Below are 72089 nucleotides of genomic sequence, written 5' to 3' on the forward strand. Positions count from 1 at the left end.
GTGTAAAGATTCCTGCAATAATTAGTATCATAGTCTTTGAAATGGAATGGGGGGCATCTCCAGGGAGAGTGAATTAATAACAATTCCTCTTTATAGTAGTGAATAATAAGAATAATTAAGAAAATGAATGTGCCGCATGGAGTTCTTTTTTGCCAGTGGGCACACAACACTGGATGATTCATTGGCTGCTGGGACAGGATTCTGTACCCTGGATCAATTGTGTGCCTTCTGATGACACTTTAATAAAAGAACAAGTGGGCACAGAGTGACAGCTGATGACGGAAGGCACAGACACAAAGTAGAACTGCCATTGCCTGGAGCTAAACAAAAATTATACCTTTGAAAAACTTAAAGCCCAAGAGCTAATATGTTGTCAACAAAAAGCAGAAAGTTTCCAATCAAATGCATAGGTTATAAATGTTAGGATCTCCTAAAATGTGTATTTCTGACTGAGGCTGAAAGAGTCAATATATATAGGGAAACAGACGGAGGACAGATAACTTCATAAAAATCGCAAATGCTGTGCTATGAAGGCACACGTGGCCCGTGGACTCAGACCTGCACATGGACCCAGACGCCTTTCAGAAAGGGACTTTGTCTCTCCAGGTCCTAGCCTCCTTGCCTCAAAAATGACCTGCATGTTGTTGAAGGAGGCTCCTTGGAGAAGTTCCTTTCTACAGAATCACCTGCACAAAGGTGAATATTCTTGGGATAAATGGGACTGACTTAAATGGTTAATTCTAGCAAATGGCTTTAAAATTAATCCATACAAAAATGGAAAGGGACAATGCCATGTAGTAACAACAGCTCTTTGTGATGTTCTTTTTCTCGTAATTTATTTTAAGTGAAGGTACAAACCAGGACACAGAACTTTTGTCGTAGATGGAAGGAGAAAAAGAGACGCTTGTCATTCTGCTGTAATTCATGTGCAAAAAAGAAAAAGAAATCTTCTCCCTCATGGTTTCCATAGCTACTCCACCCCATTGGTTTTCATTTGCAGCCAGCCTACAGGGGAGGTCAGCGACTCGTGGCACTGCAGCCTTCTCACCATCCCATGGAGTTGTACACCCTGCCTGATGTTGATCAAAACCCTCAGATGTCACCCAGGAGGGCAAAGCAAATCCAAACAGAATCCTCCCAACTAAACAATTGCCCTTTCTCTTTCCCTTTGAAATTCTTATCTAAAAGTAGCAAGAATGTCCTTCAAGCTAAATACAAACTAAGGCATTGAGGTAATTATGATTATGTAATAAAGTAAAAACAAACACATATTTTAAATATTTCCAACAAATACATTTCATATCACAAGTTTGAGGCACAAAGTAAGATCACATTTATTTTAATGTTGACACATAACAATGAAAAAATTCTCCCAGACTGACAGAACTTTCTCCTAGGGTCCCCACGTGGGAATTGTCTAGCTCCTCTAGACCTCAGGAGCTGGAAATACTGAAGCCTTTACACCTAGAACCTGTGCTCTGCAATAGGAGAGGCTACCACAATGAGAAGGACGCACATGTCAATTTTAAATGGAGATCAAATTTCAAAAGGAGATCCAACCAATCAGCCCTAAAGGAAATCAGTCCTGAATATTCATTGGAAGGACTGCTGCTGAAGCTGAAAGGCCAATACTTTGGCCACCTGATGCAAAGAATTGACTTGTTGGAAAAGACCCTGGTGCTGGGAAAGATTGAAGGTGGGAGGAGAAGGGGACGACAGAGGATGAGATGGTTGGATGGCATCATCAGCTTGATGGACATGAGTTTGAGCAAGCTCCAGGAGTTGGTGATGGACAGGGAAGCCTGGCATGCTGCAGTCCATGAGGTTGCAAACAACTGGACAAGACTGAGTAACTGAACTGTTAAATCATCAATTTCATCTGCCCATTGCGTCTTTTACGAATACAGTCTGCACAATGAAAAATAAGAACTGTAGGAATAGAAAAGCTCCTTCTCTCACAGACATTGGAAATAGTTGCCAGAAGTGAAATGATGGAAAACAGTAGAAACAAATTCCACCTGGCATACTCTGATGCGTTATAGCCTGCAAAGCTCTTATCTATCTCACATTATCTTATAACCCTATAAAGTAGAATGTTTTTCCAGCTGTCCCTTCACTCCGAGCCAATGTTGAACCAACTAGGAAATGTAAAGATGTAATGAGATAACATATGAAAGATCTTCCCGAGACGGCTATATCAGTGCTCAGTAAGACAGAGCTGTTAGTGAAGATTAGGAGCTGGAAGAAATTGAAAAGGGGGCAAAGTTTACTTTTTGTCATCATAATTCCTCCTTTTTGTGCTTACCTGCTTTTCTCCATCCTTTGCATGCTGATGCATCTACATGTCTAGCTCCCAAGTGCCTAGAGTGCCCTAGGTACTTGCCCACCAGCTTTCTATTTCTGTGCCCACCTCCCCAATCAGAACACATCAATCCTATGGCCTTTCCTTGGGTCTTTAGTATAATGTGAGAATGGCTGATACTGGAGACCCCAAGGATTGTTTCAAAATCCCATAAGAGTCTTGAAAATAAGAAATTTCTACCTTTTTCGCAAACTGAATGGTATAAATGTAAATTACATTTATTAAAGTCTTCAGAGAAGGTTGGAGTCTCTCTCAGCGTTTCTGATTGTACACACAGGCAGGTGGTTGTCTGTTAAGTTGTCACAAATAACCTGCCACAGGATCTGCTAAATGGAAGCAGAATCACACTCTCCCAAACTGCAAAAATATGCACTGAGGATTGGGATAAGAAAAGGGCTTTCCCAAGAGAGAGAACCACTGACCTGTGGAATAAACCTCAACTCTTAAAGAGAGGAAACAGCTTTTAACCTCTTCTGCAGAAAACTCCACCTCTTAGGCAGGCATCCAGCAAATTTCCTAGGTTGAATAGATCATTTCTAGAGCGAGGTAGTAGGTACCCTGGGGAACGTTTATAAAGTATAAACCTGGTTCCCATTCAGTGACCGCACAGTGTATAGTGTCAGGTCGGTGGTGTGGCAGTGGTGATGGTAACAGTGGTGTGTGTGTGTGCGTGTGTGTGCGTGAATCTGCCAGAGACACCAGAAGAGCAAGATGGTGGAATATTTACCTATGAAACTTGACTCTAAAATTTTTTTAAAAACCTCTATTTTTCTTGAATATTATTAAAACCATTTTTAGCCAGATAGTGCTGTTTCACTTTGATTTTACAGGAAATAAACTCAGCATCCTGTAGAGTGGCATGATCATGCAGTGCTATGCGATAAGAATTAACCATCTGCTGAATATCAAAGCAAGAATTGTTACTGCCCAGATCCTGAGACAGAACTTCCTGTGGAGTCAGATGATTTCAGAAGAATTTTTATGGTGAGAATTAACTCTAAATGGCCCATCTGCTGTTGCTCTCTGATCCAAATTAACACTGCCTCAGCCATAGTAATCAAATACCAGGAGTAAAAGAGATCTAAGTTAAGTCTCAGCATCCACTTGACAGACGTGTGCTGAGTACTTCAGTTTGTGATTCTATCCTGCAAAACATGTGCTTTGTCAGTGGCTATATGTTAATGAAAGGAAAGGTGTACATTGTGTGCAGATAATCTAATTTTATGCTGAGAAAATCTAAAAGAATTCACTAAAAATTTAGAATAAAGTGACAAAGTACATTAAAATCCGCACGTAAAATGGTGATGAGGAAAATGGTGCAGTCCCGGCTTAGTCCTGATTCAGGTCTAATGACAAGATGCCGTCAGCCATAGCCCCAGGACAGCCTGACCTGTGAGCTCCCTGGTAAACTCTCAAGATTTGCGGGGAGAATCCATAATTAGTTCAGCTCTTTCCTTTGATAACCCCTCATCTGCCTACTTAACAGCAGAGTGTCCCGACTGACTTTTATTTTTGTTAGAAACAGGCTAATCAGTTTACCTCGAAAATGTGCAAACAATATTCATTCTCCCAGACTGTCATCAGTTTTTTTTCTCTCCTTTCTCCTATAAATTCTGTTTTTTGCCTTCTTCCTTGACAATAGTCTACTGATTATTCCTCCTCCTATGAATACATTTGCAGGCATGCAACAAGCTGAACACTATTCCATAACAATAATCACTTAGAAAACACTATTTAAAAAGAGAGAACATGCTTGTGGTTGTCAAGGAGGAGTGAGGGAGGGAGAGGAATGGACTGGGAGTTTGGGGTTGGATAAACAACAAGGTCTTAATTTATAGCTCAGGGAACTATATTCAATATCCTATGATAAGCCATAATGGAAACAAATATGAAAAGAAATATATATATTTGTATAACTGAGTCACTTTGCTGTACAGCACAAATTGGCACTATACTGTAAATCAATAAATATGTCAATAAAAAGAGAGAAAGAGAGAGATCACATTGGGAAAAAGAATCAATCAAAATTGAAACCTTCAGAAACCTGGCATCAATTTTAACAAAAGAGAGTATCTTTTAAAAAAAATGTACATGTTTACATTCTATTGCTAGGTAACAAACCACTGCAGAACTCGGTGATTTAAAATAACCACAATTTTATTTGTTCATGATTTTGTGGGTTGACTGGCACCCTGAGGGTGGTTCTTCTGCCAACTCACTTGGGGGTTCCTCACGCTGTTGCAGTCAAGGGATGGCTGGGGCTAGAACATTTAAAATGGCTATTCTCCCAGGTCTGGAAAGTTGGTGAGGACAGTTGGAAACCTGGGAATTCTGCCTCTCTCTTTTGTGGCTTTCTCTATATGACTAGTTTGGGCTGTTCCTCATGACAGAAAGGTCTTCAGGAGCAAGGATTTACCAATCCTCTACTAGCAACATGCTTGCTGCTCTCTGATTGGACAAAGTCAGGGCAGGCGGGGCCTATATAACCATGAATGAGAGGCACTTGAATTTGAAGGAGGGGGTACAAAAGCAAAAGTCTACCACATTGACTATTTCTGCTCATTCTTCAGCAGGATCTCTTCTGTAGTTGCTAATTTTTTACCAAACTGTAAGTGCCTTGTTCAAGCTGGTTTTAGAAAAGGCAGAGGAACCAGAGATCAAATTGCAAACATCCGCTGGATCATTGAAAAAGCAAGAGAGTTCCAGAAAAACATCTATTTCTGCTTTATTGACTATGTTAAAGCCTTTTACTGTGTGGATCACAATAAACTGTGGAAAATTCTGAAAGAGATGGAAATACCAGACCCCCTGACCTGCCTCTTGAGAAACCTATATGCAGGTCAGGAAGCAACAGTTGGAACTGGACATGGAACAACAGACTGGTTCCAAATAGGAAAAGGAGTACATCAAGGCTGTATATTGTCATCCTGCTTGTTTAACTTCTATGCAGAGTACATCATGAGAAACGCTGGGCTGGAAGAAGCACAAGCTGGAATCAAGATTGCCGGGAGAAATCTCAATAACCTCAGATATGCAGATGACACCACCCTTATGGCAGAAAGTGAAGAGGAACTCAAAAGCCTCTTGATGAAAGTGAAAGTGGAGAGTGAAAAAGCTGGCTTAAAGCTCAACATTCAGAAAATGAAGATCATGGCATCTGGTCCCATCACTTCATGGGAAATAGATGGGGAAACAGTGTCAGACTTTATTTTTTGGGGCTCCAAAATCACTGCAGATGGTGACTGCAGCCATGAAATTAAAAGACACTTACTCCTTGGAAGGAAAGTTATGACCAACCTAGATAGCGTATTGAAAAGCAGAGACATTACTTTGCCAACAAAGGCCCATGTAGTCAAGGCTATGGTTTTTCCAGTGGTCATGTATGGATGTGAGAGTTGGACTGTGAAGAAAGCTGAGCACCGAAGAATTGATGCTTTTGAACTGTGGTGTTGGAGAAGACTCTTGAGAGTCCCTTGGACTGCAAGGAGATCCAACCAGTCCATTCTAAAGGAGATCAGCCCTGGGATTTCTTTGGAAGGAATGATGCTAAAGCTGAAACTCCAGTACTTTGGCCACCTCATGCGAAGAGTTGACTCATTGGAAAAGACTCTGATGCTGGGAGGGATTGGGGGCAGGAGGAGAAGGGGATGACAGAGGATGAGATAGCTGGATGGCATCACTGACTTGATGGACGTGAGTCTGAGTGAACTCCAGGAGTTGGTGATGGACAGGGAGGCCTGGTGTGCTGCGATTCATGGGGTCGCAAAGAGTTGGACACGACTGAGCGACTGAACTGAACTGAACTGAACTGAACTGACTGAACTGAAGTGCCTTGGGTTACAGTCTTACGTAAGTACCCTCAGAACCTAACATAGCACCCAGTCAGTGTGTAAATACCCACTGGATGGACCAGTGATGGGTGAACAGGTTGAGTGATATACTCCAAATCCTTGCTGGGAGCACTCCAGATGGAAGCCACATGACATCAATTCCTACCCTGATTTCCCCAATACCCACACTACATCCTTCCCCAGCCAGGTGTGAGGTGTGAAAGAAACACAGGAAGAAGTGCCTTCCGCTAAGCTCTGTCTGCTTTTGCCACAGCTTCACAAGTCTCTGGATCATACCTCTCCTTGCTGCTTTTAAGGAATAACAGAATCCTGCAAGCTATTTGGTCCAGAGTGGTTTTGTACAGAAATTTTCAATGAGACCAGTTAAGAAAAGAATTTTAACATTAGCCTTGAAATTCATGGGTATAAGTGAGGGGTTAGAAAAGGCAGGCACAGGGCAGGTGGTACTGGCCAGGCTGAGAGGACCAAGGATGCTACAATGTGATCACCGGCAGATGAAATGCTTTACAAGACGTGACTGTACTTAGAAGAAGCCTGGGAAGTCCAGCCAAGGGAACACTCTTTAAATATGTTATTCAATCCTTTTGAAAGGTTGCTATGGTTTCGTTAGAAGGATGAACAGGCGTCAGGAACCCAGGTTTCAGTGTCAGCCCTGAAGTGTCCTTATTTGCCCTTGGGGTGTGGGTTGTCATTTTCTTTCTCAGGGCCAATGAGACAAGCAGGTCTGGCTGTGTCAGGAGGTCCACCCTATGCTCTTGTGCTTAGGGGCCAGGGAGACACCTGGAGGGCTGGGGTGAGGTGGTGACTGTCCTGACCACAGCCAGACCACCTCTGCTTTACCTCTCTTATATGTTCTTACATGTTCTGCATAATAGGTTGGAACAAAAGGTTCTATTACGGAAAAGCATTATTTAAAAAAAAATTCCTTTATCTCTGAAATTATGTGATTTTTCTCAAAATCCACAGACCACTTCAAATGATCAATTTATAGTTTTATGTTACTTTTCTTTCTGGAAGTCGAAAAACTATGTAAAGAAATTATGTTAGAAAAGCAATCATGTGTTTATTTTGATATCTATGCCAATGGTTAGATGGGTGCTAACCCAACTTCTGGTCTCAAAAATGAAAAATCAGTTTGCAAACAACCCTTTATAAACCTGTGACAGTTTCTTTCCAAATGACCCCTAATTTCAGAGCCTTTGGAGTCTGAAGACTAAATATACAATTTGGTGTTTTGTATACTCACATATTTTCCACTTCCCAATGTTTTGGTTCCCTGGTCTTATTACAGAGAAGATTTTTGGTGCTCAGGGGGCAGTCTTCAGAAGTATATGTAATTTGCTAATTGTCAGGGTTCTCTCTTGGCTGTTGTTTTGGACATGCTTTTATTTAGTCAGTTAACACTGAGCAAGAACCCACTATATAGGTTCTAGGTACTGGGGATACAGTGAAATATGAGACAGAGTCCTCACCCTCACATCAGCAGGGAGGGAGACAATAAACGCGTAAGTGAATAAATCAGGTACTTTCAGATAGTGGCAAGTGCTATAAAGGAAACCTAGCAAAATAAAAGGAAGGAGATTTAGAATCATAGGACTGTAGATGATCAGGGATGGCTCTCTGAAGAGGTGTTATTTTTTTAGCAGAAAGATGAGAATGAATGAGACATTTAAAGAGCTGGGGGGCATAGGAAGGGCCTGCTGGTGGGGATGAGGTGGGAGGAGAATGTTCCACAAAGAGAAAACAACAGGTGCAAAGCCTGGGGAGAGAACAGAGCTTTATGTTTTTTGAAGGACAGAAAGAGGGCTGAGATGACTGGAGATGATTGAAGAAGAAACAGAATGGTGGAAGATGAAGTCAGAGATCAGTAGGGACTTGAAGGACATGGAAAGAGATCTGGATTTTATTCCAAGTCCAGTGAAATTGACAGGTTTGAAGCCAGGGCATGAAATGATCCATTTTTAAAAGCTTGCTTGGTTGCTGGGTGATCAATGATTATCTCTGTATCATTGACCTATTTTATCTTTTTAACAGCATGCATCGTAATCTGAAATTTATGTATTTACTTGTTTATTATCTGTTTCCTCTTCCTCCACACCAATAAAAGTAAACTCTTAATGTGATGACTTCGCCCATTTAGTTCACTGCTGTTCACCCGTGTCTAAATAGTGCCTTGCTTGTAGTGAACTCTAAGAACTGCTTGTTGTCTGAATGAGTGAATATACTTGTTCATTTAGATAACTGAGCTTGAGAGGAGTATCTGTGGTACATGAGTGGCAAAGTAGGAAACAATATTTGCTGGTCTTTTCTAGTTGTTCATGGGGGCAATGATCCCTGAACACTGCTCACCACTCCCACAGTGTGTACAGGTGCAAGTGATGACAATGAACTTGAAGTATATTCTTCCAGTGCAGGAACATATGTGATGTGTGTGTGTGTGTGTGTGTGTGTGTGTGTTCTCACACCACTCAAAGTGTGGTGAAGAAGGGGGAGAGCAGGCATTTGAAGCTTGGGACCAAATTCCTCTCCTGGCTCTTGCCAGCAATGAGATTTTGAGTAAATTGTTTTAAAACCACCACCATCCTACCAGGGGAAGGATCAGATCAGATCAGATCAGATCAGTCGCTCAGTCGTGTCTGACTCTTTGCGACCCCATGAATCACAGCACACCAGGCCTCCCTGTCCATCACCAACTCCCAGAGTTCACCCAGACTCATGTCCATCGAGTCAGTGATGCCATCCAGCCATCTCATCCTCTGTTGTCCCCTTCTCCTCCTGCCCCCAATCCCTCCCAGCATCAGAGTCGTTTCCAATGAGTCAACTCTTTGTATGAGGTGGCCAAAGTACTGGAGTTTCAGCTTTAGCATCATTCCTTCCAAAGAAATCCCAGGGCTGATCTCTTTTAGAATGGACTGGTTGGATCTCCTTGCAGTCCAAGGGACTCTCAAGAGTCTTCTCCAACACCACAGTTCAAAAGCATCAATTCTTCGGTGCTCAGCCTTCTTCACAGTCCAAGGGGAAGGATAGGGGCAAGGATATTTAGGGAGTTTGGGATGGACATGTACACACTGCTGTACTTAAAATGGATAACCAACAAGAACCTACTGTATAGCACAGGAAACTCTGCTCAATGTTATGTGCCAGCCTGGATGGGAGGGGAGTTTGTGGGAGAATGGATACATGTATATCTATGGCTGAGTCCTTTTACTGTTCACCTGAAACTATCATAACATTGTTAATTGGCTATACCCCAATACAAAGTTAAAAGTTAAAAAAAAAAAACCACCACCACCCTGATCTCATGTCTTTCTCGACTGTTTCCACGAGGCAGTTACCTTGTTCTGTGCATAGTAAATAAATGAATCAGAAACTCAGATAAATGCTGCTTTCCTTCCCAGTGTGAGAGGAAAAGGGCTTGCTGCCAGGAGGAAGAGGTTACAGATCAATTACAGATATGGCTACAGCTGGAAGATGGTGCGCCAGCTAATATTCCCAGGTTCATGCTCCCCACCACAACTTGAGCCACTGCACCCCATCAACCAGGGCGCCTAGAAAGGGTGACCCAGAGCCACAGAACTCGAAAGTTCTGCTTCTTCAAACACTAGTATCAGGGAGCATCATGATGACATGAGCTTACTGTCTACCAGGCACTGTTGTAAGCATCACTGTTTTCAATGACTTCAATCATTCCTCATTAGAAGCCTACTTCACTGTACAGGTGAGAGAGCTGAGTTAGAGGGCTGGGGCCACACACTCGTGGTGGCACACGGGTAGTCAATGGCAGAGCAGGGTTTTTGAATCCAACCAGTTTGGTTCCACAGCCTGATTTGTCACCACTTTGTCCTCGCTTCTCTGCCCAGGGCATGAGAGGTTGTCTGAAAACCTGAAGATGAAAAGTCTGTAGCCCGTGTCTGTGGTCTCAGTGTGTGGCACCCCTGTACCCCTACCAAACCCACTGCCGGACCAAGCTCCTAGTCAAGTTCACCAACAGAGGCTTCTTTCCACATTATTCTCTGTGTCCAGTGGCACACTGGCTGCAGAATGGCCCCCACATGAGACAGACACACTGCTTATACATTCCTCTTCTAGGTACCGGGAAGGGCATCTGGATTTTACGACTGCTGTACGGGTTTTCTTTCCCCTGCGCCTGCCACTTCCTCCACAACAGCGTGGGCAGCGTCCCCTGAGCACCTGTGCTGCCATCATAGACCAGCTTTCGGTTAGTTACCGTCTTATTTCACTTCCTCTCTGACTGCCCCCACAGAGCAGTCGCATAGAGTAGGTTCTCAGTGCTCCCTCAATGACTAGGAAATAAAGGGAAATTTTCAGACAATGATGAAGAGCCATGATAGCAATGGAGCCCCTGCCTTCTGTACGCCCGGGAGCTATGCCAGACGAAGCGCTGACATTGCGCCGTTGGAACAGAGAGCCGTTTTAAAGTGCAACGGAAAATTTAAACATTAAAGCATGAGGAATATTTTCATGACTGCAGCTTGCCAAATGGAACTGAAGCAGATTTTGATATAAAAATTGACAGGAAGCAAAAGTGGAATGAATAAAAATAGAAAAGAAATTACCAAACTCTGAAAGGAAGTACACAAGATGAAAATGGAATGAAATCTACCTTGACTGGATGATATTATATAAAAATGAATAAATTGACAGTAAATTAACATGTAGCACGTCTACAATCTGTCTTTAGGGGATAACAAAAGATATTTTTATTATCTCAATGCAGAATTTTGGTTGATTTCTTTTTTCATTGGCTCCTGAAATGAGAGGTTTAGTTTTATATAGAACTAAGTGTTATGCTTTGCCCAACTGCTTGGGGCCCACAAGAGTCTGGAGTCTGCTCTGTGTTTCTTTCTAAATCTCCCTAGATGCAACTATTTTCTTGGATGGAATTTTCTGTGAAGCTAAGGGTAATTACGTAGGGATTGGAGTGTGTTTGTGTGTGTTTAGTTTGGGATTGTGGGAGATGGAACATTCTAGAACTCAAATTTTTTGAAGTCTGATATGACCAGTGCAGAGCCCAATTAGGAAACAAAAGACCCAGCCCCTTCCCTGAAGCTTGTAGCAGCTTCTCTTGGGCCAATCACCTAATCTCTGGGTCTCAGCTTCACTAATTATAAGATGGAGATGCTAATTCCTATTTTTCCTATCTCATTTATGAAGATTATGATAACGGACGTGAAAGTACTTTGAAAAGTCCAAATCTGATGCTAAATGTAGAGAATTATTGTTATAATTTTTCTAAGTAATACAATTATTATGTGTGTAATTTTAAGGTTGAAAAGATTTATTTTGAAGAGTAGAAGAATTGCAGTATGTAGTTCCTTCTATTTATATAGTATCTTGTAATTTTGAAAGTCTACAGTCTACACTCACTTACTGGATTCAGCTAGTAATTCATCAGGACAGGCAACTCTTTGGAAGATGGAGAAAGTCCAAGTTAACTGCACCAGGTCTCTCAGCTCTTGAATATGGAGCCAGCACTAGAACCCACGTGATTCCACAGCTGATCCAAACAGCCACCATGCTGATGTTGCTACCATTCTTCACAGCTGTGTGTGTGTAAATACTGTTTTCTAATTAATAAAAGCATTTTTAAAAAGTAGAGTTTTGGTTTCATGCTTTCCTCTTCAATTCTCTCTCTTGTGGATATAATGTGTCCTGTTTTGGACACTTGGTGGCATTTGGTCAATAATAGGTAATATACTAGTCCCCATGCTGGATGCTGGGGAGACCTGGCAAAGCAGTCATTGCTTTGGTCTTCAGGAAACTTCTGGTCCAGAGAGGAAGACAGACGCATGCAAGTACCTCATGTGATAAATGTTATGACTGAGGTAAAACGAGTTCTGTGGGAGCACCCATGAAGTCAGAGGAGGCCTCCAGAAAGAAGTGGTGTTTCAGGTGAGACCTGAGGAACTGGGAGTTAGGCAGGTCAACGAGGAAGAGGCTCAGGCAGAGGCAATGGCTGTTTCAAAAGCCTACAAGAAAAAGCAAGATTTTGGGGGAGACAAAGTATTTCAGAAAGCCTGAAGCACAGAGTATGGTGGAATTAAGGAGTGGTGAGGAACAAGAGGCGTGGAGCTACTGTAGGGAGTGAAGCTGAGATAGGGGTTTTGACTTTAGGATCTTGATCAGTTTCATCAGGAGAGTGACAGATTATTCTGAAAGTGTGTAGAGAATGGTACAGACAAGATTTGGTGAGCAAACAAGAAGACCAGCCCTCCAGGCAAGAAAGGGTCTTGGGACCAGTGTCTAGGCTGCCTGCAGAGTGCTTCGGGGAGCAGAGTTGGTGTTCAAGGATGTGGAAGATTATAGTCCTATACCTAAAGGATCAAGGATGGTTTGTCCTAACATGGACAACTATAAGTGGATATGCGTGAAATGCAGGCAGGCAGGTGGGTGGGTGGGGTTAGGCTGTGGATCTCAGGGTAACTGGCTCTCGACTGGACTTAAGAGGGTGTTTTGGTCTTTGGGGATGGGTACTGATGAGGACAAGGCACAGCCCTGGTCCCAGGGTTTCTTTAAATAGAAACCAGACCAGGAGGGGAAGAAGAGGGACCAAGGCAGAAACCTAACTGTAAGAACTGGAGCCTCAGGGGAGGACTGGACTCAGCTGGGTCATCAGAGCGAGTGTTCAGAGTCAGAGCATTTGAAGATCGTCATCAGTCATGAGCTCATGGTGGAGGGGTGTGGTCTGAGCATAGGAAGACAGCAGGCACGAATGAACAGAACTGGGACCCAAGGATGGAGGTGGACAGAGGTGACCACACTCAGGGTGATCAGGTCTGGGACACATTAGGGATTCTAAATGCTTGCCTCTCCCACATCTACATTCAAAATGCAATAATATTAAACCTTATAATGGGACTTCCCAGGTGGCACTAGTGGTAAAGAACCCACCTGCCAGTGTAGGAGACATAAGAGACACAGGGTCAATCCCTGGGTTAGGAAGATCCCCTGGAGGAGGGCTTGGCAACCCACTCCAGTTTTCTTGCCCAGAGAATCCCATGAACAGATGAGCCTGGTGGGCTACAGTCCATGGAGTCGCAGAGTCAGACACGATTGAAGCGACTTAGCAAGCACACGCACAAGGCTATTTGACTATCTCTGGACCCACTCTTTCCATTTTAGACAATAAGGAAAAAAAAGATGACATATGGAGAAACACAGTGGCTCTGCTCAAGTCTTTTAGGGAAAAAGGAATGTCTGATTCAGTGGAAGTCTCAGGATAATTTTGTCAGGCTTAGCTGAGGGTCTGACACTATTTCCACTGTTTCCCCATCTATTTCCCAGAAGTGATGGGACCGGATGCCATGATCTTCGTTTTTTTAATACTGAGCTTTGGGGAGGCCTAGCGTGCTGCGATTCATGGGGTCCCAAAGAGTCGGACATGACTGAATGACTGAACTGAACTGAACTGAACTGAATTAGCTGAGGGTTGGCTTCTGTTACATATGCAGTGACTTCTACCTCAGATTGTCTTTGTCCAGTTTTCATAACATTCCTCAAATTTCAGACATTCTTATAACGCTCCAAAGTATAAGTGATTGATTCCTTTTTTTCTTTTTGTTGAACTAAAAACATGAGTGATTTTGTATCATGGTAGGAAAGATTCATTCACTGTTGAAAGAGGATACATTCTGAATTTCCTTGGGCTCCAGGGATTAAATCACATGTTTTCAACAAACAGATACTTTGATAAAGATTTGCAAACATTCCCAGTCCAGAAATAATTGTTTATCTTTCCCAAAGGTCTCAATAGCACTTCTATTGAAACTTTTTGTCGAAGTTACAGCATGTGTCCAGAAATGAGCACAGGTGCTAAGCACATAGCTTGATGAATTTTCATGAAGGGAACATATTTGCATTCAGATCAAGAAATAAAATAAGGACTTCTCTGGTGGTCCAGGGGTTAAGACTCTGTACCTCCAATGCAGGAGGCACGGTCTCGATCCCTGGTTGTGGAACTAAGATCCTACCTGCCCTGTGGTATGGCCAGAAAAAAAAGGAAACAAAATCAGTGGCTCACCAGAAGTCCCCTGGAAACCCCTTCCAGTCACTCCCTGCCCCTCCCTCCCGTCACCACCATGATGGTAGCAGCTTGCCTGGTTTTTGAACTTCGCATGAGTGGAGGCACACAGTATGTACTCTTTGGGTGTTTGGACTCTTGTTCAGCAATGTATTTGCTAAGATAAAGATGTAGACCCGATAGCAGAAGGTGGAGAAAAAAGAGACAAAGGTATTCTGCTCTGAAGCCTGGTAGACCAGGGAGACAGGGAGCCAGGGAGCCGGGGAGCCGGGGACCAGTGTCCTCCAGACAGAAAGAAAGACTAGAAGGAGAACTCCTGGATTTCCATCTCCGTGAAGTTCCGTGTGCTTTTCTTCCTGAACTAGATTTCCCACCCCACTGCCTCCCCCAGTGCCATTTTGATTATATCTGGAGGTCCACCTGACAGGACTTTAAAAAAAAAGTTAATTAGTTGGATCTTTGTTGCTTCCCCAGGGCTTTCTCTAGTTGCGGTGAGCGGGACAGGACTTTTATTTACTTACTCATTTTATATTTGGCTGTGCTGGGTCCCTGTTGCTGCCTGTGGGCTTTCTCTAGTTACAGTGAGCGGGACAGGACTCTTATTTACTTATTCATTTTATATTTGGCTGTGCTGGGCCCCTGTTGCTGCCTGTGGGCTTTCTCTGGTTGCAGTGAGGGGGCTACTCTACTCTCCCTTGCCGTGCACAAGCCTCACAGTGCAGTGGCTTCTCTGGTAGCAGAGCACGGGCTCAGTTGTTGTGGTGATCAGCCTTAGTTGCTTCGTGGCACGTGGAATCTTCTCAGACCAGGGATCGAACCCACGCCCCCTGCATTGGCAGGCAGAGTCTTATCCATTGTACCACCAGGGAAGTCCCCTGACAGGACTTCTTGAAGGAATGGTTGCAGATGTAGAGAGAAGCAGAACGGAAACAAGATTGATCCTTTAGGTCTTTGCTTGCAAACTGGGCTGCTGCTATGTCCTGAGATGGAAGAAAATGGAGAGAAACAAGCATGGAGGCAGTATGAATCAGCTGTTTGGTTTTGGATAAGTTTTGAGATGCTTCTTAAAACAAAACCCAAATGGATCTGGAGCTCTAGGGAGCAGTCAGAGCTTGTGTTACAGATTTAGGAATCATTCGTGTGTAGATTTAACTCTGAGGGGGCACACAGTAAGATACTGAAGGTGAAGTGACGAGCAAAATGGGGACTCAGATAAAATCCCTTTTTTGTTCTTCGCCACCCACCTCCTCAACCTGTGCTTGCCTTGTGCTGCACAGCCACGCAGCCTCTGGCCCCAATCCTCCTCTTTTCTCCTGCCTCTCCAGTCCCACTTCTTCCCATTCCTTCCCTTGTTTGGTATCCCCAAAAGCCCAAATAATTGGAGAAGGGGCCATTGTCCTAGGAAAGGGGGAAGGTGGAGAGTAGAAAAGAGGGAGGCAGGGCTGGCTGTTGGACAGAAAGACTTAATAACATACCAATTAGCACTGGCACTAGGACACAACCTCATAATTTTTGGACCATCAAATTTTTGTTTTGGTTCTTCATACGCATGAGTTGTTCCTGGGGTTTTCTGGAAAATAGGAAATTTCCCTCTGTGTTCCAAGAGAGTTTCACCATAGTGTAAACCAAATGGTTTAACAAAGCCTATTTATTGGACAAATTTTCTCCTCACCAAAGGACTAAATTGCTTATCTATATATTTATTCCAATAATTAACAATTGAGCTGTGATAGGGCAAGCGTTTACTGTGCCTGTGTGTGTGTTCAACTCAAAGAGTCAGAAGTAGACTCCTACATTGTGTGAGCAATGGTATTTAGGAGCAGAAAAAGAGTCATTTCAGATTAAACTCCCTCTTTATTGTTCAAGAGTTGGCAGCCTGGCTGGTGAGGACTTGTTTTTCAACCAGGGCTAACATGCTGGAATGAGGCCCTGGCAATTCCTGGTGACTAAACTGAAGGACAAACATGTGCCTTCCCCCTCAGATATTTTTGGCAATTAATTCACTTATATCCACCCTAACAGATGTAGCTCTTGGGGGAAAAAAAATAACTCTTTCTTCATGCCTAGATTCCTCTTCTTCTCTTAGTTAAACCATAAAGAAAATAAAGGATGAAATGAAATATGCATCATTGCCTTAAGAAGAAACAGAAATGCAAAGGAAATGGCACAGTCTTCAGATTGACAGGCTCCCTGGGAGCCGCATCTTGGCCGGCTTCCAGCTTACCGGTCTGCTTCCTCCCACACCCCCTCCTCTCTTCTTTTACAATCTCTTTGTTACCCTGACTTGAGTCCCTGGGCTCTTTCCCATCTCTGCCCGGTTGACTGTTACTCATTCTCTTGTAAAACTAGGATTTACACATTTCCTCTGTACAGTACTGCAAAACAATATCACATTAACAAAGCAGAGGAAGAAATTACATATTCTACTAGCAAAATAACTGATTGACAAGTTGAAGAGAGCCTAAACAAGTTGATTCCTGAAAAATAAGACATGGATAATATGGTTGCCTTTCTTTTAGGAAATGTGCATATGTGGGTTTTAACCTTTAGGACTCTTTGGAGACCAAAAGGCATGCAGCTGCCCTGCTAAGTCGCTTCAGTTGTGTCCGACTCTGTGCGACCCCATAGATGGCAGCCCACCAGGCTCCGCAGTCCCTGGGATTCTCCAGGCAAGAACACTGGAGTGGGTTGCCATTTCCTTCTCCAATGCATAAAAGTGAAAGGGAAGTCGCTCAGTTGTGTCCGACTCTTAGCGACCCCATGGACTGCAGCCCACCAGGCTCCTCCGTCCATGGGATTTTCCAGGCAAGAGTACTGGAGTGGGGTGCCATTGCCTTCTCCAACCAAAAGGCGTAGGATAGGTTTAAAGAGGATAAATTACCGATGGGGATCAAGTGCTACTCCCTAGCATGACTGATCTCGTGTGCTTCTAGAAAAGGCAAATTCCCTAAAATATGTCTCCTATTTGTTCTGCTGCAGTCACTGTTTCTACTTGAGAACAATATTAGGAATGTCTTATATTTTATTGTTGTTGTGGATCCTACTGTTGTAAATATATTATTCAGCTACATCAGCCTGTGTGTGCTAAGACCCTAAGTGGTACCCAATTCTTTGCAACCCTTTGGATTGTAGCCTACCAAGCTCCTCTGTCCATGGCAAGAACACTGGAGTGGGTTGCCATGCCGTCCTCCAGGGAATCTTTCCGGCCCTGGGATTGAGTTTAGGCCCCTTACGTCTCCTGCATCTGGGTTCTTTGCCACCAGCGCCACCTGGGAAGCCCACATCGGCCTGGCTCTCTGTTGTTTATGAAGTATCTGCCTTCTGTGCCAGGCACTGAGCTACAGGGAGGTGTGCACTCTCTCTCCTGGTTCTCACAGCAGCTCTGTGAGGGGGCATTATTACGTCCATTTAACTGATGAGGCCACTGAGCCTCAGAGGAAAGTTGTCTAAGTCAGACCTCTTACTTGTGGTGGGACTAGGAGTTCTGACTCCTTATTCAGACCCTCCTCCCATTCCAACCTAGTCAGGGGTTGACTGTTTTAGAGGTGTTAACAGCATTTGCTAAAACACAGATATGTGATTGCCAGGAGAGCCCTCACTTTACCCTGAGAATTTAAGACATTTTGTGGTGGGATTTTTCTGGCATGATTTTCTACAGTCATTACATATATCACTTAGAAATGTGATATATGTGATGTTATAATCCTGTATAGGGGCGGGAGTGAGGCAGGTTCTCTGCAATGCTTCTCTCCAGGGTATTTGCATTTTAAGAAGGGATCCCGTTCTTACCAGGATTTTTCAGACTAGAACCAGCAGGTGGGGTTGTATTTCTTCTGGTAGCAGCGCCACTGAAATTGTGTATTCCACCTATGTGTGAAGCTGAAGCTAGTCAGGAGACCTAAGTTTGAACCACTGGCCTATCTCTGTCAGTGAGGCTTTGGGGATGTCAGTTAATCTCATAGCTCTTCTGGGGCAAGACACGGTGTGTTTGCCTTATGAGACTGCTGGGAAGGTAACAGGAGCTATCATAAGAAAAGAGGGGAAAATCTATAGAGCTAAACTTTGCAAGGGTGAGTGTGCAAACTGAGTGCTTTTTATAATGCTCACCATATATAAGTTAGCACTATTATCTGATGCATATTCTGGCTGGTGAGCTGGTGTAGCTAGGCATGGCTGGAGATGGAAAATAGGATGGAGAGGCTAGTGTACAGTGGCCCTTAATTGAGATAATTTTGTGGTATATTTGGTGACTTCTTAGGACAACATTGGACTTCCCAAGTGGTGCTAGTGGTAAAGAACACACTTGCAAATGCAGGAGACCCAGGTTTGACCCCTGGGTCTGGAAGATCCCCTGGAGAAGGGGGGAATTCTCCAGTATTCTTGCCTGGAGAATTCCATGGACAGAGGAGCCTGGTGGGCTATATAGTCCATAGGGTCGAAAAGAGTCAGACATGATTGAGTGACTAACACTTAATACACTTTAGACAACATTAACCCAACATTAACAGCCTCTGTACAAATGTCTTCTCATGGGTTCCAAGTGGATTTACAGGAGCTGGGAAAGGGACTTGGCAGGCGGGCAGGGAGGGTCTCATAAATGGTCTCATAAAGGTCCAGGCAGGCTTTTCTGGTCTTCTTCCTTGAGAACACGAGCACCATGCTAGGTGGTCCACAGGCTGTCTGTAAAAACCTTGGCATCAATGAGACAAAGAGCCCTTTGGGGGAGTCAGTAACACCCTGTGTTAGTATGCTGTTGCTGCTCTAACAAATCACAGCAAATTTAGTAGCTTAAAACAACACACATTTATTGTCTTACAATTCTGGCAGGCGGAAGTCCTAATATGGTTTCACTGGGCTAAAGTCAAGGTGAAGGAACCGGAGGCTGGCTCTTTCTGGAAACTGATTCCTTCCTTGGCTTCCTTCCTTCCTTCTGGTTCCTTCCTTGGCTTGTGGCTTCTTCTCCATCTTCAGAGTGCATCCCTCCAATCTGTGCTCCTGTCATTACATCAGCTTCTCCTTTGACTCTGACTGTCCTGCACCCTCCTTAAAAAGATAATTGTGAGGACATTGCCCATTCAGATAATCCAGGACAATCTCCCCTTCTCAAGGTTCTTTATTGAATCCTCTCTGTAGAGTCCTTTTTGCCATGCAAGGAAACAGTCAGAGGTTCTGGGGAACAGGACTTGGACATATTTGGAATTACGTTTCACTCTTCAGCCTACCACATACATACCATTTAATCGCTACCAGAGAAAGAGCTGATTGTGGATTAAGAAGAGAATGGAGTATCCAAGACATTTATACTAAGTTGGCTTGAGATCAGTTCACTGCATTTCAATTTCCTAGTGACCATTTTGTCTAACTTTTGAATTTTACTAATATTTTAAAAGTTGATGCCTCTAATGATTTGCTTGTCATTTGTCTACTTTTCAGTGCTTAGTATTCTTTGTCAATTCTTCAAATGGTATGTCAGCCTTAATTTTGAGCTTCCAGCAATTAAAACTTAATTATAGTACATTAAGTCAAATTAGATTAAAATGGTAAAGGCTTAAGATAAATGGATGAAGTGTTAACTGGGGATTTTTTAGGAAGAAACAGTTGAGCTTATATTTAAAGATTTAAATATAAAAGAACCTGAGAAAAAAATTAGGAGCAGTCCAAATTATCCCGTAAGAAATGATGACATTTTATATTCCTAACAAGAACCAAATGAGATAAAAATAAACCAAGGCAGCAGAAGGAAAGTGAGGATGTCCAGAAGATTGTGTCATAATGGTTCCTGTGACCAATGCCTCAACTTTGATATTCACTGACTATAAACACAAAATTATTGTGAAAGTATTTTGTTTTAAGGGCTTTAAAAGATTCTAAAGTGCAAAAAAGATTGATAAATCAAGAAATGGACTGGAAGCCACAGGAATAATCATATTATACAGTAACTTTACATTATTGTTAGAAAGGTTGGATTGGCAAAGTACTTGAGAAATTGGTAGAACAATAACAAACTTAAATACTTAAATATTGGTAAAACAAAAACAGCATGAAATAACTAAAAAATTTTTGGAGAAGGCAAGCACTGATATGCTGGTTACAGAATGATTTGTGAATTTTTAACAGTCTAAGGACATTAAAGGATTTCTTTAACTGCTTCTAGGAAGATAAAGTGAAATGTGGTTAGTGAAAACTAGAGAAATCCCCCCAAACTACTATACTAAAATGGTTCCATTGGAGACAAATTACTATAAGTTTATAAATAATGAAGAGAAACAAGTTTGAGACTTCCCTGGTGGTCCAGTGGTTAAGACTTTCCCTTCTAATGCAGGGGGCGCTGTTTCGATCCCTGATCAGGGAAATAAGATCCCACATGTGGCGAAGCCAAAAAATAATAATAATAATAAATTTTTAAAAGAGAAGCAAGTTTTTTAGTAAAATAGTAAATTTGGTGAACCGTTGATTTGACAAATTGTTTTTTGGCAAACTAACCTGTTGTATTATTATTATTTTGTTTAGTTTATTTTGGTTGCACTGGGTCTTTGTTGGCTGCATGGGAACTTTCTCCAGTTGTGGTTCATGAGCTTCTCATTGTGTAGCTTCTCTTGTTGCCGAGCACGGGCTGTGGGCAAGCACGTGTCAGTTGCAACACGCGGGCTCTATAGTTGTGGCACATGGGTTTAGTTGCCCTGTGGTATGTGGAGTCTTAGTAGACCAGGGATCAAACCTGTGCCCCCTGCATTGGCAGGTAGATTCTTAACCACCGGATGACCAGGGGCAGTCCAAACTGAGCTTGTAGTTCTTTAAGCTTCAGGAAGCTGCCCTGCTAAACAGTATCTTGGAGAGGGGACTTTCTAGTGGGTGTGCCAGTCGCCCAGTGGAACTGTGGGGAAGGCCAGGACTGCTCTGCTTCCACCATACTTCCTGGGTCCTGCTGCTGGTGAGTGTGAGTGGTCCAAGGGCTTTCTCACTGTGAAGGTTTGGTCCTGTCCTACCAGGAAACGTCTCCCTTCGTGGAACCCAGTCCCTCCCAGCCATGCTTCTAGCACATTCCTAACCTTTCATTGCACTTGTGGTTTACACGTTTGTATCCTTCAACTAAACCTTAAAGCTCTTGGACAATGGTGATGCCTTTTCCAACATTTTCTCTCTAGCCCTGAACCTGTTGTCTAGCATATTATGCTTAAAGAGTGATGTAGAATGAATGGATAGATGTGGGAAAGATTCTTTATTTTAATAAATGTGTTATTTCTCAGATGCCTTCCTTCTGGACTCCCTGTCCCTGTACTTTCCTCTCCTGTGGTGAATATCACCCCTGAGTCCTTGTCCACCTCCTCCTCATGAAAGCAGGGCAGGTTTCTCCTCATCTGTGTATCCCCAACCCAGGAGAAGGAAATGGCAACCCACTCCAGTGTTCTTGCCTGGAGAATCCCAGGGACAGAGGAGCCTAGTGGGCTGCCATCTATGGGGTGGCACAGAGTCGGACACGACTGAAGCGACTTAGCAGCAGCAGCAACAGCAACAGCACATACTAATCTAATTATTTAATGATCTGAAGTGAGCCCCCAACTTTAGAAGGAAATTCTCTGTGTGTGGTATTTCTATCGTGACATTCCAGACTCCTGTGTAACATCAAGATCTTCAAGTGAGTTCATTCGATTCATCTTAGCTTATTTTTCACTATCTTTTGGCTGAAAAGTGAAAGTGTTGCTCGTTCAGTGGTGCATAAGTCTTTGCGACCCCATGGACTATCGCCCTCGCCAGGCTCCTCTGTCCATGAGTGCATTGCCATTCCCTTCTCCAGAGGAACCTTCTCAATCCAGGGACTGAACCCAGAGTCTCCTGCATTGCAGATTCTTTATCTTCTGAAGGGAAGCTCCTTTTGGCTGAGAAGCAAGCAATTTATTCAACAGCTTCTTCAGAACGTACTTTGTGCTGTGATTCTAACCAATGGGCTACAGTTGTGGACAAAGGAGACAAACTATTTCCTAAGTGTTATATATCAGTAATTCCTTTTCTGTTTTCTTTCTAAGAGGAACATTATTGGAAACAACTGTTCCTACATTTTTCACTCCTACCACCTTTGTAATTTGAGTAAGATTTCCCAGACTAGCTTTCATATTTATCACTGAAATAAACACATTTTTAATTGCTTGGATCATCCATGAGTATCTGGAAATAATTCATCACCGCTTCACATGTTTTCTCATTTCTCTTTTCACAGAAACAAATTATTCATATTAAAAGTGTTGGTCTCACTCTTCCCTTTAGCATTTTTCATTCAATACTTGAAAACCCTGTATTTGTTTTTGTAGTGATGAAGGGGGCATGATTTTGTCATGAAAGAGTCTAAAAAAAGCTGATGATGTAAAACCCAAAGTGTATTTGGATGAATCAGGATGATGACTTCAGGTTTCTATAAATATTTCCTGAATATTTTCTCAAAGGTCTTTCTATAAATCCTTCATGTTCCTGTAGAGGGTTATGAATAGTTTAATTATGGCACTTCACGCACAGCTGTTTTTATTGACTTGTTTTTCTTCTTCACGAGACTGCAAGGATCTTACCTACCTGTGCGTCCCTAGTGCCCAGTGTTCTGAAAGTGCTCAGTGTCACTGTAGTGAAGGAATGATTTCACGGCTGTATTTTCATCTCTTTTTAAAATAATGATACTAACAGCTATTGTGTACTGGCTGTGTTCTATGAACCAGACATTAAGCTAGCCTCACTTCATGCATTATTTCACTGAATCCTCACTGCAGCTCTATCTGTGGTGCAGATCTTATTATTCCCCATCCCATTCCACCAGAAAGGAAACTATCAGCGAGTTAGAGAGGTTAGTTAGCTTTCCCAAGATAACACAACGATAAGGACAGAGTGTGGCACAAACCCACGTCTGATGAGCCAAGAAGCTCATATTTCCCCCTTCCACTATATGTCTAAGGTGTGTTAGTTAACCATAACTTGACACTTTTTAAAAAGACTGCCTCTAGTGCTACTCTTTGTATATAAGACACAGCTGGCTGCATATACCATGGGTATAATATCTAGCAAGTGGCCTCGAAACAAAAGCCAGTCCAAAGGGAGGAAACATGTAAAGGAAACCTGAGACAGAGGAAAGTGGGAGGCTAAATGAAGAGTCTGTCTGTTTGGTACTAGATGGGGCATGAAAGTGGAATTTTTATCTAATCATTGTGATGTTTCTGGGTATTCATTCCTAAAAGCCTAGTGATTATATTCTGATGAAAAATGAGAATTCCCATCTTTTTTTCTGGGTGAATGCTGTTTCAAAGATTCAACTAAATCAAGGACAGGAAGAGGGAAAGAAAGCAGAGAAGTTAAGCAACTGTTCATACTAGGGTGTTTCAACCTCAGCATTAATGACATTTGGGGCAGTTGTCAAGAGTTGTGTCTCTCCCAAATTCATATGTTGAGGTCCTAACTCTTAGGATGTGATCTTGTATGGTGATGGGGTCTTTAGAGAGGTTCAGTTTAGTCACTCAGGCGTGTCAGACTTTTTACTACCCCATGGACTGCAGCATGCTAAGATAGACTTCTCTGTCTATCACCAACTCCCGGATCTTACTCAAACTCATGTCCATCGAGACAGTAATGCAGAGGTAATGAAGTTAAATGAGGTCATTAGGGAGTCTTAATCCCAAAGGACAGGTTACTTCAAAAACCGAGAAATCTGAACATGGAGATACATATGAAGGGAAGACGATTAAAGAAACTGCAAGCTTGCCATCTGCAAGCCAAGGACAGATGCTTCCTTCAGCCTCAGATGGAAGGAATGTTGCCTTATTTTCAGACTTCTAGCCTCCAGAACAAGAGATGATACCTTTCTGCTGTTTAAGGCCCCAATCTATGGTTTTCTTGTTTTTAATTTAAATTGAATTTTTTATATTGGAATATATATGACAAGTGTACAGTGAAGTGAGTCAGTTATACATATACATGTATCCATTCTTTTTCTTATTCTTTTCCCATACAGGTTATCACAGAACATTGAGTAGAGTTCCTTGTGCTATACAGTAGGTCCTTGTTGATGATCTATTTAGAGTTAATCCCAAACTTCTACTTTATCTCTCCCTCCACCTTTCCCTTTCATAATCCTAATATATGGAATCTAAAAAAACCAAAATGATACAAATGAACTTATTTACAAAACAGAAACAGACTCACAGATTTGGAAAAAAAAAATCTGTGGTACATTGTTACTGCAGAGCTAGCAAATGAATACAGGTCTGATAAACCTTCACTGTGGGTGGTTGACCTGTGAGACTCGAGTTTGACCCCTGGGTCAGGAAGATCCCCTGGAAAAAAGAATGGCAACCCACTCCAGTATTCTTGCCTGGAAAAGTTCCAAGGACAGAAGAGACTGGTGGGCTGCAGTCCATGGGGTCACAAAGAGGCAGACATGACTGAGCTCCTGAGCGTGGCACAGCCTGCGTATTGTAGGCTGTTTAGCAACACCCCTGGCCTCTACCCTCTAGATGCCACTAGCACCTCTTTCTATCAGTTGTGATAACCCACAGTGTCTCCCACCATGGCCAAATATCCCCCCCGGGGCAACCAGGCTAGACCCTCTGTAGCCTTGAGGCAGTTGCTGGTCTCATGTCATGGGTACATCCATTGCCGATTTCCAAGCTCTCTGCAGGCTCTGGTGATTTCCCAAGCAGAGGGACATTCTTCATGTGGAACATTTCCCTTCATCTGAACAGGGACCGCTCACAAAGTATGCTATATAATGGGGAAGAAATTCTAATCAGTTGGAGATCTAGAAAAGATTCTTTAAATCCCTCAGTCATCCTCAGGGAAAATATGGGATTTTCTGTTTCTTAAATGTGGATTATGCTTCATCTGAAGTCAACGTCCACCTTTCGTAAAAGTGCGAGCCTTGCCATTCGACAGGAACAGTCACAGAAGGAAAAGGATGCTTCTGTGCTATTAAAAGGACAAATGTGTTTGTGCCTCGGTATGAAAGCTGTAGGAGAGGGGTCTAAGGAGAGAGTGGAGAGCAATGTAAGGATTTTAATAAACTAACACAAAGGCTCTGATTACATCACTATTTATCCACACGTGAGCAGTCAGTTGTAATGAGTTGAGAAGAACAGAAACAGCAGCAGGCACACTGGTGATGTGGCTAAATCCTCTTTACAGCCTTTCCTACCGGAGGGATTCTAAAAGGACACACCCTCAGAGCTGCTGTAATTATATTTTTCTCACCCCATGATCTCTTCCTAATGGCAATGCTACCAGCGATATTCAGGTGATGAATCTGTTCCAACAGGTCAATGCATCATTTTAAACAACAGAAAACTCTTTCTCTTTTGCTAATAGTTTAAGCATGTTGACAAAGTCTGATTATAAATCTTTCAGAGATCCTTTCAAGTAGGGCCACCTACAAATTCAATTAACTGCAAGATTTAGCTGACAGTACTAGTTCATAATTGACCACGCATTATTTGGTTTTCCCTTTTTTAAAATTTTAAATGTCTTTGCTTCTTTCTCTCTTTGTGCACAGATGTGCATACACTATATTTCTCTTTGTGTCACTGTTTTATTATGACTTAAAACTGGAATTAAATATTAATATCAATACTTCTTACCTCTGAAGCAGATACAACGATCCTTGTCTGCCCACCTCATAGGACTGTGAGAATCAGACGGTAAAAGATATGGAAATGGTTTACAAGCCATCAAGTGCTTCAGCATGGAAAATACTATTGTCATTACTCTGTCCCAGTGAATAGAGAGGTCAAAGGCCTAAGAAGGTTTAGAGCTGAGGGGATTAGTAACCAAGTTTCCTAGGAGTCAGTGAGCTCTGGAAGGAACCTTAGAGACATCTCTCTTTGGCCCACCAGGATTAGAGTTAGCTTCTTTAAATAGGAGTTTAGAGCTCTGTATTTCTGAGATTTGTTTTCCAAACATTTGTAATTTATAGCATAGGAACCGTTAAACAGTGACATAATCTGATATTTGTTATTTTACTTCACGATGTGAAACAAAACATGGGAGTTCTTATATAGGGGCTTTGTATGTAGGACACTTGCTTTTTAGGAGGTCTTGAAAAGTGATAGACATTTTCCAGGCAGAGGAAGGGAGAAAGAGCTTTACAGGGAAACCAGACCAGCAAACCACAGACGAGGAGGAAATCTACAACAAGGTTGTAGAATGTGTCAGAATGGGCACTTGGGTTGCTTAACATAAAGTATAATGGAAAAAGTTTTGGAGACTAGGTTGTATAACCATGTGAATATACTTAACTCTACTGAACTGTACTCTTAAAAATGGTGAAGAGTAAATTTTCTGTGACGTATACTTTACCACAAGGAAACATTTGTATTATGTTTACTTCACCACAATTAAAATTAAACATTTAAAAAAAAAGAAGACATTAAGACATCAGTGCATAGTGGCCACAGTTAAAAATATTTGCACTCCACTTCTGACTCAAAGTCTGTAAAGCTCTGTTGCACTGTAAGGAAGTGAAAAAGAAACAATCAAAAATCCAGCAAGAGCAAAAGGGGAGGGCAGAGACCCCGCCCCCTCCTTTTTCTCATCATTTTCCAAATAGTGAAGTTCAGCATCTGGACACTTCTAGAATAAAATTCCTTTTTAAGGGGTGAGATTATAGGATATTTTTCCTCATCTCTATGTTATTCTATATTTTCTTGCATTTTGTAATGATTGTGGATTACCTTTATAAGTAGATGGGAGAGTGCTGCTTCAGTATTAAAGGAGCCACGGTACACAAACCTTTGCGATGCCTGATTATCACAGCTTCACAATGATCCATGAGGGTGAAGTAACCCTATTATTTCCAGTGTGCCGCCCGCCAGCCCCAGAAAGGATCTGGCCCTGACACATGGCTGCTCTAGATGTAGGAAGAAAGAAAAGACCCACAGAAAGCAAATACACTTTCCCTAAGCCTCAAGCCAGTCATCAGGCCAGGACCAGAAAACAGACCTTACCACCTTCACTACAAGACCCTTTGCCCAACGTCACTGTTTCTCTAAATCTGAGGTGCTTGGTGTATGACTGAGGCCACGTTTATATGCAGCTATGATGGGCTACAGTCCATGCAGTCACAAAAGAGATGGACATGATTTAGCAACTAAACCACCAACTGCTTCATTTACATCAGGGTTCCTCAGCCTCAGGTGGGTATTTGAGGCCAGATAATTCTCTGTGGAATGGAGCTGTCTTGTGTATTGTAGGATAATTAGCAGCATCCCTAGCCTCTCTCCACTATTTGCCAGGAGCACCCCAGCATCCCATCACACCCATGTGACACCCAGCAATGTCTCCAGACACTGTCAAACGTCCCCTGGGAGGCACAGTCATACCAGTGGAGAACCACTGACCTACTCTTGGTGAAAATTCATATAATCAGCAGACTTTTCCTCTAGATCTTTGTCTGACCTGTTCACAGTTCACCAGACTCTGGGAGGTTTATGGTAAAAAAAAAAAAAAAAATCCTACTAGGGGTGGGGGTAGGCTGGATTGGGAGTTTGGAATTAGCAGATACAAACTATTATATATAGAATGGATAAACAACAAGGTTCTATATACCACAGGGCATATAGTCAATATCCTGTGAAAAGCCATAACAGAAAAGATACAAAAAAAGAATATATTTGTATAACTGAATCACTGTGCTGAAGAGCAGAAATCAATACAATATTGTAAATCAACTATACATCAAGTATAAAAAAAAATCCTGCTAAAAATCTTTGGCCTGTTCCTTGATCCTTGTGCAACTCAACCTTACTCTTTCCTTATGAAAACTTAATTAACAATCAAGTTGAGAAGAAAAAAAGGGAATCTTATTTTGAGCCAAATTGAGGATTATAACTCGGGAGACAGAAAGCTCTGAGAACGGCTCTGCTTGTGAGAAGTCCAAGGCATAATCATGTACATTTTTGAGACACAGGATCATACACCAGAATGAGATCCTGATATTTTACATAAAGTTCACCAAGAATACTTAGTCCAGGTAAGCACGTACAAAGCCAGCAGCAAGTCACCACGACCTACAGAACGGGGTGCTGGTTTCGTTGTTGTCTTCTGATTCTTGGACCCTATAGACTGTAGCCTGCCAGGCTCCTCTGTCCGTGGGATTTTCCAAACAAAAATACTGGAGTGGGTTGCCATTTCCTTCTCCAAGGGATCTTCCTGACCCAGGGATTGAACCTATTGTCTTCTGTACTGCAAGTGGATTCTTTATCACTGAAATAACTCTATTCTTTTAAGAAGTTACATTGCTAGCTTCAGAAGAAAGAGGGGGGAAAGAGATCTTTAAGGTTGAACACACAAGCCTTTCATTGAGGAAGTCTGCTTAATGTGTGACACAAAGGCACACTGCACATTAGGGAGGAAGGGAGGAGCCCCGAACAGACACACAGAGAGACACACAAAAATTGTGTTTAATTTTTATGAGAATTTCCTTGTCCTGCCTTAAGATATAAATTTTATTTAGTCACTGCTAAGCGGACTCCTGGGTGGTTAGAGTGAGCAGCTGTAGTGGTGGTTTTGCTGTTTCACTGGTACCCACCTCCAAGTCTCATCCTTAGCCAAGCTTCCCTGAGACTCACTGCTTTCCCAGTGCAGTGCCAGATTCCTTCCTGCCAAGGCAGCAAGCCTGCGTCTTTCTCCCCAGCTCAGAGCACATCCTGCATCTGGATGCCCTGACGTCAGGGATGGAGAGGGCCCCCCTGGCGAGAGGGTGCTGGGAAGCAGAGCTTGCCCTGCACTTGCATCAGAAAACCTGGGTTTGACTCAGGACTCTGTCTCCTCCTCTGGTATCTTGTAAGATGTTGTGAGAACAAGATGAGAAGTTATGTAAGTGCTTAGTGCCATAGCGGGGCAAGTCATCCTTGTTGTCACTGTCACTGTGATTTTGAAGAAGCCACTTAACCTTTCAGGGCCTCAACATTCTCATCGAAAAAAGGAAGGGGTGGGGTCAGGTTAACTTCTGAGGTGGAACTTCTAAGGCGAGAACTTCTAAGGTAGGGTTCGGTTAACTTCAGGGTCAGCTTTCAAAGACTATTTGCTTTGTATAACTTTATAACTGTGTGTGTGCGTGTGTGTGTGTGTGTGTGCATGCACGCGCATGCTAAATCATGTCTGACTTTGCAACCCTATAGACTGTAGCCTGCTAGGCTTCTCTGTCCATGGAATTTTCCAGGCAAGAGTACTGGAGTGGGTTGCCATTTCTAACTCCAGGGGATCTTCCCCACCCAAGGATCGAACCCATATCTCTTGAATCTTCTGCACTGGCAGCCGAATTCTTTACCATTGTGCCACCCGGGAAACTGCAAAATGGAGTAGTTATAATTCCTTACAAGATTATGGTGCAAATGACATATTTTGGGAAATCCTTGCAAACTATAAATCAGATTAAACCCCTGGTGGGTTTGGTCAGTTGGTTGGAAGAATGGTAGGCAGGTGGGACAGACACAAGGCTACGGGGACTGCTGTGTCTGAGGGCTTACACCACACTAGGACTGCTCTGGCCATCTGTGAGTGAGACCTCTGTTTTTCGTTTCTCTGTAGGGATGTGCAGAAGGTAGCAGCCACCTGGAACCCTCTCTGGCAGTGGGGGATCAAGATCGACTACCAGAATGGGAGGAACTGAGGAAGCTTGTCATTCCTCCAAACACAGACTAGTTTTCCCTCCTCAGAGGGCTCAGGGGGCCAAAGTGGAGGTGATAACTATTGTAGGTTATAGAGAGGCTGCAGTCCATGGGGTCACTAAGAGTCCCACACAACTGAGCGACTTCACTTTCACTTTTCAGTTTCATGCATTGGAGAAGGAAATGGCAACCCACTCCAGTGTTCTTGTCTGGAGAATCCCAAGGATGGTGGAGCCTGGTGGGTTGTTGTCTATGGAGTCGCACAGAGTCGGACATGACTGAAGCGACTTAGCAGAAGCAGCAGCAGAGAGGTTGTCCTCAAAACTCTAAGAGGCCAAATTCTCAGCATGAGAATTAAAAGGTCTGAGACAAGCAGAGATAAATTCTAGTGGCTCTCTGAGGAATTCTTAGAGAGTGCTGTTTTGACTGGTCAACTTATGGCTGTAATGCCCATTAACCAGGTGGCATGCAACAAACTCTTTAGCTTCAGAGAAAATAGTGGTAATGAGATTACTTTAACAGTATTACTAGTGATGATGATAATAATGGTAGACTCTTACAGCTACTGTTCTAAGGGCTTTACATATATTACCATTTAAATCCTAACAACAATATTTAACATTTAGGTATTATCACTCTCAGTTCCTAGTACACAGTGCCAAAGCCCAAAGAGGTTATAGAAAGTGCCTCAATTTTCTGGGAAAGACCAGCAGAGCTTATCTTGAAGTCTTAAGTGGGAGTCAGACAAGAAATGGCGCTGCCGTCTCCCAAATGACAGACTTTGTACAGGAGTTGTCATCTGAGTTCCCGTCCCTGCTGGTGACCATAAATTTGTTTTCTATGTCTGTGATTCTATTTCTGTTTTGTAAATAAGCTCATTTGTACCATTTTTTTTTGATTCCGCATATAAACAATGTCATGATATTTGTCTTTCTCTGACTTACTTTACTCGATATGACAATCTCTAGATCCATTCGTGTCATTGCAAATGGTATATTTCATTCTTTATGACTGAGTAATATTCCAGTGTAATATTCCATTCCCTTCTCCAGGTCATCTTCCTAACCCAGGGATTGAACCCTGGTCTCCTGAATTACAGGCAGATTCTTTACCATCTGAGCCACCAGAGAAGATACCAATAAGAAGATACCAATATTCTATTGTATATATGCACTGCATCTTTATTCATTTATCTATTGATGGACATTTAGGTTGCTTTCACGTCCTGGCTATTGTAAATAGTGCTGCAATGAACAATGGGGTGCATATATCTCTTTGTATTATTGCTTCCTCTGGATACATGCCCAGGAGTGGGATTGCAGGATCATATGGTAGCTCTGTTTTTAGTTTCTTAAGAGACTTCCATACTGTTCTCCATACTGTTGGACCAATTTACATTCACACCAACAGTGTAGGAGGGTTCCCTTTTCTAAACTCCCTCTCTAGCATTTATTGTTTGTAGATTTTTTTGATGATGGCCATTTTGACTGATGTGAGGTGATAGATACCTCATTGTAGTTTTGACTTGCATTTATCTAATAATTAGTGTTGTTGAGCATCTTTTCATGTGCTTTATGGCCATCTGTATGTCTTCTTTGGAGAAATGCCTCTTTAAATTTGCTACCTATTTTTTGATTGGGTTGTTTGTTTTTTGATATTGAGCTGCATGAATTGTTGGTACGTTTTGGAGATTAATCCCTTGTCAGTTGTTTTGTTTGCAAACATTTTTCTCATTCTGCGGGTTGTCTTTTCGTTTTATTTATGGTTTCCTTTCCTGTGCAAAAGCTTTTTAAGTTTAATTAGGTCCCATTTTCAATTTCTGCTTTTATTTTCATTCATTATCCTATTTTATTTTCATTGCTTTAGTTGGATCCAAAAAGATCTTGTTATGGTTTATGTCAATGAGTGTTCTGCTTATGTTTTCCTCTAAGAGTTTTATAGTATCTGGCCTTACATTTATATATTTATCCATCTTGAGTTTGTTTTTGTTAGGAAGTGTTCTGATTTCATTCTTTTACACAGAGCTGTCCAGTTTTCCCAGCAACACTTATTTTTGCCATTGTATATTCTTGCCTCTTTTGTCATAGATTAGGTGACCGTAGGTGCTTGGATCTATCTCTGGATTTTCTATCCTAAACAGCCTCTATTTCTTACCAGCTTTGTCATCTGAGGCCAAATTCTCCCTTTCTCTCCACTGTGGTTTCCTCATCTATAAGAGGGAATAAATTATTTCTTCACAGGGTGATGATAAAATGCCATCAAAACAATGGACTTAAAAGTTCTTTGTAAAGAGTAAATTCTCATAAAAAGACAAAGTGTTCTTAGTTCTTGGGGGAAAAACTTTTTACTTTTCTATCACCAAATAAATACTAATTCACATCATGATCATTCACATCCGTGATACTGAGGAACAAAAGATATAATCTCTTCATGCAGAGACAGCAGTTAACACTTTAATATAGATCCTTTGAGACCTTTCATTGCTTCCTTGGTAGCTCAGCTGGTAAAGAATCCGCCTGCAATGCCAGAGACCCTGGTTCGATTCCTGGGTCAGAAAGGTCCGCTGGAGAAGGGAACGGCTACCCACTCCAGTATTCTGGCCTGGAGAATTCCATGGACTGTATAGTCCATGGGGTCGCAAAGAGTCGGACAGACTGCGCGATTTTCACTTTCACTTTTCATTAAAATGAAAGGTACTCCTGTTATAATTTTGTAAAAATAGGTGCTGATGAGGTAGAGAAAGGGAGGAGTTTGAGGGCCGCAGGTTGATCATGTGGAAGAGGGCACTGGGGGTGGGCCTCGTGGACACATCCTTTCAGAAGCCCCACTGGCAGGGAACTGAATAGTCAGATAAAGCACTTAGTCAATTAAAGTAGGGAAACGGTGAACATGGAAAACACTGATTTTATTAAAGTAGGAGTTTTTTTAGAAAAGAAGAAAACATAAAATATAGCTTAATTTAACAATATTTTGAAGGGATGAGCCTTCTTCTTTAAGTACATAACAGCTGATGGGAGTTCTGTGTGGAATTTTTAAAAAGTAGAAGTTGACACAAGGTCACTGGTTTCCAGTCCCAACATCTTTAAAGAAGGGGGAGAACTCAGAAAGAGCTGGGAAGCAACCTGAGTTCAGAATTCTTCTAGATTAAACAAAACTTCCCCAATTTTTTCCATTTGTCTTGCACATGCCAAACTCTCAGATTTTGCTTTTGTTTTGTTTTTTAAGCTACTTTCCTGTTACTGTTTATTAGAAGCATTCAGTTTGGATTTTGCACAATAGCAATTCTTTTCCTCACTCATATTTCCTTGGTTTACGTAGTTATAAACAGAAGCACAACTGGCCAAACTAGTTTGTGGACAAACACATCTACCTCTTGGTGAACCTGAACCGTGGGGGCAGAAAAGGCCTTGAGTCCTGCCTCCTGGACATAAGCATTTGCTCTGCCATCACACAGAATGTTCAACTGGGAGCAAGCAATCAGTTCATCCAGCTTTGAAGGTTTCTAATATAAAGCTGAAACTCCAGTACTTTGGCCACCTCATGCGAAGAGTTGACTCACTGGAAAAGACTCTGATGCTGGGAGGGATTGGGGGCAGGAGGAGAAGGGGACGACACAGGATGAGATGGCTGGATGTCATCACTGACTCGATGGACGTGAGTCTGGGTGAACTCCTGGAGTTGGGATGGACAGGGAGGCCTGGCGTGCTGTGATTCATGGGGTCGCAAAGAGTCGGACACGACTGAGCAACTGAACTGAACTGAATACACTGTGAATACAGGAAAAAAATTGTGTCCAGGAGAATCCTTTTGCTACAAGTAACAGAAATCCAGACTCCAGCTCTTTTTGTTTTTGTTTAATAAGATGGGTTTCAAGGCTGGGGGATTCAGAGATTTCGTGGCATCAAGGGGGCCCCACATTATTGCCACTTCCCTGGACTGCTACTCACAGGATGGGCTTCATCTTGCAACTCTGGCCAGGAGCTGGGGCTTCAGGTGCCCTGTCTCTTGCTAAGTGGGAGTGAGGAACAATGGGCATCCATCCTGGAATCAGGTCCTTCCCCTCCATCTTATTGGCCCAACTTGGGCCCCATGCCCACCCTGGGACTTCTTAATAACACCATCAGAGGACTGGCCTGTGCTGCTTGGTCTGAACGTCAGCATCCGCTGCTGGAGCAGCGGCTGTGTTCAGCTTCCCATTCCCGTGAATCCCAGCAGCTGCGTAAGCACCCGAACAAAACTGGATTCTAGGAAGGAAGAGAAAAGCGAAATAGATGTTGGGAGAGGTGTAGCCGCTCCTACAGGAGGCTTCCCTACTTCACAGTGTGGCCTCGGGCTGGCTCTGTTTCCTGAGGCGCCACAAACGTACCTCCCTGAGGCATCTTTGCCCCTGGTCAGAAGTCCTCCCATGGCATCGTCCACAGTTAGCGATTCTGAGCAGCTAAAAGTGACAAGATGAAAGCACAGAAACTGGCCTCACTGGAACTCATGTCCGAACACCTGGATGGCTCTCCCAGTGCCCGCCACCTGCCCACGTGCCCCTTGGTGGTTCACCATCCCCTCAACAGGAAGCTGTTCGAGGCTTCTCACCCCTTGAACGCCAACACCTGCTTCCTCCTCTCCTCATATCCTGCTGACACCATTTTCTCAGACTGTGCAAACAGCAGCTGCCAGACTGCTCCTTGCTCAACTGTACCCTCTGCCTCTGGCCAGGGTGCTGCCTGGCTTGTGGTCACAGTAGGTGACCCAGCCCCTCTGCCTCGACCTTTGCCCCAGTTCCCTTCCCACCAGCGCCCCGCCCTTTTCAGGCCACCAGCCCCTCTCTCCAGCTCTAGGGGCCCACAAATGTGCCACAAGCTCACATGTTAAAAATAAAGCAGAAAACCTCTTCCTCGACCTTCTTCCTGCTCATGCCTAGCTCTTTTTTTCCCCACAAAGAAAACTCTTTTAAAGTGTGGTCTAGAGTCCCTGTCTGGGCCCATTCAGTCCTCATCCCCTCAGCTTACCAAACTTGAACTTTTCACCCCATTATCAGGCCCCAGAAGCAGCTCTAATCCAAGTAATCAAAGGCCTTGGCTTTTGCCAGATCCAGGCGCCTGCTGCTTTTGTCTGACTTGACCCTTCAGCACTTTCTTCATCCTGCCACATTCCTCTCTTGGCTTCTAGAGCATGCTCTCTGGGGGTGGGTTTTCTGGGTGGATTTCCATGGGCTTCCCTGCTGGCTCAGCCAGTAAAGAATCTACCTGACCCCTGGGTGGGGAAGATCCCCTGGAGAAAGAAATGGCTACCCACTCCAATATTCTTGCCTGGAGAATCCCATGGACAGAAAAGCCTGTCCATGGGAGACACGACTGAGCCAGTTCTCTCCTCCCTTCCTCCCTCTACCTCTTCCCTGCCTTCCCCTCTGTCCTCCTTCCACACTCTTGGCCCCCAAGTATCTGTTCACCCGCTGTTTAAACAGTGATTGGCAGGCCTGGATCTCCCTCTGGCCCTGTGGTGCCCACTGGCTGCTTGCCCGCTTCTACTGGGATGTCTCATAGCATCTTCAACCCAATATGCCCCAATCAGAACGCTTGATTGCTCCCCACCCTCTGTCCCTCAAACCTGTTTCTCCTCGGATCTTCAACCCCTAGGTTGACCATCTACACAGCTGCTCCAGACTCAACTTGGGTGTCATTCTTGGTTCCTCTTGCCCCATGCCACTCCTCTCACAAACTCCATCCGAAAGTCCCGTCATCTCTTCCCCAGGACAACGTCAGTCCATCTGCTTTTCTCCATCTCTAGCGGCAGTCATCTCGCAGAACCACAGTGATCATTGGACCCTGATTCTCTTCTTGCCTACTGTACAGGGGCCAGAGTAAGCTTCTAAAAATGTTAAATCAGGTCATCTTGCTCCCCTGTATAAAACCCTGTAGTGGCTTCCTATTGTGGGCAGAACAAAGTCTAGAAACCTTATCATGGCCTAAGTGGCCTTAACCCATCTCATCCTGACCTCTCTCTGCCTTATCTCTTCTGGTGAAACTCGACTCTAAGCACCCAGGCCTTTTCTTGTGGTGAAAATGCAGACTTGCTCCCACTCAGGGCCCTTCAACTTGCTCTGCTATCTGACTTTTGCAAGCTCGGTGTCACTCAAGTCTCTGCTTAAAGGTCAGCTTCACAGAGGCCTTCCCTGGCCAGACAGAAGTTAGCCCCTGTCCCCCATCACTCTCTACGCTTAACTCATTCTATTTTTGTTCTAGAATGTATCACTATTGAACTTATCTTTTCACTTGTTTGTTTTCTCTTTCTCATTCATACTAGACTGTCGCCATCAGGAAGCAGAACATTATATCTTATTGACTTTGGTGGCTGTTGCACCTAAAACAATAGTAGGAGCAAAAATGAAGTTGTGTCAGACTCTTTGCAACCCCATGGACTGTAGCCTACCAGGCTCCTCTGTCCATGGGATTTTCCAGGTGAGAGTACTGCAATAGGTTGCCATTTCCTTCTCCAGGGGATCTTCCGAACCCAGGGATTGAACCCAGGTCTCCCGCATTGTAGGCAGATACTTTACCATCTGAGCCACCAGGGAAGCCCAGGAAAGTAGGAACAAATAGTAATAATAATTTAATGAATGAATAACTCTGCTTGTCTGACTTAAAACTTACTTTACAAAAGGAATAACCACCTTGGAATGGTCAATAGAAGTCATGGGACAAATAACCCATTCTTTTTTCAGCTACAACTTAATTTATTTAGCAAATATTTATTGCCAGGTTGTGTGCTAAGCACTGGAGGAAACCAGATGAAGAAAAACTAAAAGCTGATTTCAAGAGTTCAGAGGTTAGGGAGTAGTGACAGATTAAATTTAGAAAGTTGCAGTTTGACAAATACATCTAGAGAGGGAAGCAAAGGATGGTATTGGAACTCGATGGGGAGCATCTAACCCAGAAAGCTGAGGTCAAGGAAAGCTTCCTGGAAGAAGTGATCCCCCAGGTGAGTCTTAAGGATAAGAGTCAGCCAGGTGAAGAAGTGGCAGAAGGTGGGACTGAACAGTCCAGCAAAGGGGACAGTAGAAGAACAGGAGCCTTGGGAAGGCATGAGGGGAGGGCAACGCGCTTAGAAGAAATGGAGACTGAGCTCAAGGAGGGGAGGAGGAGGGCCTGCAAAGATGCCAGACTGGACAGCTGAGGGTCCCTATTATAAAAGGTCTTGCCACAACAACCACAACACTGGACATTTATGGAGAGCTTGTTCTGGTGCCAGGCACTGAGTGAAGCATATCGCACCGTGTTATTTAATCCCCGTGACAACCCCATGAGATAGATGCTGTCACTCTCCTCCTTTAACTGATGGGGAATGATAAGTCACTTTTCTGAGGACACACACACAGAGGGCAGAGTCCACGTGGAAGCCCATGGACGCATACTACAAACGCTTTCAGACACAAGCCCTGGATCTCTGGTGAAATCTCTTGATTTCTCTCTGGTTCTTAGTTTCCTCATCAGTAGAATGGAGCTGATGGCAGTGTCCCTACCACGTGGAGTCTGAGGATTCAATGAGATAATTCAGGTACTGAATTGAAACTTACTCACTGCTTAATAAATATGAGCTACTACTATTATTTTTTATTTTCTTTTTGGAAAGACTACTATTTAAACCTGGGGATTTTTCCCTGGGAGCAGAAACAGGACTTGACAGTTCCTGAACATTGGGGCTCTCTTCTTTCTTTAGGATTGGTGATTAGTTTACGCTTTTGTAACATACTGTGAATATCTAACTTCAGTTTTTTCTCTTTTCTTCTAATATCTTTTTATATCCATATTGACAGGCGAAAATATAGAATTTATATTTGTAAGAAAGAATTGATGGTTTAAATTTTTTTTCTCATAAAGTAATGCATGCACAAGTTAAAAAAATTCTAACAATACAATAGGGTAAAACAAAAAATGTAAAATCCTCCCTCTGTACCTACACCCTCATATATAATGTAATTAGAGCTAAACATAATTATAGCTATTATTTCTCTTTTCCCAGAAATTTGTATGTATATATGTACATGTATATAAGTATATGTATAAAAATTTAATCCTTGGAATTCTCACTTTTAATAATACTGTATTCTACCTTATTTTTTCACTTAAAATAATTTAGTTTTGAGGTTCTTTATTGTACCAATTCAGATAAATGTATTGATCTTTCTTTTAAACAATTTTATTTATTTATTTAGGCTGTGTGGTGTCTTCTTTGCTGCGGGGGCTTTTCTCTAGTTGCAGAGAACGGGGGTAGTCTCTAGTTGTGGTATGTGGGCTTCTCATTGCAGTGACTTCTCGCCGTGGGCTCTAGGCTGAGCGGGCTCAGTGATTGCACTTCCCAGGCTCTAGAGCACAGGCTCAATAGTTGTGGTGCGCAGGCTTAGTTGCTCCGTGGCATGTGGGATCTTGCCAGACCAGGGGTCAAATCTGTGTCTCCTCCATTGGCAGGAGATTCTTCATCACTGAGCCAACAAGGGAGCCCAGATAATTGTATTGATTCTACTGAACAGCCAAGTCGTGTTCCATTTTATAGGGCCACTGTAGCATATTTAATCTTTTCTTGCTGGGCATTTAAATTTCATCTAGCTTTCTTACTATTACAAGCAATATTATCAGGCTGTCTCTGTACTGTATATATTTGCCTCTATGTACAAGTGTTTCTGTGGGAAAAATTTCTAGAAGGGAAACTGCTAAGTTAAAGAAAATGCACTTTTAAAATTTTAATATTTATTGCCAAATTGCTTTCAAAGAATTTATAGCAATTTACATTCCATTAGCAACATATGAGAGTTCATGTTTCCCATACCCTTGAGTATGAGCAAAGTTTTATTTTTGCAAGTAAATAAGTAAAAGTATATCTTCTTTCAACCTACATTTCTTTGATTATTTAAAAGGCTGGAAAAATGTTTTTATATGTTTGTTATCTATTTGCTTTTTTTTGCTGCACATTGTCTGCTTTTTGACTATTTTTCCAGTGAATCATTCGTTTTTTTCTTGCTAATTCTTAAATCTCTTTGTTACAGTAAAGAAATTAACCCCCTTCCTTAGTTTTAGGAATTGAAAAATCTTTTTCTATCTTGTGGTTTATCACTTGATTTTGTGTATGGTATTCTTTGTCTTGCAAATTTGTGTAAATTTGTTGATCTTGTATGACTATTGACCTTTCCCAGTTCAAAATTATGAAAAAGTTTTTGAAAAAAAAATTACCAGTGATTTTTCTCGTATTGTTATTACTTGTTTTACTTGATAATTATTGATCTACAGATATATTATTCGGGTATAAGAAGTGAAGTACTTTAGCACTTTTTTCCTAATGGAAATGTTGTTTGTCCAACATTTCTGAATTATTCATATTCTCCCTTTGACCTAAAATACCAATGTATTTATATTCTAAATTCTCAAAAGGATATGGGTCTCTCTGTGGGATCTCTCTTCTCCACTAACACCTTTGTTATTTCCTGTACTTTCTCTGTAATGTCTTTCTGTTTTCCCAAAATTTATCTATGTATAAAATGTCTTAATGTTGGGTAAAATTAGTTCTCTTTCGTTTTCTGTTTATGGTTGTACTGGCTATTCTCACTTCTTTATTATTTCACATCAGCTTTGTATCATTTTGTCAGATTCTCCAGAAAATCCTACTAGTAGTTGGATTAGAATTACAGTTGCTTCAGGGAAAGTAAACTATGTTGTTTCATTTACCCCATTTTTTTTTTAATGTCCCTGTATTAATCAGGATAAGATGGACCATGCTGCAAGAATAGTTAAATCTCTAAATCTCAGTGGATTAATTCTATAAAATTTTGTTTCTCACTCATACAAATTTCAGTGCAGATCAGGTGCTCTCCAGAATAGGTCCTCCCTGTAGCAGCTCCACTGTCCACGCTATTTTGATCTTACAGCTGTGCTCTCTCAAGAGAGGCCTCCGTGGACTATGGAAGAGACATTTAGTGTCAACAGTAACCCATGTTCTCACTCGAATTTCCAGCCGCCTTGTAGTCAGTGGGGCCATATGATTCTGGCCAATGGGAAAAGCTGGATTTTCTCTCTGATCTCTTCCCTTGTTGCCATAGCTGAGGTCATGAACTGAGGTGACAGAGCCCAAATAGACACCTTCTCAATAACAGTCACCTCGTGGGAGGCAGCTGCCCTGGAGACTCATCTGGCTCCCATCAGAGCTGGGGTGCATATGAAATAACTTTTATTGTATTAAGGTCACTGGGACTCTTAGGGTAAATTGCTACTACAATAAAACAGTTAAGATGGCACCAGTGATAAAGAACCCACCTGCCAATGCAGGAGACAAAAGAGACACTGGTTTGTCCCTGGGTCAGGAAGATCCCCTGGAGGAGGGCATGGCAAGCTACACCAGTATTCTTGTCTGGAAAATCTCATGGACAGAGGAATCTGGTGGGCTACAGTCCATGGGGTCCGAAGAGTAGGACACCACTGAGTGACTGAGCAACACCACCGCCACAATAAAACGAACAACTCTATCCTGACCAATATACAAATTAGTACCAAAAGTGATATGCTGCTGGAAAAAAAAAACACCTTAAAATACCGGTTTAGCAATCTGTAGTAACAGCAAGGAATCTGATATCAGAGGCTGGGAAGAACCAAAACATCTGGTAAAGGTGTTACTTGTGATTACCTTGAAGGCAGGCTGTTTCACTATTGAGCTTGTAGTTCAGGGAGAAGATGATGCAAAACAGAACCTTAGTTCTCTATGAGGTTGCTACTGGTTGTGTTTGGCTAAGTGTTGAGAGAGAGAGAGACAGAAGAGTTGGAGGGGATTGGTGACAAAAAATCAAAGGCATAAAGCTCACATCATAAGTCCTTCAGAGAGAATATTGAATGTTTCCCTGCTCCCAGAAATGTCTGAAAGCAGATGGACCGGACCTACTGTACGTTTGAAAGAGTTACGAAGTAGTGACAAAGAAGCATGAACCTGGGCTAAAAGGCCGGAGGCACCAACCTCCATCCTGAGCAGGAAGTGGCTATGTACAGCTGTGCGGAGAGCCAACACCCCCAGTACCCATTTCGGGTGTGACCGAGAATGTAATAGAACAGTAAAGACTTCTCAGAGGAAGTCCTGTTGACAAGAAGTTCCGGGACTGCCCCATACCCTGGAAATGAGCTCCTGAAGTCAAGTCTATACAGACGGCCTTGTCACCTGTTAGAGATGCTTAAACCAGCATAAGGCAATTGTCTTATATTTCACTAATCAGATTCAGTTGGATGTTTGAGGTGGGGACTGACATGTTGCTGTTAATCTGAGATGTTTTCTTGTTCTGAAGTAGTGAGAACTAAGGGTATTATGGGAGTGGCCACCTCTCATGCATCAAGTTGCTGAGAATTCTGTAGAGAAGGCTGATTTAAAAAGAAAGAAAGAAAGAAAGAAAGAAAGAAAATGCTTCTTGTGCAGTAGTAGAGATAAGAAGCCATACATATAGAGGGAGAACGGAAAGAGAGAGAAATATGCTTCTGCCTGAGTCCCTTGGAGCTTTCTAGTCCTCTTGGCTACCTGTGGTTCACATCCCTTTGAGGACCAACTGCATTCCTGTGAATTCCAGAGGACACTAGTTATCTCTTTCTCTTATCTAAGTTTGATTGAATTGGTTTCTATTTCTTAAAATCAACAGAACCTTGACTGAGGAAGTTCCCATACCTTATCATAGCAAAACATCTTCAGGAAGGGACCTCCCCTTCCTTCCTGCTGTGTAGGTAGGTTATGGTTGTGGTCACAGCCACGGCAATGAGATTTCTCATCATGGTCAGATTTCAAAGTCATGATGAGGGAAGAAGAGTAGCTGGAAAATTGGCTCATGCTTCCGCCCAACTACACTGGCCAATTTTAGAATCACTTTTCAATAGCAACACTGAAGAACAGTAATATTAAAATGAAATAGAATGATTCCAATTTTTCTTGGAAGAAGCTACTCTTTATTTCTGTTGTCCATGTATTCTCCTGCTCTCTGGAAAGTTTCTTTGCTTTCTTGGTTCCATCTGCTTTCTTCTCACACCTGCAACATCCCCTCTCCTTTCACACTCTCAGTTGATGACCTCACTTCCTTTTCCACCGAGAAAAAAGAAATAACCAGAAGACAACTGTCTTATCTGTCCAACACCAAATCTACCAAATAACCAACAACTATACCCTTTCTCTCTGCACTCCCCGCTTCCCTCCAGTGCTATCCTACAGAGATTTCTGCAATGACAGAGATATCCTGACTCTTTGTTCAATGCAGTAGCCACAACCCACATGTGGTTATTAAGCACTTGAAATGCAGCAAGAGCAACCAGGAACTGAATTGTACATTTTACTGAATTTTAATTAATTGAAGTTTAGTCACATGTGGCCAGTGGCTGCTGAATAGGACAGTGCAGGTATGGAGAAATCCTTTGAAGGGTTTTTCTATGAAAGGAACAAAGAAATGGGGTGGACAGTCCCAGAGGGATGGAAGTGAAACAGCACTTCTTAAAAAGGTGGATAAATGACATTTCGGCATGGCTGGTGGAAACGGTCCGCTCTTTGTTGTCGTTCAGTTACTCTGTCATGTTCCACTCTTTGCAACCCCGTGGACTGCAGCACATCAGGCTTTCCTGTCCTTCACCATCTCCCAGAGTTTGCTCAAACTCATGTCCATCGAGTCAATGATGCCATCCAACCATATCATCCTCTGTCACTCCCTTCTCCTCCTGCCCTCAGTCTTTCTCAGCATCTCAGCATCAGGATCTTTTCCAATGGGTTGGCTCTTCACATCGAGTGGCCAAAGTATTGTAGCTTCAACTTCAACATCAGTCCTTCCAATGAATATTCAGGGTTGATTTCCTTTAGGATTGACTGGTTGGATCTCCTTGAAGTCCAAGGGACTCTCAAAAAATGATGAAGCAGAAGAAAGAAGGGTCAATGAAAAAAGTTGGTCTTAGAAACAGGCCATTGTGTACAGCTGCAGTGTCTCATGTGGCAGCCACCAGCCACGCATGGATATTTAAATGCACATTAATTAGAACTTAATAAAATGGTAAAATTTGTTCTTAGTCACACTAGTCACATTTCAAGTAGCTTCCCTATTGGATGTACTTTCCATCATTGAAGAAAACTCTATTAGACAGTGCTACTCTACACTTTGTCTTCATTTCATGCTATCATTCTCTTTTTCTAATTAAAGATTATTAAAATCAAATATGACCTTCCCTCATAGCTCAGTCGGTAAAGAATCTGCCTGCAATGCAGGAGACCCAGGTTTGATTCCTGGGTCAAGAAGATCCCCTGGAGAAGGAAATGACAACCCAGGACAGAGGAGCCTGGCAGGCTAGAGTCCATGGGATCACAAGAGTTGGACAACTTAGTGACTAAACCACCACCACCAAAACCAAATATATATATATGTGCATAGTTTTAGACAGCCCAAAAGCTCTGAAACCAACTTCTCGTTCTTTTCCACATTTTCTACTCTCCAAGCAATCATGTTCAGTTCTTTCCATGTTTTAAGGAATATTTGTATCTCCAATTCTAAATTTTATAATATGATTTCTTTCTTTCCAAGTTTTGGGCACGATCATGATTTGTTTATGGAATATGTGGATTTAGTGTTTCTCAATACTACTGGGTGGGCTTCCCTGATAGCTCAGTTGGTAAAGAATCCCAGGAGTCCCTGGTCTGATTCCTGAGTTGGGAAGATCTGCTGGGGAAGGGATAGGCTACCCACTCCAGTGTTCTTGGGCTTCCCTTATGGCTCAGCTGGTAAAGAATCCGCCGGCAATGTGGGAGTCCTGGGTTCGATCCCTGCGTTGGGAAGATCCCCTGGAGAAGGGAAAGGCTACCCACTCCAGTATTCTGGCGTGGAGAATTCCAAGGTCTGTATCGTCCATGGGGTCCCAAAGAGTCGGACACAACTGAGCGACTTTCACTTTCGCTTTCACTTCAATACTACTAGGTCTCGCTGGTGGTAAAGAATCTGCCTGCCAATGCAGGAGATGCAGACGTGGGATTGATTCCTGGGTTGGGAAGATCCCTTGAAGGAGGAAATGGCACCCCACTCTAGTGTTCTTGCTTGGAAAATTCCATGGGCAGAGGAGCCTGGTGAGCTACAGTCCACAGGGTCACAAAGAGTCAGACACGACTGAGCGACTGAGCACAGTACTCCTCCACCATCACACTGTACACATGTGTACACTTCTTGTTTCCCTATCTCCTAACAGAGTCAAATAATTTTATGGTGCGATCAATATTCAGCATTTTCGTTATTAAGAAATATCACTGCTCACCAGTGGTCCATATGATATGTCACGATCATTTTTACTTTCAGATCTTTTTGCTTTCCCTAGAGTTAATACACTTAAAAATTGGCTTAGTTGTATCAGAATTTATCATCAGTTTGATGCCAGTCTCTTCCCTAGAAGTGTATGTGTTCTTTCCATATGGTCAGATACATCAATTTCCTCTTCTTGGAGTCCTTTCTCCCCGCGTCTTCTGACCTGCTCCATCTGTTCAGGTCACTCTCTGAGCCTGCTGCTCAGTTTGCATCCTGGGATCTCCCATTACCATCCTGGAGGTTCCCTTCTCCTCTTTCTGCACTTGGCTCCCCTGTTTCCCTATCTTCCCATGCTCCTTTCTCTTGCTATCGCTGTAACAGTAACCACGAAAAGGAAATGTTTGAGGATTTGTGTGTCTGAAAATGTCCTTAGCTCATCTTCCCACTTAAAAGCTTTACTGTATATGGAACTCTGAGTCAGAAATAATTTTCTCTCAAATTATGAAAATGTTTCATTAACTTCCAGTTCCCACTGTTGTTGAAAAGTCCAAAGTTATTCTTACTCTTGTTCCTTGTATATAACCTGTTTATCTATCTCTTTGTAACTGACATGCAATTTCTTCATGAGATTCCTTATTATGGGTCTATTTTTCATCCATTATGCTTGACCTTTAGTGGGCCTTTTTAAAGTAGAAATTCGTGTGGCTCAGCTTTGGGAAGTCTTCTTGAATTGTTTGATTTCTTCACTTCTGTTAGTTCTGTTCCATCTTTCTGGAGCTCCTATAAATCAGATATTAGACCTCTTGGACTGATCCTCTGATTTTTCTTTCTTTTTTTCCTTCTCTTAGTTTTTTGCTCTGCTTTTCTTAATTTATCTTCCAATCCTTGTATAGAGCTTTCATATTTTTAATTTCCAAGAACTCCTTTGTTTTTATTTTTTTGCAGCAACCTGTTTTTGTCTTGTAGATCCAATATCACCTCTTATCTGTGATAGTTTGTTTTCAAGATTTTTGCTGTTGCTGCTGTAGAATCTGAACCTCCAAGTAACTTCTGTTTGATGATTTTATTTCTATCTTTCATGTTAATAGTTTTCTAAAAGGATGGCTGGAATCTTGGTGTGTGTACAGGACTGGGTAATGGGAGGGACTTACTTACTGAGGTCATTAAGATACGTTTAGATCTTATCTCTTGGCCTAACTGGAGTCCCCTGAAAACATCATCCTGTCTCAAGTCTGGCTTTCAGCATTTGTGAGAGAAAGGTTGGTGATAGAGGAAGGAGCAGTAGGCATCTTACCATTCACTATGTTGATGTTCGTGTAATCCCAGTATCTCTCTCCAGGATCTCTCCTCTCACTATAAATCCAGTATATATCTAGTTTATCCTCCTACAGTGGTTGGGAAGGTCTGTTTCCCAGCTGTGGGAGATGGCTGGGGAATTAGGTGTGGAAATCCTTTTCAAACAGCTCTCAGACCCACATTTAGCCTTCACACCCAGTTGAACCTCTAAGAGAAATTCCTGAGCCTTTTAGGTGTTCTATCATGGCTTTCAAAGTTAGCTAGGCATTCCGTTTTTCACAGATCTGAGTCACCCTATTTACATTTATATCCATATTTTCCAGCTTCTAAATTGTATTTGAGGAGAGTATGTGATTTAAAATTTCCCTTATTGTCATTTAGTGAGACTTTTGAAGGTAAATGCACACATTAAGTCAGCTATCTGTAACCAGAAGGTTACTTGTTCCATGCCCTAAAGAGAATTCATCAACCCCCGTAACCTAAACTTGCCATTCCTCTTACTTTCCTTTCGTCAATGGCTCCACCATCTACAGTGTTGTCCAAACCAGAAAACTGAGAGTCATGGTCTGTTTGTTCTTCTCTCTTACTCTCCACATCCCATCAGTCATAAAATCGTTTTCCTTTGACTGACACCATATCATCCACAGATTTATCCTTTCTTTCCTGAATTATTGCCTGACTACTTGCCCCTCCACCAGTCTTTTCTCCCACCAATTCATGCTCCACCCACCACCAGTGAGATCTTCCCACAATCATATTTAATATTCGTCAGTGCCTCCTCTTTACTGTAGGATAACACTCAAACTTTTAGGCATGGCATACAAAGCCATTTAAAATGAAATTCCTATCAAATTCCTAGAATTTACATCTTGCCATTTCTCTTTCTTTCATCTTCACCTTGCTCCGATGCCACCACTCACACTAGCAACATCACACTTGCACAATGATACGCAAGACATAAGTTGAATAAATATTTCTGAGTTACATTCTCAAAGAAGTATGTTTTTCATGGTTATGTAGGGTCCTCATGTTTCTAGATAAAGGGAGGGTCCTTAGAGTCAGCATGTCTGACGACAACCTCACTTTGGTTAAGACCTCGTCTGAAAGGGGTAGAACTGTGCTTCTGAAGGAACCTGTACAGACATGGAGAGGAAAACCTGTTTGTTTTCAGGTTCATTGTTTCCAGAGAAGAGCTAAACCTTCCTGTTTTAGTCATAGGATCCTCCTGGCACTGCGAACTTCCTCAGGTCACTGGACCTGCCACTGCGAAGCTGGCAGTGTTTCCATAAAGAGATGACATAACTATTTTTTACACTGATGTAAAGAGCTTTTCAAACAGAACAGGGAATGTAGTTATTCTTTATAAACCTCAATGGAATAATAGGCACCTATGAGTAGAAGCTACCTTCATGCCTGCTAATTCCTTGGGCTCAATGAAAGGGACATATTTCTGGAACTCCAGGCTCTCCAACAAATGAATGGATTGACTGGAAAGGTAATGACTTACCCATCACTGAGAGTATTCAAATATAGCATAAATATCCACTCTATGGTTATTAGACATTTTAAAGGAATCATATATTGGACTAGGTATTAAATCAAAGGAGCACAGATGTCCCTTCCCCACTTTGATATTCTTATTTGTCTCTGAGTCAAAGGATAATTACACAATCTTCCATTTTGCTTTGGCTGTGTAGACCTAGACTTTGGATAACAGATGGGAAAACAGACTTTGAAACTAAAAGCCCAGGAATTATAGTGCCTATTTTTATCAGGTGCTTTTGTATAATCCAAAGATTAAGAAAAAAAATGCTCTGAAGAAAGTTGTTTGTAGAATAAATTTCATCACAGTCAGTATTGTCATGATAAAATATTTTCATAACCAGTACATTGTCAAACAACAGATGATGAGCAGCTATTATGAGCACTTTTCAATACATTAACTAATTTAGATTCTTTCTTGAAGTTTATTGGAGTTTGAGAAGAACAATTTTTCTCCCCCTTACATTCTGTTGGTTTGAGTCTATGAAATGAGCAGCTGGGTGTATCCAGATTTTTAAAGCTCTGGGTTTCAAAATAAAGATCATAGAGTAGCTTTAAATTAGCTTAAGGATTCAAGCTCTGAAAAAGTGTATATAGTATTGGTCAAGGTCCATTTAGGAAAAGAGAAATCATTTAGATATTTCAAAAGGAGGGAACTTAACACAAAAATTGGTTATGAGGATATTGGAAAGGCTGAAGGAGCAAGAAAAAAGAATTAGGTTACTGAAAGATTAGAAACTGCAGGAAATTAATTTCTCTCTGAAATTGTGCCACTGTGACTTGGAAGTCAGGAGCAGAAACTCCAGGGCGGGCCTGCTGGGCCCTGAGACACTGCTGCCAGCTGGGGTCACCACCCCATCACCGAGCTGGTGACACGGCTGCTGTATCTGCTGCCACTTATATCCCAAACTGACACCCAACAAGGGGAAAGTCACTTCTCCTTTCTTACCTGCCAGTTCTCCCCAGTAGCCCTCATTGCTTGAATCCAATGGGAAGATAGGGAACTAGAAGGCCTGGAAAGCATGGTTGGCAGAAACAAAATCTTTATAATCCAGAGCAGTTCTCAGTGGAGAGCACATAAGCAAATGACCAGACATTGGCCAACATGGTCCTAGTTTTCAAAGAGGAGAGAAAAGTCATTTCTGTAAAGAGCAAACCGGTCAGACTGACACCAACCTCTAGCAAGATTCTACAACGGGTGACTGAGTGGTTGTTTATGAGTCCTTACATAGGGAGGAGATAACCAGTACAAGCCAGCAGGGGACTACCAATGTACTGTGTTCAGTAAGTACCTCTGAAAACCACATAATTGCAGGGGCCCAATTTTAGCTATTCAGAAAATAGCAAATGTGGGATTCCTTAGGAATAAATGTCTGAGAAACTTGTCCGAAATCAGAGAGAGCAAATATTTTAGGTTTGCATAGAGCCAGTCACCTGTTCCATCAAAGTCCTTGTATACACTACATTGCACAGATGGAGAAGACTTTATTGACCTGAAAGGACCACAGAGATCTCCTTTATCTCTGTAAAGGCCATTGGGATTCAGAATCACTGAGTGCCCTGGCTGAAGTCACACAGCTGGTTAATTGCAGAAGTGGATCTGCAGTTCAGATTTCTGAACTTGCGGTTCATGCTTTACTAGCACCACACCCTACAAAGGACTGACTGTATTACACAGCCTTGTATCATCTTCACAAGGATGGCTATTGTCTTTCCTATCTGGATGGAAGATTTGCAAGGAATCACCCAAACGCTCATTCTCTGGATGCTATGCTTCCAATGGCAAGCATCTGTGAGCACTGCAGGAGAGAGGCAAGGGTCTGAGGAATGTCTTGACACCAGGCTTATGCCTGGGCACCCTTGAAACTGCTGGTTTCCCTTGTCTCCATATCCTCTTTGTAGTTACAATTAGAAACTTTTTTTGAAACTACTGTTTACAGGAAAGGTATAGCTTCCTAAATTTATTGAAGTTTATCTGAATCACTGCTTTTAAGAATCTTGTTTACCTCTAGGAAAATCTGATTAAATCACAAATAAATTTGAAAAGAAAAATGCTTATGTCCACTGTCTTAGTTCATTTGAGAGGCTAAATCAAAATACCACCGACTGGGAGCCTTATAAACCATAGCAATTTATTTCTCACAGTTCTGGAGGCTGGAAGTCTGAGATCAGGTACAAGCACAGCCTCTTCTGGGTAGCTGACATCTGCCTAATGTGGGGAAAGGGGCCACAGAGACCCGTGGGGTCTCTTATAAGTACATTAACTCCATTCAAGAGAGGTCAGCCTTCATCACCTAAGCACCTTCCAAAGGTCCCACCTCCCAAATACCAACACATAGGACATTAGGATTTCAACATATGAATCTGGGGAGTGAGGGGAGCAAACATCCAAACTATAGTATCCATGTAACTCCCAGGTAAAGAATCTGCCTGCAATGCAGGAAACCCAGGTTCACATCCTGGAGAAGGGGATGGCCACCCACTCCAGTATTCTTGCCCCAAGAATTCCATGGACAGAGGAACCTCGTGGGCTACAGTCCATGGGGTCTCAGAGTCAGACAAGACTCAGTGACTAACGCTTTCACTTTCAACTCCCATTCACTAAATTACCACTTGGAAATCTGCTGTGTGTTGGGCTCTGATCGTGCATTTTAAATGCATTATATAAAATCCTTACTACTATCCTATGTATGTATGATGTAGGAATTACTTCAATATTAAGGATAGGAAACTGAGGTTCAGAGGGTCATCACACACTAGTTCAGTTCAGTTCAGTTCACTTGCTCAGTCATGTCTGACTCTTTGTGACCCCGTGAATCACAGCACGCCAGGCCTCCCTGTCCATCAACAACTCCCGGAGTGGTAAACTCATGTGCATCGAGTCGGTGATGCCATCCAGCCATCTCATCCTCTGTCATCCCCATTTCCTCCTGCCCCCAATCCCTCCCAGCATCAGAGTCTTCTCCAATGAGTCAACTCTTCGCATCACGTGGCCAAAGTATTGGAGTTACAGCTTCAGCATCAGTCCTTCCAATGAACACCCAGGACTGATCTCCTTTAGAATGGACTGGTTGGATCTTCTTGCAGTCCAAGGGACTCTCAAGAGTTTTCTCCAACACCATAGTTCAAAAGCATCAATTCTTTGGCGGTCAGCTTTCTTCACAGTCCAACTCTCACATCCATACATGACCACTGGAAAAACCATAGCCTTGACTAGATGGACATTTGTTGGCAAAGTAATGTCTCTGCTTTTTAATATGCTATCTAAGAATGATGCTAGGTGGCCAGTACTTTGGCCACCTCATGCGAAGAGTTGACTCATTGGAAAAGACTCTGATGCTGGGAGGGATTGGGGGCAGGAGGAAAAGGGGATGACAGAGGATGAGATGGCTGGATGGCATCACCGACTCAAGGGACATGAATTTGAGTGAACTCCAGGAGTTGGTGATGGACAGGGAGGCCTGGCGTGTTGCGATTCATGGGGTCGCAAAGAATCGGACACGACTGAGAGACTGAACTGAACTGAACTGAAGTTGGTCATAACTTTTCTTCCAAGGAGTAAGCGTCTTTTAATTTCATGGCTGCAATCACCATCTGCAGTGATTTTGGAGTCCCCAAAAATAAAGTCTGACACTGTTTCCACTGTTTCCCCATCTATTTGCCATGAAGTGATGGGACCAGATGCCATGATCTTCGTTTTCTGAATGCTGAGCATTAAGCCAACTTTTTCACTCTCCTCTTTCACTTTCATCAAGAGGCTTTTTATTCTTCTTCACTTTCTGCCATAAGGGTGGTATCATCTGCATATCTGAGGTTATTGATATTTCTCCCGGCAATCTTGATTCCAGCTTGTGTTTATTCCAGCCTGGCATTTCTCATGATGTACTCTGCATATAAGTTAAATAAGCAGGGTGACAATATACAGCCTTGACGTACTCCTTTTCCTATTTAGAACCAGTCTGTTGTGCCATGTCCAGTTCTAACTGTTGCTTCCTGACCTGCATACAGGTTTCTCAAGAGTCAGGTCAGGTGGTCTGGTATTCCCATCTCTTTCAGAATTTTCCAGAGTTTATTGTGATCCACACAGTCAAAGGCATTGGCATAGTCAATAAAGCAGAAATAGATGTTTTTCTGGAACTCTCTTGGTTTTTCGATGATCCGGCAGATGTTTGCAATTTGATCTCTGGTCCGTCTGCCTTTTCTAAAACCAGCTTGAACATCTGGAAGTTCACAGTTCACGTATTGCTGAAGCCTGGCTTGGAGAATTTTGAGCATTACTTTACTAGTGTGTGAGATGAGTGCAATTGTGCGGTAGTTTGAGGAATCTCAAAGAAAGGCATTGCCTTTCTTTGGGATTGGAATGAAAACTGACCTTTTCCAGTCCTGTGGCCACTGCTGAGTTTTCCAAATTTGCTGGCATATTGAGTGCAGCACTTTCACAGCATCATCTTTCAGGATTTGAAATAACTCAACTGGAATTCCATCACCTCCACTAGCTTTGTTTGTAGTGATGCTTCCTAAGGCACACTTGACTTACATTCCAGGATGTCTGGCTCTAGGTGAGTGATCACACCATCATGATTATCTGGGTCGTGAAAATCTTTTTTGTACAGTTCTTCTGTGTATTCTTGCCACCTCTTTTTAATATCTTCTGCTTCTCTTAGGGCCATACCACACACTAGTAGGAGGAGGAAAATCTGAGAGTTGAACCCAGTCCCTCTGCCCCCAAAGGACGTGCTCTTCCCACTCTGATATGTACTCTTTGTTTATTCACCATTCCTACCAATGTATGTCAATTTTTTTTTTTCTGGAAAAATCACAGAATTGTACCTCAAGTACTTGTAAAGACATTTGTTAAAGAAATAAAAATCCGTTTTTATTTATTTACTTATTTAAAAAATTATTTTGTTTGCACTGGGTTTTCATTGCTGGGTGTGGGCTTTCTATAATTGCAGCTAGTGGAAGCTATTCTTTTGTTGCAGTACACAGTCTTCTCATTGCTGTGGCTTCTGCTGTTGCAGAGCATGGACTCTAAGCACACAGGCTTCAGAAGTTGTGGCTCATGAGCCTAGTTGCTTTGTGGTATTTAGAATCCTTCTAGATCACAAATCGAATCTGTGTACCCTGCATTGGCAAGCAGACCTGGGAAGTTCTACAAATCCATTTTACAACACAGACCAATGCCATGTTCCAATAACAGAAAATAAACTTACAGATCTGTTACATGAACTACTACTTCTAAAATAACCATGTGGTTCCCAGAGAGAGGTTGTTCCTCTAACCATTGATGATGTCCTGGGACTTCCTTAGCTTTAATAAAATTAGGTCTGGCTCTTTAAATGAAGCAAGAATAATGCAGAACTGAAGTCAACCTCTGGCCCAGAGTAGGATGTTGCCCATGGCTGGTGAATGTGTCACTGTGATGACATTAAGTATTTGGGAGAACTAGTGAACAGCCCGAGGTTAAGTGGAAACCAACTGTAAGGCTAAGAAATGGTTGCTATACTAGGAAACTACCTTATTGAAGACAAATGATTTCTTTGGGTAGATATTTTAAGGATGGAGATTGTATTTTTTTTCTTGCTACATTTTTTCTTTGCTTATTCTCCAAAGTATCCCAACTAACTGCCTGCAGCAGAGCTGGACAGTCTTTCCATAAGGGACTAACTAAAGAGTAACTGTGTTTGATGTTGCAGTTCTCATGGTCTCTGTTGCAGCCATTGGAGCCTGAGAGCAGCCTTAGATAATAGGTAAGAGAATGAGTTTGGCTGTGTTCCAATAAAGCTTTATTTGGTCACTCCTGGGCTACAAGGGCAAAAGCACCAAATAATAAATATTGCTTCTACTTATATGCCCCCCAAACTTTCAAATCAAAGAAGCCAAGTTACACTTATTAATTTTTTACAGCATTATGAATGTTGCATCATTCACACCCAACACTGAATGTGACATTTCTTTAATGTGAATGTTTACTAGACTTGTTACAAATGATTTGGATGAAATCTTTGGTGTTTGCCTATCTGCTGTATTTCTTAGTAGCTCTGCATTCAAACAGAGAAGGATCTGGATGTGGATGATGGGAGGGGCCTCCAGGATGAGCCTCCAGGCATCCAGAATCACACATCAAGTGGCAGTGCTAGGGTGGTATTTGATGAATAGGTGATGAGTATCTTTCTAAACCTGCCATAGTAGCAGGGTAATTTCACTTGAATAAGTTACTGGAATTTTCCATGGTCTAAGTACCTGTTAAGTCTTCTAAAGGGTCTAAGTACATGTTAAGTCTTCTAAAATACGGGGCTTCCCTGGTGGCTCAGGTGGTAAAGAATCTTCCTGAAATGCAGGAGACCCGAGTTTGATCCCTGGGCTGGGAAGATCCCCTGGAAAAGGAAATGGCAACCCACTCCAGTATTCTTGTCTGGGAAATCCCAAAGAGTCGGACACGACTGAGTGACTAACACTTTCACACTTCCAAAGCATTACTTATGATTAAGCAATTGGTCATGAGTGAGTGATGAGTGATAGTTGTTCAGTCGAGTCTGACTCTTTGTGACCCCATGAACTGTAGCCTGCCAGGCTCCTCTGTCCATGGAACTCTCCAGGCAAGAATACTGGAGTGGGTTGCCATTTCCTTCCCTAGGGCATCTTCCCGACCCAGGGATTGAACATGGGTCTCCTGAACTGCAGGCAGGTTCTTTACCATCTGAGTCACCAGGGAAGGCAATTTGTCATGCAGATTCCTGATTTTGTTTCTTTGGGTGTTTGTGTGTTTGATCACTAAATGAAGCATCATTTTTTAGATAGCCAATAATAGCATATTCAATATGGTTTATGAAGCTAATAAATTAACTCAGTTGCAGCCCTTTTCCCTAGAGATTTTTTTCAGGGTTATGTTCCTTATAAAAGAAGACACTCATTCACATATTTTTCTTAGTTATGATGATAATATGCTAGCACGAAACTTTAATCTCTAATGATATAGAGTGTGTGTGTGTGTGTGTGTGTGTACTCAGTTGTGTTCGACTCTTTGAAACCCCATGGATTGTAGCCTGCCAGGCTCCTCTGTCCATGGAATTTTCCAGGCAAGAATAGAGGAATGGGTTGCCATTTCCTACTCCAATGATATAGTGACATAGTACCTCTATGATAATATGAAAATCCAATAATGTATCGTTCCTTACAATCTTAGTTATCAATCACATTAGGATGTCATAGCATATTAGACTTTGAAGCTCAACTTCTTTTTAGGGAAGCGATAGCATTAACAATTTAAAAATTATTTTGAAGGAAGTCCCTGGTGGTCCAGTGGTTAGAACTGCGCTTCCACTGCAGGGAAGTTTTCAATACCTGGTTGGAGAACCAAGGTCTCACATGCCTTTCAGTGCAGCCATGAAAAAAAAGAAAGAAGGAAACATCAAACTGTGAATTAACATTAGAATAGTTGCTCAATTGGTTAAATGCAATAACAGGAGAGAGCTACCCAGAACAACGGGGGGCTCACAGTAAACATTAGTTTCTAAGAGCTTATTTCTATTAAATATCAGCCATACTGTATATTGTGAGGTTAATTGTTAGAAGCTGTGCCTGAACTGCCATCAGAGTTAGGAATTCTGTTTTCTAAATGGAGGAACATAGTCTATTTAGAAAGGAAAACAGAGGCAAATATGAATAAAGTTTACTTACTGTCAACCAAGGCCTTCAAAGATTGAGTTTTTTAAAAATTTTTATTTGATTTGTTTGCTTTTGGTTACACTGGGTCTTTGTTGCTGCCTGTGGGTTTTCTCCAGTTGCAGGAAGCGGGGACTACTCTTTAGTTGCAGTGTGTGAGCTTCTCATTAAGGTGACTTTTCGTGTTGCAGAGCACAGGCTCTAGGTGTGCAGGCTCAATAGCTGTGAAAGTGAAAGCATTAGTCACTCAGTCGTGTCCAATTCTTGCCCACCAGGCTTCTCTGTCCATGGAATTCTCCAGGCAAGAATACTGGAGTGGGTTGCCATTTCCTTCTCCAGGGGATCTTCTTGACCCAGGGATTGAACCCAGGTCTCCCATGATGCAGGCAAACTCTACCTACTGAGCCACCAGGGAAGACCTCAATAGCTGTAGTGCAAGGGTTTACAACATGTAGTTGTTCAGAAGCATGTGGGGTCTTCCTGAACCAAGGATCAAACCTTTGCCTGCTGCATTGGCAGGCAGATTCTTAACCCCTGGATCACCAGGGAAGTCCCAAAGACTGTTTTAAGCTAAAAACAAACCCCTTATTCTGTATTGATCGACATGCCCATTGCTTTATCTGATTTCAGGTAATCAGAAATACACACATTTGACAACATCCCTTTGAGCAAAACTAAAAAATAGTACTAGTGGTTGTAATCTGAGTGGTGAAGGTGCTGGTGAGCAATGAGATTCAGTGACAAATGGGTAATAATGGATCGTATCAATGACCTGTTTGTTGGGAGATTTTAATGAATGCTACAATTGCACTCATCTCACACGCTAGTAAAGTAATGCTCAAAATTCTCCAAGCCAGGCTTCAGCAATATGTGAACCATGAACTTCCAGATGTTGAAGCTGGTTTTAGAAAAGTCAGAGGAACCAGAGATCAAATTGCCAACATCCACTGGATCATCGAAAAAGCAAAACAGTTCCAGAAAAACATCTATTTCTGTTTTATTGACTATGCCAATGCCTTTGACTGTGTGGATCACAAAGATTATGGAAAGTTCTGAAAAAAATGGGAATACCAGACCACCTGACCTGCCTCTTGAGAAACCTGTATGCAGGTCAGGAAGCAACAGTTAGAACTGGACATGGAACAACAGACTGGTTCTAAATAGGAAAAGGAATACGTCAAGGCTGTATATTGTCACCCTGTTTATTTAACTTATATGCAGAGTACGTCATGAGAAACACTGGGCTGGAAGAAACACAAGCTGGAATCAAGATTGCCGGGAGAAATATCAATAACCTCAGATATGCAGATGACACCACCCTTATGGCAGAAAGTGAAGAAGAACTAAAGAGCCTCTTGATGAAAGTGAAAGAGGAGAGTAAAAAAGTTGGCTTAATGCTCAGCATTCAGAAAACGAAGATCATGGCATCCAGTCCCATCACTTAATGGCAAATATATGGGGAAACAGTGGAAACAGTGTCAGACTTTATTTTGGGGGGCTCCAAAATCACTGCAGATGGTGATTGCAGCCATGAAATTAAAAGACGCTTACTCCTTGGAAGGAAAGTTATGACCAACCTAGACAGCATATTAAAAAGTAGAGGCATAACTTTGCTAAGAAAGGTCCGTCTAGTCAAGGCTATGGTTTTTCCAGTGGTCATGTATGGATGTGGGAGCTGGACTATAAAGAAAGCTGAGCACTGAAGAATTGATGCTTTTAAACTGTGGTGTTGGTGAAGACTCTTGAGAGTCCCTTGGACTGCAAGGAGATCCAACCAGTCCATCCTAAAGGAGATCAGTCCTGGGTGTTCATTGGAAGGACTGATGCTGAAGCTGAAACTCCAATACTTTGGCCACCTCATGCGAAGAGCTGACTCAGTTGAAAAGACCCTGATGCTAGGAAAGATTGAGGGCAGGAGGAGAAGGGGATGACAGAGGATGAGATGGTTGGATGACATCACCAACCTGATGGAAATGACTTTGGGTAAACTCCAGGAGTTGCTGATGGACAGGGAGGCCTGTCGTGCTGCAGTTCATGGGGTCTCGAAGAGTTGGACACAACTGAGCAACTGAACTGACTGACTGACCAATGATATAATTTAGTAGGATAATTCTAGTGATTTTTAAAAATTTGTACTTTGAAGACCTATAAAATGTCCCCCCTCCACCTCTTTTTCGCCTCCCAGTTTTTGCAAACTCCTATGCATGCTACGGGGTCTCATAGAGTCAGACACCACTGAAGTGACTCAGCATGCATGCATATGGCTCAAAATACCAGGTATAATTGAAAGTTCCCACATAAGGAAAGAGAAAAACACAATGCTATTTAACACTTATTAATGTGAAAAAAACAGTAACATGTTCTTTTTGTTTGTTTTTTGGTAGGTTGTCCTGCGAACTACTTCACTATAATTGTTCCTTTCAAAGAATTAAAAAGGTAAGGTTTGAAATTCATCTGAAAGGCAGTGCTCAATGATGTGAGCTTCCAAATAGGAAAAAAAAAAAAAAAGGAGAACCAGTACTTTGTGCTGAAACAGATCCAGAGCACAGAGCTCTATAAGTGTTCGGTGCTCATGCCTGGGGCCACCTGGCACATTGACCAACCCTCCCCACACTGGCCACTGGTCTTGGGATGAACAGGAGCACAGGAAGGCTCAGCTTCAGGAAAATCTTTCACTCTGGCTGCCCTGGGCCATCTCAGGCACGCAGGGCTTTCCTCAAAATTTTTAATGTTTCTGGGGAGTCCTGGGACCCACCGGGACTGGCAGTGCCACTTGGGTGGAACATCTCCAACCTGGACAAAGGCCTGTCAGTCTCCATCCTTCAAGGCACTCTTTAACCCTTGACCCTGTGTATGATGTCCCCACTAGCTTCAAGGAGCTCCAGGACTCATGCTCTTGGAGTCATAGTCCCTGCCCATGACCTGGACTGCTTCTAGGAGAGTGGACTTCTGAGCTGACCGCTTTTGCAGGCTGGTGAATATTTCTTTCATGAGATTGTGACCCCTCCCAAGGGGCTGACACTCTGATGTGAGATGGCTTACTCACACTGGATACAAGAGATGATCAGGCCTCTGGGATGCCAGGACAGAGTACCCCCCACCCCCAGCTTTAGACCTGAGCTCAAGCAGCATCAGTGCTTGCCTGTGCCTGTCCTGACTGTGGCTTCCTCCGATCAACACCCAGGGGCAGTGGGAGGCTGCAGGCATCTCTTACCCTGTGGACCTTTCACTGCTGGGTAACCCTATCCCTCTGTAAGTTCCTTGCCCAGCTAGGCAGTCCCCTGTGGTGGCCAAGCCTATCTGCTCTGAAGGCGTTCAGATCATTGCTTTAGAACACTGACTGGCCCTTCTGATTTGGATTCTCCTTTGCCCCCAGGGAATTTGGTGGCTTCATGATCCCCTGGGATAAAGGGAGAACATTTCTTGCAGTTTTACTAACTTTACCCACAGGCCCCTCACCTACCCTGCTGGCTGGTGGCAATGGGTGGAAGGTAGGGGTAGGGTCAACAGGGAAAGAAGTCACATTATGGGAATGTAGTGAAAGAGAAAACAGAGTTGGAAGACAAGTTGTTCTCCCTTTATCCTATACTGTAAACTTGATATGACCCCCAAGTAGATTATTGCTCACATTCTCTGGATGAGATTTGCATTTGTGGTTGTCATCAGTGGAGCACAGTTATTACTTTTGAGAGAGTCCTTGAAAACCAGCACTCACAGGCTACATGATTGATGAGCCAGTATCGTACATAAATGTTACAAACAAACAGCATTAAATATACGCAGGGGTGAGGAGACCTGTATGGTGTCAATACAAACGTGTTCCAGAGAGTGATGACATTGTGAGTAATAATACCATGCTACATTATTTTGTTGTTGTTCACTTGCTAAGTCGTGTCCTACTCCTTGAGACTGCAACATGCCAGGCTTCCCTGTCCTTCACTATCTTCTAGAGTTTGCTCAAACTCATGTCCATTTAGTTGGTGATACCATCCAACCATCTCATCCTCTGTCATCCCCTTCTCCTCCTGCCTTCAACCTTTCCCAGCATCAGGGTCTTTTCCAATGAATCCGCTCTTTGCATCAAGTGGCCAAAGTATTGGAGCTTCAGCTTCAGCATAAGTCCTTCCAATGAATATTCCAGGTTGATTTCCTTTAGGATTGACTGGTTTGATCTCTTTTCTGTCCAACGATTCTCAAGAGTCTTCTCCAGCACCACAATTCAAAAGAATCAATTCTTCAGCAGTCAGCCTTCTTTATGGTCCAACTCTCACATCCATACATGACTACTGGAAAAACCATAGCTTTGACTATATGGACCATTGTTGGCAACGTGATGTCTCTGCATTTTTTTTTTCTTTCCTGTTTTTTAATACGCTGTCAAGGTTTGTCATAGCTTTTCTACCAAGTAACAAGTGTCTTTCAATTTCCTGGCTGCAATCACCATCCACAGTGATTTTGGAGTCCAAGAAAATAAAATCTGCCACTGTTTCTATTTTTTCCCCATCTACTTGCAATGAAGAGATGGGACTGGATACCATGATCTTTGTTTTTTGAATGTTGAGTTTTAAGTCAGCTTTTTCCACCCTCCTCTTTCACTGTTATCAAGAGGCTCTTCGGTTTCTCTTCTCTTTCTGCCGTTAGAGTGGTATCATCTGCATATCTGAGCTTGTTGATATTTCTCCTGGCAATCTTGATTCCAGCTTGTGAATCATCCAGCCCAGCATTTCAAATGATGTACTTTGCATTTAAGTTTTTTTGGGGGGGGAGGAAAATATGAAATTATCCAAGAAGAGCACAGTTGATGATAAAGACCATGAAGAGAAAGAAGATCTCGGGACCTAGACAGAAAAAGAAGGTCCTTGGACATTTGCCACAACTGGATGATAAATACATATCAAAGTATCTCTTCCAGCTCTTTCTATCCATTATTCTGAATCTTCATCAATGAATCACAATACTTTCCAGGGACCCACACATTTTGTAAAACATATTTTAATCACAGTGTTTAGTTAGAGCCTTTCAAAAAATAAAGAAGACTGGGACCCCATATACCCCACATAGGGGCAGCTCTGTTTGGCTGTGACCTTTTCTCTCAAAGTTAGTATAAATTGACTCACTACAGAGTATCATGTTCTGTATCGAATGACTTGAGATCATACGGCAAAACAGGTGTGATGTAGCCACGGCCCTGGAGAAGCACACTCTTGCTGGTTACACAAAATTCAGACACATGAAACACATCAGGAAAAGTGTAACAGTAGACATTAAATGGTGCTTAATTAGACACATCTGAAAATAAAGGCCAGAAATGGTCGTGGCTCAGGGTTTTGGAAAGGGCAAGTTCAGTTTGGGCTGGTGTCCCCAGAACTGCTTGGTGGCTCTTGATGCAGGCACTGAAGTTCCAGCTGGACTTGGACCGGCTCAGAAGTATACAGACAGTGGACTGGGTGGGGGACAGTGGGAACCCTTGAGTAGGGAGACCTGAGGACACTCTGAACTGAAGAAGGCACAGCCTCCATTTTCTTGGAACTAGGCTCTCCCTGAAGAGTGTTTGACTGCCGTGGAATGGGCGTGGTGAGCCATTAGGGAACCCTGCCCTGCCTTGCCAACAGGTGAGGTTGATGGAATACCCTCTGGGGTAGAAGTCTCTCATTGGGAATAATCTCGGTGGTTTCTTCAACACCAATTTCTTGACATAGACCTAGCCCAACAATCACACTCTTTTCTGTCTCTCTTGCCATCCCGTTTCCATCCTCCTGCTGCCCTGCTGGCCCCGGTTTGGTTTCTGAATTTGCTGTCTGCCCTGGTGTCCAAGCACAAATGTTGGTCTTCTCCTTGTATTCCTAACCCAGCGTCGACTCAGTGTTACATGATGGCAGGAGCCTTGGACTTGATGTCAGAAGACCTAGGGCTGAGGCTGGCTCTGTGACCTTGGGCAGGGTCACTGCATGGCTCGGAACTTCTGTTTCTTTATTTAAAATGGAGATAATGATGCTTCACTACTTACATTATGGGGTGTTTTGAGGAGAAAAATGAAGTATTTTAGCTTAAAAGAGTAATGTGCTGTGCTTAGCCATATCAGACTCTTTGCGACACTGTGGATGGTAGCCCACCAGGCTTCTCTGTCCAAGGAATTCTCCAGGCAAGAATACTCTAGTGGGTAGCCTATCCCTTCTCCAGGGGATCTTTCCCAACCCAGGAATTTAACTGGAGTCTCTTGCATTGCAGGCAGATTCTTTACCAGCTGAGCTACCAGGGAAGCCCTAGAAGAGTATTATCTAATACTTAAATAAAACTTATTTTGTGTTGGGCAATTGTCTAAGTGTTTTAGATATATTGACTATTTTAATTCTCAAAACAACCGTATGAAGAAGAAGCTGTTAATATGGCCATTTATGGTGGGGAAGTGTAGGCACAGAGAGGTTAAGTAATTTCCCAAAGAGTTAACACATTTATTAAATATAAGACCTGGGGTTTTAACCTGGCACCCTGATACCAGAATCCGTCCTTTGAACAGCTACATTTTATTGTTTATCTAATTGTTGCTATAAGAGCTAACACTTACATAAGGCTTAATGTGTTCCAGTGTGTGGGCTCAGTCACTCAGTCGTGTCCAACTCTTTGTGACCCCATGGACTTTAGCCTGCCATGCCAGAGATGGTTCCAAATGTCCAGTGAACTCACTTAAATCTTACAGAAGTCCTTGGAGGGGTGTGGAGGCAGGTACTGTTGTCATCTGTATTTAAATCATTTGTAAAAACTTCTGCAAATGGGAAAATGGAATAAGTAGATGTAGCTTTCCCTGTTCCTCCCACTGAGTGCAATTGAAGGCCTTGTACATTATGTAAAACACACACAGGAAGGCTCAGAGGGATGGAGAGAGGCAGGCTGACGAGGGATTCAGAATCCAAGGAACCGTATGATCATGAGTTCCCTGTATTTTCTTTTTTGCCTCATGTATCCCAGACTTGGAGCTGAAGAAGCTGGCAACTTGGAGATGCCAATGAGCAGGGACAAAAGAAGCCCCAGCAGATGCCTGCTCTCTCCAGCCAAAGGAGCAGCCTAGCAAGACAGGAACCTCTTAGACAGTAACTGCTTTTCTCCAGCCAATCACTACAGCAAATCTGTGGCCCCATTTCCACCCCTGCAAGTGGCAAGACTAGATCCCCGCCCTTGTGAGGCTTATAACAGGAGCCCCATTCTCTCTGCCAGGATGGTGTCCAGAAAGGCAGAATAGAGAGCCAGGACATTCATCCATAGCCCTGGGAGATAATGAGGCCTCCTCCCGTGCTGTCAGTGGAGATCAGCAGAGAGCCATCTGTTATGAATGGGGTCACTCAGTGGTAAGGAACCCCCTGCCAGTGCAGGAGACATGGGTTCCATCCCTGGGTTGGGAAGATCCCCTGGAGAAGGAAATGGCGACTCACTCTAGTATTCTTGCCTGAAGAATTCCATGGACAGAGGAGCCTGGTGGGTTATGGTCCATAGGGATGCAAAAGATTTGGACATGACTTAGAGACGAAGCAACGACAACAACAGTTCCTCACAGAAGGCCCCATATGTCCTGAATTCAACTTTAAAAATCGCTCATCACACCAAGAACAAGGAAGAGCTCAAACTAAATGAAAAAAGGCAAATCAATAGATACCAACACCAAGATGTCAGAGACGTCGAATTATCTGACAAGGATTTAAAGCAGTCATCATAAAGAAGCTTCTGTGGCTTATTTCACTTAACAAAATGCCCTCCAGGGAGGCCTTTCTTGGGAAGGAGAGTAAAAATAAGAAAATTAGGTCCATATGTGCTCATTTTTTCTTATTTTTCCTTCTAATATCTTAAAGAACTCTGACAACTTTCTGAAATAGTGCATCTGAAGTGTCCCTCCCCTAACATAATGATTAGAATTTCTCTAAATCTACTAACTCTCTTAACAACTTAGAATGTGTGTTATAGAGACAGTGGTTGAAAGATATTTCACTGTTTCTCATATACTGGCTTTTATTTTATCAACAACTCATTTCACACAGTTTCCCTTGCTTATTTCCCCAAATCTCTTTTTCTGACCTTTTTAAATCAAAAAGCAGAATTTAACTATAAAGTTGTACCCCTGAGATTTCTGATCATAGTGTCAACAAATTTTCATCTTTTTGTTGTTGCTGTTACCTCTGTTTATATAGATTAATTGCTATCTTTTATCTTTAAGAATCTTTGTTATCACTAACAAGCTCCTATTTTCCTTTCTGGTTTTGTATCTTTTTTCCACACCTTTCTCACACTATAATCTTGCTTTTCTTCTTTATTTCCACCATGACATTCTACCAATACTTTGTCCCTACACTGGAAACCTAATATTATTTATTATTATTTTTCTTTCTTGCTCCTGTGAATTGAAAAAGATAGATTTCAACATGGCAGTAAACTTCTTTTTCTAAATTACCTCAGAACTAGAGGTCTCACGTCAAGTGCTTTACACAACAGAAATCTCAGAATCAATTTTCGTTTTTCACTAACATGAAGGACGACAGAGAGATTATACAAAATCTTTTTTTCCTATCCTCAGGTACTTAGAGAGAAGATCCTTTGAAAAGAAATGAAGTTCAGAACTATCTGGGACTAACATGAGGTCTCTACAGAGTCCTGCATCATGGAGTCAGCTGGTCCAGAGACTCTTGTAATAGATGATTTCAGTTCCCCAACCAGTGCCCGTCATCAGCACTAAAGCCTGTTCGGCAGTGCATGTCCCAGCGTTTAGTGCTTTTGTCCTTAATGTTCCTGATGAAGGAGCCTCAGCCATAAGGTGTCTTGGGTAACCACTATATCTCAGGCTGGGAGGGCTCTGAGGTATTTATTTGTGAGATTTGAATTTATTCCCCCAAATCCAAGTCAAATCAGCCTAAGTATAAATAACTCATTGATCTAGGGAGCTTCTGGAACCCAAGGGAAGGATTAGTGTTCCTCCAGGATCTCAGCTTCTTATTCACCCATGGCTGGGACAGTGGGCAAGATAAGATTAGCTAAAAAAGATGGAGCAGTTCTTTTAAAATACTAGCGTACTGTCTGAGGATATTTATTTGTTTATTATAGTCTGGCAATACTTTTCAATAAAGCTTAACATTTGCTCTGGAGGAAAATGTTGCTCCCTCACAATTCAGTCTAAGCCAGCTGGGGACACTTTATTCCCCCGGGCAATACAGTCTGTGGGAGCTGCTATGAAAATTATGAGAATTGTGGTATTTGGTGGGTGGGATACTTGAAAGAACAATGGGTTGATGGGTGGAAACCCAGCATGATCCCAGTTCCCTCTGTGACACGGAGCAAGTCCAGCTTCTAGACATTTTTTTGTTTTTTGTTTTAATTTGTATGGAATTAACCAGTAGTTTTCAGGTTTTTACAGTATGAAAACTCTTTTCAATTTCAAAAAGTTATGGATAGCATGTGTGAAGGTATCAATTTTGTTGCCTGTTGGAGGGGAGAAAAAAACCTGTAAGTGTATATTAGTTTCAAGACTTGCAGCAACTCCAGTCTCTGTAAGTTCAAATGCTGCAGACTGGAACCAGTGGTCTGGTTGACTTTGCAATCCCTTCTGGCTCTGACATTCTGGGATTCACGTCAGAAGAATTTGGACTCCTTAGAACACATTCATTTATTCAAGAAGAAAGCTGACATTAAATATTACCAGACTCAAGAGCAGCGTTAGAAATTTTGAGAGAGATGGATTAAGGCAGATTTCAGGCTCAAAAAAATCTGAGCTGAGAGAAGCTGGAAAGAGGGACCAATACTAAGAGCAGTGGGAGGCACTGAGAGACAGAATGGGGAGCCTGTTACATAATGTGGTTCTATTTTGTGCCCATCTAAGCTTACTAAAAAACACTGTTGTGGTTGGACCAGCCTTGTGATTTTATGATTGCAACACACCCTTCAGAAATAATGATCAGGAAAACTTTGAAAGAATAAAGGTTTATTACTTACAAGGCCTAGAAATTGCAGAGCACACACCTTGGCTCCCACAGTGAGGTCCTAGGTAGGAAGATAATGCTTTGGGGCCTGGGCTTCTGCTTTTATTGGGGGCCTAGGGTCTTGTAGTTCACTTATTGAAATCAACCAAGATCTGTAAAACAAAGGAACCTCCTTGGAGGGGGAGGCCTGGGTTCAATCCCTGGGTCGGGAAGAGGCCCTGGAGAAGGGAATGGCTACCCCTTCCAGTATTCTTCCCTGAAAAATCCCATGGACAGTGGAGCCTGGTGGGCTGCCATCCAGAGAAGTCACAAAGAGCTGGACATGACTGAGTGACCAACACTTTCACTTACAGGAACAGGGTCAGATGTCATGATGGCTAACCAAAGGAAGCAGAGGAGAAGGCAATCTTGACTCTCTGACAAGGTGGACCAACTCTTCTGATCTTAAGCAAATATATTATGTAATAATATTTAAATATAAAATAATAATATAATTAATTATATGTGGTACCATTTGTTCTATTAAATAGTGTTTGCATATAAAGGCATCAGGACAGTGGGTAGTATAAAGTAGGCTACTTTCCCTTCTCCTTAATCAAAATAACAGTTGATGTGTTACTTATAGCCTTCTAGTTGTTGATCAGTCACTGTCATGTCCACCTCTTTGCGACCCCCTGGACTGCAGCACGCCAAACTTCCCTGTCCTTTGCCATCTCCTGGAGTTTGCTCAGATTCAAGGTTAGCACCAGTTGAGCTGACATCAAGAAGTTACTGGCGATGTCTGGGGATAATTTCTACATTGTATTGATATGCTTACAGAAAAATACATCTTTGTAGCTTGTCTCTTTTTTATGTTTTCAGTATTTTGTATGCGTCACATAAAAAAAAGAGATTGATTCTCAAAGACATTCTGCCTTATAGCACTCCTCCTGAAATGTTAAGGACATCTGAACTTGACAGTTTTTATTTCCCAGAGTTAAACACAGATTGGGTATTAGGTTGAGGATATCAAGTCTCATTTCTACCCAAATAGTCATCTAACTGATGAGAAACAAGACAAGCAAATAGGGACAATCCTCAAGAATTTTTTTTAATGTTATATATTGCGGTTCATAATTCACTGTTTTTTAAAAAAATATTTATTTATTTTTACATTTTTGGCTGTGCGGGGTCTTTGTTGTTGTGTGTGGGCTTTCTCTAGTTGCTGCAAGCAGGGGCTACCCTTCATTGAAATACACAAGCTTCTTATTGCAATGGCTTCTCCTGCGATGGAGCACAGGCTGTAGGCACGTGGACTCAGTCATTGTGGTGCATGGGCTAAGTTGCCCTGTATCATGTGGAAACTTGCTGGACTTGGGATCCAAGTCCCCAAGTCCCTTGGGACCCCAAACTTGGGATCAAACCTGTGTCCCCTTTATTGGCAGATGGATTCTTAACCACTTGGCCACCAAGGAAGTCCCTTGAGAATTTTTAGAGTTAACAGTTGTCAAGATTTTTATAGATTATTAATATTTTGATTCTCATTTTCAAGCAAATATTCCCTTCAGATCAGATCAGATCAGTCGCTCAGTCGTGTCTGACTCTTTGCGACCCCATGAATTGCAGCACGCCAGGCCTCCCTGTCCAACACCAACTCCCGGAGTTCACTCAGACTCACGTCCATCGAGTCAGTGATGCCATCCAGCCATCTCATCCTCTGTCATCCCCTTCTCCTCCTGCCCCCAATCCCTCCCAGCATCAGAGTCTTTTCCAATGAGTCAACTCTTCCCATGAGGTGGCCAAAGTACTGGAGTTTCCGCTTCAACATCAGTCCTTCCAAAGAAATCCCAGGGCTGATCTCCTTCAGAATGGACTGGTTGGATCTCCTTGCAGTCCAAGGGACTCTCGAGAGTCTTCTCCAACACCACAGTTCAAAAGCATCAATTCTTCAGCACTCAACCTTTTTCACAGTCCAACTCTCACATCCATACCTGACCACAGGAAAAACCATAGCCTTGACTAGACAGGCCTTTGTTGGCAAAGTAATGTCTCTGCTTTTGAATATGCTATCTAGGTTGGTCATAACTTTCCTTCCAAGGAGTAAGCGTCTTTTAATTTCATGGCTGCAGTCACCATCTGTAGTGATTTTGGAGCCCAGAAAAATAAAGTCTGACACTGTCTCCACTGTTTCCCCATCTATTTCCCATGAAGTGATGGGACCAGATGCCATGATCTTCGTTTTCTGAATGTTGAGCTTTAAGCCAACTTTTTCACTCTCCACTTTCACTTTCATCAAGAGGCTTTTTAGTTCTTCACTTTCTGCCATAAGGGTGGTGTCATCTGCATATCTGAGGTTATTGATATTTCTCCCGGCAATCTTGATTCCAGCTTGTGCTTCTTCCAGTCCAGCGTTTCTCATGATGTACTCTGCATATAGGTTAAATAAACGGGGTGACAATATACAGCCTTGATGAACTCCTTTTCCTATTTGGAACCCGTCTGTTGTTCCATGTCCAGTTCTAACTGTTGCTTCCTGACCTGCATACAAATTTCTCAAGAGGCAGGTCAGGTGGTCTGGTATTCCCATCTCTTTCAGAATTTCCCACAGTTTATTGTGATCCACACAGTCAAAGGCTTTGGCATAGTCAATAAAGCAGAAATAGATGTTTTTCTGGAACTCTCTTGCTTTTTCCATGATCCAAATTCCATGTTGGTAATTTGATCTCTGGTTCCTCTGCCTTTTCTAAAACCAGCTTGAACATCAGGAAGTTCTCGGTTCACATATTGCTGAAGCCTGGCTTGGAGAATTTTGAGCATTACTTTACTAGCGTGTGAGATGAGTGCAATTGTGTGGTAGTTTGAGCATTCTTTGGCATTGCCTTTCTTTGGGATTGGAATGAAAACTGACCTTTTCCAGTCCTGTGGCCACTGCTGAGTTTTCCAAATTTGCTGGCATATTGAGTGCAGCACTTTCCCTTAGAAGAATAGAAACTCCCTCTATTTCTCCAGCAAACTCAAGTAGAAGCTCTAAGAAAAACATAGAGCTCAGAAGAAAGTGTTGATCCAAATATGAATCAAATTAAATGTGGTAGTGTACTGAGAAGTTCATGCAATGTAAGGAAAGTAGATCCTTTACATTCTCTTTGAAGTTGTAGAAGTGTTCTAACAGAGGAATTACATTATCTTTTTTCAATGAATCATGTTACTTGATTCTTCAGTGAATAATGATCATATACTCATGTACTGTGAGTGATGTGCTGTTTTCACTTTTTAGAATCAACCTTAATAGCAAAGCATGTTTAGGTAACGACATATAAATGTTCTAATCTAAACCTGGAAATCTGTAAATTGATACATAGCTGATAGAAATTGAAAGTGGATACATGAGAAAGAGGAAATGGAAGTTCCAAACAGAGAAAATAGTGGGGAGAAATCTATCAAAGAAACGATAGAAGACATTTTTCCAAAATAAAGCACATGTCTCCAGGTTGAAAGATTGGACTGATTGCTCAGCTCAATGAATGAAATATATGTCCACCATGAAGCCACATTGTTGTGAAATTTCAAAAGCCCAAGGATAGAGAAAAGATCTTGAAAACTTCCAGATAAAGAGAAAACCACTTTAGAAGTAAGTCAGAGGAGAAATACTGTATGACATCCCTTATATACGAAATCTAAAAAGAAATGATACAAATGAATTTACTTACAAAACAGAAAGAGACACACAGACTGAGAGAACGAACTTATGGTTGCCTGTACACACTGCTATATTTAAAGTGGATAACCAACAAAGACCTATTGTTTAACATGGAACTCTGCTAAATGTTATGGGACAGCCTGGATGGGAGCGGGATTTGGGGGGAGAATGGATGCGTGTACATGTATGGCTGAGTCACTTTGCTGTTCCCCTGAAATTATCACAACATTGTTAATTAGTTATACCCCAATACAAAATAAAAAGTTAATTCCAGGAAAAACTAAAAACTGAACAAAAAATGAAAAAAAAAAGAGAGAGAGAGAGAGAAAGACACTTTATATACAAAGGACTGGTTTTAATAATGGCATTATTTGTAGCCTTGTTAATCTTGCCACAGAGATTTTTTTCTTCCACTCAAGCCAATATTACTATAGTCAAACCCTTTCTCCTGAAAGCCTGTCTTCTGAGTTTTACCTCTGAACTCTTCCCTCACTGCCCTTCTTATTCCACACACTGAAACTCTTCCTACAAGGTTCTATCAAATACCCACAACAATCTCATCTCTCTTTAACCCATTTCAAGATCTGACGCTGGGACAGACTAAGTGAATACTGGCCTGGATCTGCCTCTTTGCTGGGAGAGGCATCTCTTCAGCTGTCTTCTGTTCTGGGCAGTGTACTGAGTGTGGAGTTCTCACTCCAGGCCAGCTGGCCTCAGCAAGGTTGAGGAGAGTGCCTCCAGTCTGCTCTTGTCACAACAAGATATTGATAACTCCTTTTTTTTTTTTTCCTGCTTGGAGCTGAGTCAATCTATAAACACTGTCACACCATCACTAGAATTCTCTCTGCTGATTCCAAAACAGACCAATCTACAGCATTACTATCAAGTGGAGACGGCGAGGTAGCAAGAGTCTGCTTCAATTGACAGCAAATGCATGGGTGGGTGGGCACTGTCCCTGAGGAATGCTTAAGGATTCATGCTCGAATTTACATATTTGTACAAGATCAAAACCCCTTCATTACTTTGTTCTGTCTCTGCTCTCCCTAATTTCCCTGTATTTCTCGCATGACAGTCGCACAATACTACACTCCCAGGGACCTATTGGCCTCCACACATCTATATCTTCCATTGTGTGTGTGTTAGCCGCTCAGTTGTGTCCAACTTTTTGCTATCCCAAGGACTGTAGCCCACCAGGCTACTCTGTCCATGGAATTCTCCAGGCAAGAGTCTGGAGTGGGTTGCCATTCCCCTCTCCAGGGGATCTTCCCCATCCAGGGACTGAACCTGGGTCTCCCACATTGCAGGCGGATCCTTTGCTGTCTGAGCCATCGGCTTGTTCCTGACTTCCATTACCATTTCATTACTCCATGCATTTTTAGGTGTTCCTGTGTCCTTATAGCCTGCAGATGTCCTATAGCTTTCATGTATCATTTAGTTTTTGATGAATAGCAAATTACCACAAAATTTAGTTTTGTGGTAAAGTAACTGTTTTTTAGCTCATGACTCTGCAGTTTGGCTATTTGGAGTGGGTTCATAAGGGTAGTTCTGATCAGATTGGCTGGGGATTGGCTGGTTGGAGGACTTCAGTTGAGATGACTCTTCTTTACTTTAAGTGGTTTCTCATTTTCCAGCACGTTCTTCTGGGCATGATCACCTAATGACTGCATGGTTCCAATAACAAAATATAAGATGCTGCAAGGCATCTCCCCCCATTCAATTTTATTGAGAATAATTGGCACATGTCACTGCATAAGTTTAAGTTGTACAGCATGATGGATTGATTTATACATGTTATAAAATGATTATCACAATGCATTTGGTTAACATCTCTCATCTTCTATAAGTACAATAAAAATATTTGATAAAAATCTTCTATAGGTACAATTCTCATATACTTTACAGTAGTGTTAACCACCCCATCATGCTGTTCATTACATTTCTAGTACTTATTTAAATTATAACTAGAAGTTTGTAACGTTTGACCAGTTTCCTCCAACTTCCCTCCACTTCCTACCTCTGGTATCTTATCTGATGTCTTTTTCTGAGTTTGACTTTTTATTGTTATTATTATTATTAGATTCTACACACATATATACAGCATTTGTCTTTCTTTGTCTGACTTATTTCACTCAACATCATGCCATCAGGGTCCATCCATGTTGTTGCAAATAGTAGGATTTGCTTGTTATTTTATGGCTGAGTTATACTTCATGTATCTATATGTCCTCAATATGTCCTTACTTTACCCATTCACCCATTGATAGACACTTAGGATTTAGGTTGTTTCCATGTCTTGGCTATTTTAAGTAGTACTGCTATAATGCTGCTATGAACATGGTGGTGCACTTATCTTTTTGAGTTAAGGTCGTGGATATAGTCCCAGAAGAGGAATTACCAGATCTCTTAATTTTTAAATTTTTAAGAAAGCTCCATACTGTTTTCCAAGGTGTCTGTAACCAACTTATAATTCCATCAATAGCGTACAAGAATTCCCTTTTCTCCACATTCACACCAGCATTTGTCCTCTCTTCTTTTGTGGATCATGACCATTCTAACAGGTGTGATGTAATGTCACACTGTGGTTTTAATTGCTTTTCCCTGCTTCCCTCATGGCTTAGAGGGTAAAGCGTCTGCCTGCAATGCAGGAGACCCGGGTTCAATCCCCGAGTCGGGAAGATCCCCCGGAGAAGGAAGTGGCAACCCACTCCAGTACTCTTGCCTGGAAAATCCCACCGACGGAGGAGCCTGGGAGACTGCAGTTCATGGGGTCGCAAAGAGTCTGACACGACTGAGCGACTTCACTTCAGTGACTGGTAATATTGAGCATTTTTTCATGTACCTGTTGGCCTTTTTTGTATTTCTTCCTTGGAAACATGTCTACTCAGGTTCTTTGCCAATTTTTAAACTGGACTGTTTGCTTTTTTTGCTACTGAGTTGTATAAATTTTTTATAATTTTGGATATTAACCTCTTATTGGATATGTGCTTTGCAAATTGTTTCCCCATTCTGTAGGTTATCTTTTTGTTTTGTGATTGGTTTCTTTTGCTGTCCAGAGGCTTTTTAGGTTGATGTGGTTCTATTTGTTTATTTTCTATTTTGTAACTAGTACTTTAGGCATGATTTCAAAAATATCACATCAAGGAGTTTTTTCCCCTGTATTTTCTTCTAGAAGTTTCATGGTTTCAGATCTTTCATTTAAATCTTTGATTCATTCTGAGTTTTAATTTTTGTGAGTGGTGTAAGGAGTCAAGTTCCATTTTCTTACATGTGAATATCCAGTTTTCCCAACACCATTTATTGAAGAGACCGTCTTTTCTCTATTGAGTATTCTTTACTCCTTGTCAAATATTAGTTGACTGTATATACTTGGTTTTATTTCTAGTCTCTCAGTTCTGTTTCATTGGTCTATTTGTCTGTTTTGATGCTGATAATATACTTTTTAAATTACTATAGGCTTGTAGTATAGCTCAAAATCAGGAACTGTGATACTTATTTGTTCTTCTTTCTCAGGATTTCTTTGGCTATTTAGGGTCTTTAGTGTTTCCACATAAATTTTAGGAGTGTTTTTTTTCTATTTCTGTAAAAAATGCCTTTGGAATTCTTGATAGAGATTATATTGCATCTATAGATTATTTTTGGTACTATTGATATTTTAATTATATTAATTATTCCAATTCATGAACATGGGATACCTTTCCTTTTATTTGTGTCTTCTTTGATTTCTTTCATGAATGTCCTGCACCTTATAGAGTAGAGAGCTCCAAGTCCTCTTGGAGCCTAGGTTTGGAACTCAAACATT

At 42.2% G+C, this 72089-nt stretch overlaps 1 long non-coding RNA gene across 1 annotated transcript; it reads left to right on the plus strand.

The window, feature by feature from the left end:
- Positions 1-36759: 36759 nt before the first annotated feature.
- Positions 36760-57092, plus strand: LOC147371747 (uncharacterized). The gene is made up of 3 exons (XR_015163729.1): positions 36760-36858; positions 37359-37434; positions 57043-57092. It is a non-coding gene; the product is annotated as an uncharacterized LOC147371747 (long non-coding RNA).
- Positions 57093-72089: the final 14997 nt, after the last annotated feature.

The sequence above is a fragment of the Bos grunniens genome, chromosome 5 (genome assembly GCF_055505025.1).
Source record: "Bos grunniens cultivar Pamir isolate PY7600 chromosome 5, Bosgru_T2T1.0, whole genome shotgun sequence".
Lineage (NCBI taxonomy): Eukaryota > Metazoa > Chordata > Mammalia > Artiodactyla > Bovidae > Bos > Bos grunniens.